Raw genomic sequence first — 71,385 nt, forward strand, 5'->3', positions numbered from 1 at the left:
GAGACACACAAAGACTTATATTGAGTTATATATATATATATATATATATATATATATATATATATATATATATATATATATACAAAATATTATATAATATATATAGTATTTATATTTATGATATGTTGATAACTCACAGCTTGAGCTTCTGCCAGTTTCCTGTGCAGCCTCTTGTTGTCCTGCCTCAGATGATGAATGGACTCTCTGTTCTTCTTGATGCTGGACTGGGAGCTCTCGTAGTACGCAGTTCTGTCACCCTCTGGTGGACAAAATCAGCTATTACATCAACAACATCAACGGTCTTTGATTAATTTTATCTCACAATCTGGACTTTTTATCTGATAATGAGGGCTTTTTATCTCAGAATTAGGACTTTTTATCTCATAATTTCGGTTTTTAATCTCATAATTTCAATTTTTTATCTCACAATCTGGACTTTTTATCTCATAATTAGAACTATTTATCTCATAATTATGACTTATTATGACCTCTATATGTGTTTATAGAGGTTTAAGAAGACAGAGAGCAAACTTAAAGGACAATTTAAAGTGTATAAAATTCGGCGAAACCCTAGTATTTTGTTGTTCGGGGCAAATTATTGAATAAAATGCATCGAAATGGATAGAAAACGTCTTTATTTTACTTTGTTTGTGTTCGAAAAAAATTAGCAAAAACTTGCCAAACGCCATTTTACATTGTTCTAATGTAAAGTCTGATTCCTTCAATTCCTTAAATTTTATAAGAAAATTAAAATATCCAATTATTAGGACATTTCTTTCTTTTTTTTTTGACTGATTATGGGTTTATAGAGATTTATATGAGCCAGAGGAGAATTTACAGTGTTTACAATTTGGTTAAATGTTAAGTTATCACTGAAATTAACAGAGTTTATGCAATAAAACTCTCCTGGGAGTGATAATAGATCAAATTAGGACACAATTATTGTTTTATATTGTTCTATTTTACACAATTAGGACCATTTATGTGAATGTCTGCCTATATAACTTAAATTCATCATATGTTTGTATTTATAAATCATTGGAAATAAATAAATTTAAGATTAACTAAGTTAAATTGGGAAAAAAGTATAATTTAAGAGTGTTGTCATTCTTAAATTTGGTTGTTTTTGGGGGTGAAACTGGTTTATTTACATTTTTTATGCAACACAATGACTTAATTCTATCATCATCGTCATCATAGTAACACAATAATCACACAAACACAACAAAATGGAGGCTGAATGAAGAAGAAGAAGAACTTTCTCTCACCCAACAGTTGTATTTTCCGCTGCATCTCCATGATTTGCTCGTGCAGCGGGTTTTTAACGGCGTCCGCGCCGAAGGACATTCTTCTGTTGTTGTTGTTGTTGTTGTTGTCTTTGTTGTTGTGGATTCTTAGAGAAAATCTCCTCACATTTATCGAGAGTTCGCTCCACCGACGAACAACAAGCGCTGTGTTGTGTTGCCAATGGCAACCGGTAAACTTACCACTGTTAGACCAACCTGTGGAGACACTGACGTCATGAGATTAAGAGTCAAAAAACGAAATTAGGGGTTAAAACGTCGAAATTGGGAGATGAAAAAAATCGTAATTATGAGATTTTAAAAAAAGTCAAAATTATGAGATTAAAATGTCATCGTTATGAGATAAAACGTAGAAATTATGAGGGAAAAAAAGTCCAAAATGTGAACTAAAAAGTCCAAATTGTGGGATGAAAAAATCGTAATTATGAGATAAAGTAAAGTTGAAATTATGAGATAAAAAGTCCAAAATGGGAAAAAAATGACAACGACGTCATGAGAAAGTCATCATTATGAGATAAAACGTCGAAATTATGAGATTAAAAATCGAAATTACGAGATAAAAAAGTCGAAATTATGATATAAAAAAGTCGAAATTATGAGATAAAGTCGAAATTATGAGATAAAAAAGTCGAAATTATGAGATAAAAAAGTTGAAATTATGAGATAAGTCGAAATGATGAGATAAGAATTCGAAAATTATGAGATAAATCAAAATGATGAGATTAAAAATCGAAATTATGAGATAAAAATGTAGAAATTATGATATAAAAAAGTCGAAATGATGAGATAAGAAGTCATAATTATGAGATAAAAAGTCATACTTATAGGATAAAAACTCTTAGAATGATATGATAAAAAGTCAAAATTATGAGATAAAGTTGAAATTATGAGATCAAAAGTCATAATTGAGATAAAAAGTCAACAATATATATAATACATAATATATATATATATATATATATATAACTATAATAGTAATGATGAGGCATATTGTGAATTTCAAATGATTTTACATGAAACCTTTTCTTTTCTTTCAACACTGATATGGCAACACGTTATTTTATTAGTTTACAATCACTTTGGATGCAATGTAAAAAAAAAAAAAGAAAAAAAAAGAACTTTTACAAACGTTAAACGTTGCACATTAACAATAGATGTGTTTACAAAAAAAGAAAGAAAGAACATTGGAGGTGAAGATGAACCTCACATCATCAGTAATCTCTGGAGGCTTTAATAAAAACACCATTTCCTCTTTGCTTTGGTTAAAGTGATGATAATGTTTGGATGTAAACTGTTACTCAAAATAACAATTGCTATAGTTTTAGTGCAGTTTTCTTTTTTGTATATTTACATCATTTGCTGCCGAAGATTTAGTTTTTAAATCATGGCAAATACACAAAAGTCTGTGACTCGAGCTCTAAAATCATGCACATGTACGTGAGAGTTAATCTGTATCTACACAAACTGTGCAGCACAGGAAATGGCACACGCACACACACACACACACACACGCGCACACACACACACACACACACTTTGGTGACCTAATCCAGAGTTTTGGGCAGCTGCTCGTTGGACTTCTTGAGCAGAGTGAGCAGGTTCTGGGACATGAAGAACGGCCTCTCTGCAGATCCATCGTTGCGCTCGATGTCCTCCACTGTGACACGGACACAGAGTCAGGTCAGATAATAACACAGGAGAATGTTTACGTACTGTGTCTTTACACCTGTGGTTAAAGGAGGTCAACACACTGTCTTTCCTCACTCTCTTTGCCATTTCTGCATTAGTTTAAGCATCAGATTCATGATGTGTTTCAATGCACAGTGAGCAAGTGTGTGTGTGTGTATGTTCACGTCTGTTGTACAAACACGGAGCAAGACGACGGCCTCTTTAAAGTCAAGACTACGGCCTCTTTAAAGGCAAGATATCGGCCTCTTTCTGGCAAGACGACGGCCTCTTTAAAGGCAAGACTACGGCAAGACGACGGCCTCTTTAAAGGCAAGACTACGGTAAGACGACGGCCTCTTTAAAGGCAAGACGACGGCCTCTTTAAAGGCAAGACAATGGCCTCTTTAAAGGCAAGACCACAGCAAGACGATGGCAAAACGACGGCAAGACGACAGCCTCTTTAAAGGCAAGACAATGGCCTCTTTAAAGGCAAGACCACAGCAAGACGATGGCAAAACGACGGCAAGACGACAGCCTCTTTAAAGGCAAGATCACAGCAAGACGACGCCCTCTTCAAAGGTAAGACTACGGCAAGACGACGGCCACTTTAAAGGCAAGACGACGGCCTCTTTAAAGGCAAGATATCAGCCTCTTTCTGGAAAGACGACGGCCTCTTTAAAGGCAAGATATCGGCCTCTTTCTGGAAAGACGACGGCCTCTTTAAAGGCAAGACGACGGCCTCTTTAAAGGCAAGATATCAGCCTCTTTCTGGCAAGACGACAGCCTCTTTAAAGGCAAGACGACGGCCTCTTTAAAGGCAAGACCACAGCAAGACGATGGCAAAACGACGGCAAAACGACAGCCTCTTTAAAGGCAAGACAATGGCCTCTTTAAAGGCAAGACCACAGCAAGACGATGGCAAAACGACGGCAAGACGACAGCCTCTTTAAAGGCAAGATCACAGCAAGACGACGCCCTCTTCAAAGGCAAGACTACGGCAAGACGACGGCCACTTTAAAGGCAAGACGACGGCCTCTTTAAAGGCAAGATATCGGCCTCTTTCTGGAAAGACGACGGCCTCTTTAAAGGCAAGACGACGGCCTCTTTAAAGGCAAGATATCAGCCTCTTTCTGGAAAGACGACGGCCTCTTTAAAGGCAAGATATCGGCCTCTTTCTGGAAAGACGACGGCCTCTTTAAAGGCAAGACGACGGCCTCTTTAAAGGCAAGATATCAGCCTCTTTCTGGCAAGACGACAGCCTCTTTAAAGGCAAGACGACGGCCTCTTTAAAGGCAAGACCACAGCAAGACGATGGCAAAACGACGGCAAAACGACAGCCTCTTTAAAGGCAAGAGGATGGCAAAACGGCGGCAAGACGATGGCCTCTTTAAAGGCAAGACGACAGCCTCTTTAAAGGCAAGATCACAGCAAGACGACGCCCTCTTCAAAGGCAAGACTACGGCAAGACGACAGCCACTTTAAAGGCAAGACGACGGCCTCTTTAAAGGCAAGACAACGGCCTCTTTAAAGGCAAGACCACAGCAAGACGATGGCAAAACGACGGCAAGACCACGGCCTCTTTAAAGGCAAGACGACGGCCTCTTTAAAGTAAGACGACAGCCTCTTTAAAGGCAAGACTACGGCAAGATGACTGCTCTTTAAAGGCAAGACGACGGCCTCTTTCTGGCAAGATGACTGCATCTTTAAATGCAAGATATCGGCCTCTTTAAAGGCAAGACGATGACCTTTTTAAAGACAAGGCAACAGCCTCTTTAAGGACAAGACGACACCCTCTTTAAAGGCAAAACGGCAGCGTTTCAAAGGCAAGGCCCTCAGACAAAACTTTTATGAAGTGATTGTTCAGATTTGGTTTTTCCGTCAACTCGATGTCACTAATAGAGCTGTGGTGTGAACACATCATGATTTATATGGACCTTTAAGACTAAATCAGTCCTAAATAAAACTAAAAAACACTCACCTGCTCCCAAACCAAGCTTCTCGACACACACACACACACACACACACTCGATGATTATAATACAATCACCTTTAATCGAGATTCACAGCCAATAAATATGGAATGTCATCAGTATAATTTCAGTGGAAAAACAAGGTGACAAACGGGGAGAGAGAGAGAGAGAGAGAGAGAGAGAGGTACAAAAAGCATCCAGAGACTTAAGATGTTAGTTTTAGAGCATTCACAAGGTCATGTCAACATCATGCAGCACTTTAGAGAAAGAGACAGAGAGAGAGAGAGAGAGGCAGGTAGTTATGGTGAGTAAACAGCGAGGACGAGCCGAGTGGGTTCCACGGAGGCCGCGGTGGTCGCGCCACGTACGCCGGTCTGAAATACCAAGGCAAGTCGGTGGCGAGGATCTCTTACAAAGACTACAGCCCCCCAAAAAATACATCAAAGGCATACACTGCTGTGTATATATATATATATATATACACACATATATATATATATACACACATATATATATATATACACATTATACACAAGTTCCAAAGAGGGAGAGAGGGTGGGGGGAGGTAAAGACCCAGTATATCAAAGACGTCTGTAAGGTTTTGGCATCAGCTGGTATTATTATTGTTATTGTTGTAAACAGTGAAAAGAGATTGACCATCAGTGTGTGTGTGTGTGTGTGTGTTTTATCTCATAATTTCAACTTTTTTATCTCATAATTGTGACATTTTATCTCACAATTTGGACTTTTTATCTCATAATTTGGACTTTTTATCTCATAATTGTGACTTTTTATCGCATAATCTCGACTTTTTATCTCACAATTTGGACTTTTAATCTCATAATTATGACTTTATCTCACAATCTGTCTCACAAATCTCATAATTTCGACTTTTAAATCTCACAATTATGACTTTTTTTATCTCATAACGTCAGTGTCTCCACAGGTTTTAAAAAAACCCTCCTGTAACAATGCTTTGTGTGTGTGCGTGTGTGTGTGTGTGTGTGTGTGTGTGTGTGTGTTACAGAGGACAAACATCAGTGACAGTAAACTCAGGCACAGGTTTCAGCACACGCTCACAACAAACGTTTCTACACAGTCGTCGACACCAACACTGTTCTAAAACCAACACGACCACAGTCAAGCTACAGAAATGCACTGGGCTTCTTCTTCTTCTTCTTCTTCTTCGTCTTCTTCTTTTTGTTGACCTGCTTCAACCATCGCCGCCTTCTCCAAACTCGTCGTACGAAAACATGAGAGTCGTAACCTGTACAGTTCTTTAGGACAGTGTTTCCCGACCCTGGTCCACAGGGAACACTGCCGTGCCATGTTTTACGTGTTGCCCTGCTCTAAAAACACCTGATACAAATTAAATCGTCAGCTCATCATCAAGCTCAATTTTCAACTTTTGTCAATTTTTTTTCTTTAAATGTTATATTTCAACTTTTGTCATTCTTTTTTTTTTTTTTATTTAAATTTTCAAAGTTTGTCTTAAAAAAAAGAAAATTAATATTTTTTTTTTTAAACTGTAATGTTTCAACTTTTGTATTAAAAAAAAAATATATTTTCATCTGAATCTTTTTTTTTTTTTTTGGAGCAGGGCAACATCTAAAACATGGCATCGTTCCCTGAGGATCAGGGTTGGGAAACACTGCTTTAGGAGGTTCACAAAGCCTCACTTCTTCTTCTTTTATCTACTCCTTTGGTGTTTCCTCCTTCTTCTCCTCCTCCTCCTTCTTCTCTTCTTCCTCCTTCATCTCCTTCTTCTCCTCGTCGTCTTTCTTCTCGTCCTCCTCTGCCCGATCGGCCGTCACCTCCTCGCTCTTCTCTTCTTTCGCCTCTTCTTCGGCGTCCGTCTTGGACTGCAGAGGCTCCGCCTCCTCCTCCTCCTCCGCCTCCTCCTCCTTGTTGTCCTGCTTCAGCGTCGGCTGCTCCTTCAGTTGGATCTCCCCGTCCTTCTGCTGCTGCAGAGGCGCCTCCTCCTCCGGCTTCACGGCTCCTTCCTCCAGCTCGGCGCCGTCGTGGTCTTCGTCGAGCCTCTTCGTCTTGGAGAGGATCTCGTGGAGCTCGGGCGACATGAAGTACGGCCGGTCGGACGAGCCGTCGTTCCTCTCCAAGTCCTCGCCTTCTCGGGCGTGTGGTGCGTTAGATGTTTAAGGGGGGGGGGGTTAATGGAAATTAAAAAGGGGTGGAAAATGAAAAAGTCAAAGGGGGGAATTAAAAGGGAAACAGACAAAGAGAAGAGTCAGAAAACAGCAGGAAGTGGAAGAAGAAGATCCCAGAAGACGACGACGACGACAGAGTGGAACGTTACTCACAGAAGCAGAGGAAGAGCGTGTCCACACACATGGCGTAAACGCTGAAGAAGCCGTGGGCGATGAGGTACGAGCCCACGACCACCGTCTGCGAGACAAAAAAAAACGCACACACACACACACACACGTCAGCGACGCTTTGGCTCGGAAATCACGTTGACGACAAAACGTGAACTCACCATTATTGGCACCCAGTAGTAGTTGAGAGACGGAGCGGCGTCCTCCACCGCTTTGATTCTTCCAGAGAAGAAGAAGAAGGAGAAGATTCCTGCACAAGAGACAACACAGAGGACAACTCTCTCTCTTTCTAACCACTCGTTTAAGAAAATAATAAAAAAACAAACCCAGAGTCAAAACAAACTCTTACCAACGATGCCGACGATCAGCAGTTTCCCCAGAAACAGGAGGAAGTCGGTGACTTTGTCTAAAACAGCCACTCTGAGCGAAACAAGGGCAGGACAAGAGGTTAGTGAGTGCTGCAGATTATCGGATGAGATTATATTTGTTAATTTAACTGAACATAAACATTGGATTTCGAATGAAATTGTGCAGAAAGAAGAAATAACGTCATAACTATCTAACTTCTTTAAAGATATCTGTTCCTCTTTTTCAAATAGCTTCTTATGAGCCTTGAACGTCTGCAGGATATCGTAAGAAATTAAGATTTTCGGTTTGATTGAGTAGAGTGTAGAGTATAAATATATATACAGTATGTATATATATAAAAATATATATTTATATTTACAGTTTATATATATTTATTTCTATAAATAAATATATATATACATATATATATATAGATACACATATATATATATTTACTGTTACAATTTACACATTTTAAATTAAAACTTAATTACAGCAGTGTAGAGTATAATTACAAATATGTATATATATATACATATTTACAGTTTATATATATTTATATATAAATATACAGTTTATTGTTTCTATAAATAATATATATTTTTATATATACACATATATATATTTATTTACTGTTACTATTTTCTCATTTTAAATGTTAACTTAATTTATTGATTTATTTCTATTAAAATATATTATATTAAAAATACAGTACCACGTGGAAAATATATATATTACAGCAGTGTAGAGTATAAATATATATATACACACATATATACACATATACATATATACACATATACACATATACACATATACACATATATATATGCATATATACAAATATACACATGTATACATATATACACCTATACATATATACACATATACACATATATACATATATACACACATATATATATATTTTTTTTTTTAAGAAGTAAAAAAGGATTAAATATAATCATAGGATGAACTCCCCACCTGACAATGTTCCTCATGAGAAGGAAAAAAGCGTCTCGGGCCGACGGGCAGAAACTCTTTCCATAGATGGCGATCTACGACAAACACAAACAAACAAACAAACAAACAAACGTGTTTTAAAATGTGCGCTCAGAGGCTACGACGCGTGCCGCGCTGTCGTCTCCAGCTACAGGAACTCTCACCATGATGTAGGCGTTCCTGTTGAGGAACTTGATGCACTTCTCCAGACACCAGAAGCAGCACTTCATGCAGCTGAGCGTGAATTTAGCACATTTGTTCTGAGCACCTGTGAGACAACGGAGCAACCGTCACAATCAACGCATCTGTGTCTGTAACATAACCGCGCGGACTCACAGACATCCGTTATTATCTGACCTTTCAACTTGTGGTCCAGATACTCCAGGACGACCCTGATGACCTGGACCACAGACAGGATCAGGGAGCCAAAGGCCAGGGAGCCTGTGTGGTACCTGTTGCAAGGAGGAGGAAGCAGTATGTTACTATCCAAACCAGCAGGTGGCAGTAGTCTGCATTTGTAGACCTCGTGGAGTTTCAGCTAAAGCTAGGTTTATAGTCGCCGTAGTGTGCCGGGGCGCGCGGCAAAAATGGCGTCATATCCTGTGTCAAACCGGGTGCGTGAAACATCGAGATACGGACAGCAATTTTTGAGACCATATCTAAACGATATGCGGACGTTTTATCCGGCAGCATACGTTGACTTCCTGCTTATTCTATTATTAATATATTATATTAATATTAATAATATTTTGGTTGTACGCCCCCTGCCGCGCGCCATCTGCGGAGCACCGCACAACAGTGTCACCCATCCCACCATCCCCCAATTGGGGTACCCCTGAGACATACTTCGTAAAGAATTTGTCAACAAGGTCGCGTGAAAAGCGAAACTTTTGAGAATATATTGATCCTGGGTATCAAATTAAACAGCAGAATCTGGGCTACAAGGCTGTATAAACCTATTTTAAATGTGACTAAACACATCTCAAATAACAACTAAATTACATATCAAACTTCGTAAACTACGCAACCGCTGCGTCAACCCACTTTGTCCAAAACACACTCCATACGGCTTAACTGAACGATGAGTTCTGCTGCTTCTCATTGGCTAACAAAGCTGTCAATCAACATTTTGATTCTTTTTTTTTTTTAAATCTGTCTTCTAACCTGAGGGCGCGTCCCAGCGAGGCGAAGATGGGAAAGGCGGGAATGTCGTCGGGCTTCTTGAAGGCCCAGTAATACGAGGCGAAGGCCCCCGACAGAGTCACCTGACCCAGCGCCGTCACAAAGTTGGCGCACCAGAAGAACAGGAAGACGTTGTAGAACTGGAACAGGATGAGGTACTTGTGGTAGAGGGTCTCGCCGCCGTAGAAGGCGAACAGACAATCTGCGTCTGGACACTGAGCGGAGACGTTGGAGGTGTTGAACGTCTGCGGGAAAAAAATTGGGTTATTGAAGCGATTTTTATAGAGCAAATGAAAAGAAAGCTGTGACGATACCGAGGTTAGCAGAAGCATCATAGTTTCCTTCTAAAAGGTAACAAACTACATGGTGTGAAACTGCCGTGACTTTGTTTTCTGCGCGACACGAACACACAAACTCGCGACACGTAAAGCGGTTCTTTTTCAGTGTAACTGAATCTTTAGAATCGGTTCATTTGAAAGATTTGCTCACACACCAGACTCCTCTGTTATTATAAATATTGCGATTTTGGCGATTTCCTTTGCTAAATGTCAGAGATAAGCGCAAGTTTTCAGGATTTTAAAGTCTTTTGAAATGAGCTACAGTTCGGCATTTTTCGGCTTGATTCTTGCGTCGAACGTCTAGCTCGTGCCTCGTCCAGCGACGGTGTCGCATTTTTAGTAGCGGTTCAGCTCGCCATTAGTGACCTGAGCGGCATCAACGTTTAACGCATGGCGCATTTCCATGACGACTCACTGGAAAAAGACACGCGTAACGTCATGTTTACGTGCCGCGGGACCGGAGTCCAGAGGCAACGTTTACCAGTTAGCTCAGTCAGCTGCGTTAGCTCCTTTAGCTGCGTTAGCGCGCCTACAATCGAACTGGAGCGTTCTGTTTATTAAAGGAAAAGAGCAGCTCTACAAATAGCCAGCGTACCTGTGTACTGCGTATGTGCGCCTCTGTTTTTAAAGTTTAGCGTTACTTTAGAGACTCATTTTAACAAGCGGGAGTCATGCGTTAATGTGCGATAACGCGTTAACTTTCCCGGCACTACATATAAAAAAAGTTGGGAAAATGTCCACAGACGTCTTCAAAGATTCCATTTTCATGTGATATTTACAGACGTACCTTCGGGTCGCAGGTGTCTCGCGAGAACTCGCACTCAGAGTTGTTGAACACTTTGTAAATCTGCTCGTTGGAGGTCGACAAGAAACTGATTAGCGCTGTTAAGGCGACAACAAGGAGAGGACAATCAACAACAACAATAACAACAACAACACACTATTGACATCGAGTTCACCCGCTGCAGCAACAGTGACATATAACTGTTATATTATATCATCATCATCATCGTATTGAAAAGTGAAAGGATACACGGCAGTGACGGCCCAGTACGCGATCACCACGGCGAGGAGGGTGAAGGTCAGCAGAGGGTAAAACAGAGATGACATCACATGTCCAACAGCTCTGGAGACAAAGAAAAGGATTACTCTTATCATTAGCATGCATATATATATACAGAATAATTCAATAATAAATGTGTTTATATTATTATACAGCTGCTTTGATGACATCAGCGAGCAGTGTGGGATCATGGGAACTGTTTTATTGCCTTGTTTGGTTCGCCCCCATGTGTTTGAGAGAGCAGTCGCGATTCATCGGTAACTATTAAACGAAATAACGCAACATACACTAACTCAAAATTAAAATTTTGAGGAAAAAAATGTTCTATTTTAAAATATTCTTTTGAGTAATTTGCTTATTTTTGAAGGAGAAGCACTTTTTTTTAAAGAATATAACACATTTAGAGAAAGAAATTAAAATTTTGATTTAAAAAATACACATTTTGAGAAAGAAAAATTAAGATTTTGAGAAAAAAATTAAGATTTTGAGAAAAAAATTAAGATTTTGAGAAAAAAATTACATTTTGAGAGAAAAAAAATTATGATTTTGAGAAAAAATTTAAATTTCAAATAAATTGCAATGATGTTAGCACAGTTGAAAACAGTTTTATTTTCAATAAAAATCATTATTTCTAATCTTGTCAATGTCTTGACTATATTTTCTAATAATTTAAATATAGTTATTTTTTCCTTAAATGTCATTTGATAGTGCGACGTAAGCATGGTTAGACAGGTTAGACTATTTTTGAACATTAAAAATAGGCAGATGTTTCATTTGACCTGACCTGCTGGCCTCTTTGATGAGCGCAATTGCAATCAAGATCCTCTTCCTGAGGAAGATGAGCAGCAGAATGATGACGAACTCCACAATAGCCAGGATGATCACTGGAAAATAGCGAACGAAACGGATTAACAAAAAGTTTGTTTTTTATGGTTTTACGGTCATGTTAAAAGCAGTGTTTGTGCTTTACTGAAGGCGAGCCACGTCTGTCTGATCTGCAGGTAAACGGCAAAGTCCGTCTGCAGACCCAGGTCACGGATGGTGACGTCGGCGCCGGGTTCTCCCTTCAAACTGGCAAACTCCATGTAACAGTGGAAGATGCCTGGAAAAAGGGTTCATTATAATCATTTTTATTGTTATTATTATGTTAAATCATCATTTCAAGAAGCACTTACCATATCCAATGACAAGAATGACCAAAACAATCATGATCCACACCATTATACCGGCCAGGAATCGCAGCAGGACGATGAAAATCAAGCTGACGACCATGGCGATCACCAGACCACTGAGAGCGGACACATGCACGTGTTTATGAAAGCACTGTCTAATGGTTCTTTTTCTGTGCAACCAGCATTAAAAAACAATAAAGGGATGGATAAATAATAAAGACTCACAGTAATATCCAATGCCAAGACTGAGTGTAGTCTTCGAAGATTCGCATTGCCACCTGCCGAGCTTCGACGACCATATTTGACTTCCTGTGGGAAAAGGAAAGTGTTTAACGCAAACATCGTTTCCAGAAATCAGACTGAACACTGAACATGATTATTGTGTGCAGCACGACTGTATTTAATAAGAACACATTGAAAAAATACAAATATTTTAATTCTAACATGCATTTTTCTCCTCCCTGAGCTACATGTATGTCGTCCAATAAGTCAAGATTTAGTATGTCGTCCAAAAAGTTGAAGAAATGTCAAAATTTTGTATGTCGTCCAAAAAGTTGAAAAAAAACATCCAAATTTTTTTTTAATGCTGTATAAAAAGTTGAAAAAATTTCAAAATTTAGTATGTCGTCCAAAAAGTTGAAAAGATGTCAAAATTTAGTATGTCGTCAAAAAGGTTGAAACAATTTCTAAATTTAGTATGTCGTCCAAAAAGTTGAGAAAAATTCCAAATGTAGTATGTCGTCCAAAAAGTTAAAAAAAATTCAAAATTTAGTATGTCGTCCAAAAAGTTGAAAAAATGTCAAAATTTAGTATGTCGTCCAAAAAGTTAAAAAAAATTCAAAATTTAGTATGTCGTCCAAAAAGTTGAAGAAATGTCAAAATTTTGTATGTCGTCCAAAAAGTTGAAAAAAAAAACATCCAAAATTTTTTTTAATGCTGTATAAAAAGTTGAAAAAATTTCAAAATTTAGTATGTTGTCCAAAAATTCAAAAAATTTCAAAATTTAGTATGTCGTCCAAAAAGTTGAAAAAATATCGACCAAAAAGTTGAAAAAATTTCTAAATTTTGTATTTCGTTCAAAAAGTTGAAAACGTTTTAAAATTTTGTATGTCTTCCACAAAGTTGAAAAAAATTCTAAATGTATTTCGTTCAAAAAGTTGAAAAAATGTCAACATTTTGTACGTCTTCCACAAAGTTGAACGTCCAAACAGATTTCCCCGGAGCACGTGTGTGACAACATAATGCTGTAACGATGACTCACTTGGATGCTTCCAGCACATCAGACGCATTGATATTGACGCCCTCGCCAGAATCGAACGTGGTCTCGTTGCCCACCACCACCACTCCGCCTTTCAGCGTCCCCAGGGCGGGAAGGCAGCGGCGCGTGACTGTGGAGGAAGGAGATGACCGTCAGTGTGCGCGTGCGCGTACGTGCGTGGTTCTGTTTTGGCTTCACCTCCACTGGAAACTTGTCACGTGGGCGAATCCCAGAACAAGATTCACACTTACAGGCTTTGCTTGGCATCAGCAGGGCTGGACACAGGCCATCCCTCAGAAGCTCGGGGGGACTCTGAGGTGTTGTAGAACAGCCGTGAATATAGTTTCCAAACGACATTTATGTGAATCATAATAATTATTATTATTACCTTTGCAGCAAAGTCCACTCCGTCCTTGCAGAATTGCTGGTAGTAATCGCGGTCTTCTCTGCCGCCTAACTTGGCTTTCACCAGGGTAAGATGCCGGTCTGGGCAGGTTTCCACACATAACTGGACACAAATAACAACAGTTAACGCTGTTGGATCGAAGACGACAGTGGCAGCGTTCATTAAAAATAAATAAAAACAGCTTCCGACCTGTGTGGTGGGACACTGGAACTCCAGCAGCACCAGAGGACTGGCACATTTCAGTATGTTGAAGTAAAACAGAAGAGGCTTCTTCCTGTCGTTGAAGATCGAGTGAGAAAAATACGCTGTTACTCCCAAGTCCCAAATACAATTACACATCTCATGTGACGAGGTAAGCTACACCCAAACAGGCTCAGGTTTGCAGCGATCACTGCACCAACATCGTGAGGTCACCGGACTCACTCGAGAGGCGTCCCAGCTTGTCCGCAGAACTGGCCCCTGCTGTCTGTGGGGTAGATGACCTTCCTGGGGTCACCCTGAGACCAAGCTGTGTGTGGACACATGTGGTCATTAAAATACAGGTAACAAAAACAATATATTCTTGCTATATTATTAAAGTAAATAAACTGGCATGTTTGATTTATGCCAATAAACCCCACTCATTGTTTGGGGAAATTAAAAAAAATTTCCATATTTAGTATGTCGTCCAAAAAGTTGAAAAAAGTCAAAATGTAGTATGTCGTCCAAAAATGTCAAAATGTAGTATGTTATTCAAAAAGTTGAAAAAATGTCAAAATGTAGTATGTAGTCCAAAAAGTAGAAACAATTAAACAATTTAGTGTTGTCCAAAAATGTCAAAATGAAGTATGTAGTCCAAAAAGTAGAAACAATTTCACAATTTAGTGTTGTCCAAAAATGTCAAAATTTAGTATGTCGTCCAAAAATGTCAAAATGTAGTATGTAGTCCAAAAAGTTGAAAAAAATTCATAATTTTGTGTCGTCCAAAAATGTCCAAATTTTGTATGTGGTCCAAAAAGTTGAAAAACTGTCCAAATGTAGTATGTAGTCCAAAAAGTATAAACAATTTCACAATTTAGTGTCATCCAAAAATGTCAAAATGTAGTGTCATCCAAAAATGTCCAAATTTAGTATATCATCCAAAAAGTTGAAAAAATTTCCAAATTTTGTGTTGTCCAAAAATTTCTTAAATTTTTATGTGGTCCAAAAAGTTGGAAAAACTGTCAAAATGTACTATGTAGTCCAAAAAGTTGAAAAATTTCAAAATATAGTGTCGTCCAAAAATGTCAAAGTTTAGTATTTCGTCTACAAAGTTGAAAAAATTTCAAAATTGAGTATGTCGTCCAAAAATGTCAAAATGTCCAAATTTAGTATATCATCCAAAAATTTTATAAATTTAGTATGTCGTCCAAAAAATGGCACAATTTAGTATTTCATCCACAAAGTTAAAAAAAAATTCAACATTTAGTATGTTCTCTTACCGAGGATTCCCACGGCAAAGTATCCCAACAGGGCCACGATGAAGAGGATACAGCAGAGAACATCTGTGCAGCCCCTGAACACAGGAGACCAAGCACAACTTTATTACCAATCTTACACTAGGAGAAGACGTGATGACGACGACGAGTGATTAAACAGATCTCTCTCACCTGTTGTGAATTGGGCCCTTGAAGTTTGGATCAAACTTCCTGGAATCTCCTGAGAATTAAAAAAAAACAGCTATTATTATTCCAGCATAACACCACACACATTCCAGTTTAAACAGTGTTAATAAATAAAACAGATCAGCTACCAACATTTGAGAACCACGGGATTAGACCAAAATAATCCCTATTAGGTTTAACTCCTCATCTCAAAACACCATGATCAACATTGTCCACACTTTCTGAAAATGCCCTCGTTTTAACATCTACAGTAACTCCTCAGTCACTGCGATCGTACCAAAGGTGTCCCAAAGGTGTGATTTAGAAGCCTGAACTTGACTCTTTATGGCGGCGTTCTCTCATGTCGTCGTGGACTCGCAGTGATGATCTCACCACAGACAGGACCACGGTGGTTTCTGAGGTGTTTCCATGGCGGCTCGCGATGTCCACGGGGAGCTAGGGAGCTCGGTTGCTAGGCGGAACAGTGAGGAAGAAGAAGAATCCCTTTTGTTCTGGAGTCTGTCTTCTCTGTGTCAACACAGTTTATGTCTCTTTGTACAAAACCAAGAAACAATGACTTACTTTGCTGTGTGTGTGTGTGTGTGGATTTTGATGAAAAACTTAGATTGTACAGTTGGATGCAGATCCAGACTATAGCTCAGAGAGCGTCTCATAATCATGTGTGTGGAAATAAAACGGAATTCACTTACTCACAGTTGTAATTACATAGAAGAAAATTAGGCGGCGCAAGCTAATAAATTTCATAAGTCTGTAATGAGATTTGGCGTCGAGTCACATGACGTACGTCCACGCACCGAAGCCAAACAACACCAGGACACGTCTGTGTGGTTCTTTTATCAAAAGTTGAAACATTTTAAAATTTAGTATGTTTTCCAAAAAGTTGAAAAAATTCAAAATTTTGTATATCGTCCAAAAATGTCAAAATGTAGTATATCATCCAAAAAAATGTCAAAATTTAGTATGTCATCCAAAAAGTAAAAAAAAATCTAAATTTAGTATGTCATCCAAAAAAAATTCTAAATTTAGTATGTCGTCCAAAAAGTTAAAAAAAATTCAAAATTTGGTATGTCATCCAAAAAAATGTCAAAATTTAGTATGTCATCCAAAAAGTAAAAAAAATTCAAAATTTAGTATGTCATCCAAAAAAATGTCTAAATTTAGTATGTCGTCCAAAAAATGTCTAAATTTAGTATGTCGTCCAAAAAGTTTAAAAAAAATTCAAAATTTAGTATGTCATCCAAAAAATGTCTAAATTTAGTATGTCATCCAAAAAGTTGTTGTGTGGAAATGACACTGAATTCACTTACTCACAGTTGTAACTACATAGAAGCTAATAAACATCAATACATGGAAAAAAGACATCCTGAAGACAACAGAGGACATTTTCAGAAAGTGAGGACATTTTTAAGAAGTGCTTTCTGAAACAGTCCACACTTTCTGAAAATGTCCTCATTTGTCCTCACGTCCTGTTGTCGCTGCCTGGCGCTCACACGTTTACATTATCCACACTCTGCTTCTGCCCACGCAGCTTCTAAAAAAGGTGTCATACTGCACTGACTCCACAGATCCACGTTGCCGTACCTTGTCGATAGCTTTTTGTCATCCTTGTTGTTATTTTCCTCTCAGAGTTCTTGTCATGGAGGCTTTTAAATATCCCTCTCTCTCTCTGTGTGTGTATATATATAACAGCTGTGGTGTCTTTGAGTCGACTTCCTGTAATAAACTCCTCGACTAACTCTTAACTTCCTTCTTTTAAAGGCTCCGTCAGTGCTCTCTCTCTCTCTCTCTCTATCAGGGGAATAGCAGCAGCAACAACGCCGTCGACGGGGGAGTTCGACGCAACAAAAGTACCAAACATCAGCTGTGATTATACTATAACTGTATATAACATATATATATATAACTTTTAAACTATCTTTGATGCATGGATCATGTGTGGCATCAACTCTGCACCCCCCCCCCCATCACCCTCACCCTCGCCCTCACCCTCCATTTCCTTGCTTCCGCTGCTTCGCAGTTTTGCAAATGCACGCAGAGGCAGCTGCAGCTGTGAGGTCACGTGATGGAAACAAACGGCGTCATCTCATCGTCAAACCACCACCAAACACTTTGAACATGGCATCACAACCATCTCTTTACAGGGTGGAGACGATAAGACGCAGAGTTACCCATGTTTAAAGAACACACGGGTATAAAAAAAAGAGGGCAAACGTGGTGGAACCTCTCTTTAAGGACTGCGCAAACCCCGATGTTTGTGACCTGGACGTTAATGTAGTGGTTGGACGTTAAGGTGCTGGTTAAGGCTAAAGTAAGATAGCCTCACCGTGTAGACAGAAGTACAAATGTGTGTGTGTTTGTGTGTGTTTCAAAGGAAGTGATGACGTCACGACTGATGCGATCCACTAATGGGCCCAGAGGGGTTATCAAAATGAGCCCATCCCTGACCACCTTAATGGGTTAGTGGCCACTTTGTGCATGTGTGTGTGTGTGTGCGCTTGTATTTGTTACCTCTCTGGGACTTCATAAACACTGACCCTGTCAGGACCAGTCGTCCTCATGGAGAGTCAAACCTGGTCCTAATGAAGGAGGAGACCTCACCGCTAACAAACCCAGTCACTAAGTTCAGGGCTAGGATTTTAAATTGTGGTATGGGTTAAAGGTCAGAGATGTGGTTTTTGTTTAGCTTTTTGGCTAACATCATTGCACAAGGGGTTTTCTAATCATCCAATAGCCTTGTAATGCGATTAGCAAACACAATGTACCATTAGAACACTGGAAATGGGCCTCTATACACCTATGTACATATTCCATTAAAAACACAGACGTTTGCAGCTAGAATAGTCGTTTACCCCATTAACAATGTATAGAGTGTATACATTGTATACATATTCTGATGTGAAAAGTGGTTTTCCTTCAAAAATATGGTCATAAAAAAAAATTTCTCAATTTTTTTTCCCTTAAAATTTCCAAAAAGAAATATTTCAAATTTCTATTTTTTTCTCAAAATGTCATCATTAAATTTTTTTCTCAATTTTTTTATTTTTTTTTTCTTCAAATTTCAAAATTTTATTTCTTTTTTCTTCAAATTTCAAAAAAAAAAAAAAAATTCTAAATGTTTTAATTTATTTCTCAAAATGTGTTATTCGTTGAAAAAACGCCATTAGCAAACACAATGTACCATTAGAACCCTGGAAATGGGCCTCTATACACCTATGTACATATTCCATTAAAAACACAGACGTTTGCAGCTAGAATAGTCGTTTACCACATCAACAATGTATAGAGTGTATTTATGGTTCATTTAATGTTATATTCATTGAAAAAAAAGTGCTTTTTCTTCAAAAAATAAGGACATTTCTAAGTGAGCGCTAGCGTAGAGAGGAAAACAACTCCCGACAGTCATTGCCGGGATCAAACGGCAACAGAGTGTCTCATATTCCCACACAGTTTTAAATGACAACGTGCTCATTGTGCGTGTGGTAATGCATCTGAGCGTTAGCCAGCTTTATATCGACTGGGAGTCTGCTGAGTCTGCAGCAGACAAGGCAGAGCACAGACGAGACGGTGCAGGCTGCAGCCTGTTCGTCCGTCTGTCTGCATGTACGCACGTCAGCCTGGAGGACAGGAGGGAAACTTCAAAATAAGACACAGCTCAGTAAAAAAAACTGCTTTTTGACCTTTTAGCCTTCACGGGGGTGGCAAGGGGGGAAGGGGGAGTCCACAGAGCTGCTGACACGGTAGCAGGAAAAGCAAAAAGGGGAATGATGGGATCTCTGTTTGGATTAAACTGAAGTAAAGAGGATGCAAGAGGGCGTGGACTCTTGGGGAAAGGGAGCGCCGTGCGTTGTGAAAGACGTAAATCGACCAAGCCAGACAGAATTAATGCTGTATTTGCATGCCGATTATGAAATACCAGGCCAAACCGTATGGTTTTTGCGACTTCATGACTAAGCAGACAGCACTTGCATGGACCAGAGGTTAAGGAAACCACAGTGTGGGCTGATGGGGGGAAAATGCATGTGTGACACCCATGGTAATCAGCAGTGAGTCATGTGTGTGTGTGTGTGTGGTTGGGACAATAACAGCTAGCTAACATGTGTCAGTACAGTCATGTTCTTCTGTTTTTATGCCACCACTGATATCATACGCTCTTTTAACACTTTAGCACAGTGGTTTCTCCCCAACCCCGGTCCTCAGGGAGCACTGCCCCGCCATGTTTTAGATGTTGCCCTGCTCCAAAAACACCCGAGTCAAATAAATGGTTAAGCTCATTAAGCTTTATTTAAAAAAAAAAATACTTTAAAGTTTCAACTTTTGTTAAAAAAATCTTGAATTTTGTTTCAACTTTTGTGTTTTTTTTAGTTATATTTCAACTTTTTTTTTAAAAATGTAAAAAATGTAATGTTTCAACTTTTGTCAATTTATTCATTTTTTAAAATTAATGTTTCAACTTTTTTCTTTTAATATAACTCTTCAACGTTTGTAGTTTTTTTAAATGTAATGTTGCAACGTTTGTCTTGTTTCTCAAAAAATTTAATGTTACAACTTTTGTTTAAAAAAAATCTAAAATTTTGTTTCAACTTTTGCCTTTTTTTAAAGTTATATTTCAACTTTTGTCGTTATTTTCCCCAAAAAGATTAAATGATTCAACTTTTGTTTAAAAAAATCTAAAATTTGGTTTAAACTTGTGTCTTTTTTAAAGTTGTATTTCAACTTTTGTCTTTTTATAAAAGTTTTATATTTCCACGGTTGTCTTTTTTCAAAAAATGTAATATTTCAACTTTGTTTAAGAAAAATCAAAAATTTTGTTTCAACTTTTGCACCTTTTTAAAAAAGTTATATTTCAACATTTTTTTTTATTTCAACTTTTGTAAAAAAAAAAAAAAAAATGTAACGTTTCAACTTTTGTCTTTATTTTAAAGTTATATTTCAACGTGTGTGAGTTTTTTTTTTCTTCAAAAAATGTAATGTTTCAACTTTTGTTATTTTTATTTTTATTTTTTTAATGTAACGTTTCATCTGAATCATGTGTTTTTGGAGCAGGGCAACATCCAAAACATGGCAGGGCAGTGTTCCCTGAGGACCAGGGATGGCGAAACACTGCTTTAGCACAACACCCAGGTATAAAGACAACAATTTATAGGGTATTTAGGGTCAGATTGTAGTAGATTTACCAACATCTGAAGCATCTGAAGCATTCACTTGTTATTATTGTTATCCTCATATTCTATTCATATCTGCTGTTTTATTGATTAATGAGGATGTGACCGATGCTGTTAAAGTGGAGACGAGTCGCTTCCATTAGAAACAGCACAGTTCGTTCAGTGATAAAAGGTAAAATAAAAAACAAAAAAACATGATTAAAGGCTCATTTAAAAACGAGCTTGTGGGTGTGGCCTGCCGTGGGAAAAACAAGCTCGCGCTGGTGGATGTTGTGGAGGAACCATGAGGTCCACACCCATTCATCCACTGCAGTCATTGTTTCCACGTCTTCTCCAGTCAACAACGGTGGAGAAGAAGGAAAAAAGAGGGGGAAAAAAAACAACAAGTCAAAGACCGAGGAGACGTCGCTCTTACCGTATTTGCTGTCCGGTTTTTTCTCGTCGTTCTCCATTTTTCTTTCCCGCTGCTGCTCAGACCTCAGACTTCAGACAGTTACCATGGAAATGTCGCGAGGACGGAAAAGACATCAGTTACACTCTGACCACGAGAGTGAGAGAGAGAGAGAGAGTGTGTGTGTGTGTGTGTGTGTGTGAGCGACGCATTCCTGGATAACGGAGAGAACAGAGAGCCAATCAGAGAGCAGAGCCTGATGACTGACAGCTGCGGCAGCCAATCCTCGCGCGCCTCACTTGTGACAAAAGCTTCTTCTTCTTCTTCTGTTCTTTTGGACTCGCTGCTTTGGCTTTAATGGAATGTGTTGAGTGTGTGTGTGTGTGTGTGACTGATGAATACGGTGGCCCTGAGGTGAAAAACACAAATGCAAATCAAAAAACACATACAAGACATACAATAACGAAACGACAGTATATTGTGGGTAGAAATTCTACATTAAAAATTCATATTTGGGCCTCCAAGTGACATATTTGACTTTCTTTGAGCTTCTGTAAAAATATTTTGGTAAATAATTTCTAGCTATGGATGGTATATCTCACTTCTACACATATGTGACTACACTCACACTCAGTGTCACACATTATTACTGTACCAATGTGGACAAATTCAACATTAAATATGCATGTTTGTGCCTCCAAGTGGCATATTTGACTATATTTGAGCTACTGTAAAAATATTTTGGTAAATAATTCCTGGTTATGGATGGTATATTTCATTTCTACACATGTACGACTACACACACAATCAATATCAAACATTTTTACTTTACCAATATGGAGAAATTCAACATTAAATATCCATATTTGGGCCTCCTAGTTAAGTATTTGGCCATATTTGAGCTACTGTAAAAACATTTTGCTCAATAATTCCTGGCTATGGACGGTATATCTCAGTTCTACACATCAACAACTACACACACAGTCAATATCAAGCATTTTTACTGTACCAATGTGGACAAATTCAACATCAAATATCCATATTTGTGCCTCCAAGTTAAGTATTTGGCCATATTTGAGCTACTGTAAAAACATTTTGCTCAATAATTACTGGCTATGGATGGTATATCTGTCTTCTACACATCTACAACTACACACACAGTAAATATCAAGCATTTTTACTGTACCAATGTGGAGAAATTCAACATTAAATATCCATATTTAGGCCTCCTAGTGGCATATTCAGCCATATTTGAGCTTCCGTAAAAACATTTTGCTCAATAATTCCTGGCTATGGATGGTATATCTCACTTCTACACATCTACAACTACACACACAGTGAATATCAAACATTTTTACTGTACCAATATGAAGAAATTCAACATTAAATATCCATATTTGTGCCTCCAAGTTAAGTATTTGGCCATATTTGAGCTACTGTAAAAACATTTTGCTCAATAATTACTGGCTATGGGTGGTATTTCTGTCTTCTACACATGTAAGACTACACACTCACTCAATATCAAGCATGTTTACTGTACCAATGTGTACAAATTCAACATTAAAAATCCATATTTGGGCCTCCAAGTGGCATATTTGACCATTTTGAGCTACTGTAAAAACATTTTGCTCAATAATTCCTGGCTATGGATGGTATATCTCACTTCTACACATATGTGACTACACACACAGTCAATATCAAGCATTTTTACTGTATCAATGTGGACAAATTCAACATTAAAAATCCATATTTTGGCCTCCAAGTGGCATATTTGACCATTTTGAGCTACCGTAAAAACATTTTGCTCAATAATTCCTGGCTATGGATGATATTTATGTCATCTACACATCTAAGACTCCACACACAGTCAATATCAAACATTTTTTCTGTACCAATATGGAGAAATTCAACATTAAATATGCATGTTTGTGCCTCCAAGTGACATATTTGGCCATATTTGAGCTACTGTAAACATATTGTGTTCAATAATTCCTAGCTATGGGTGGTATATCTCACTTCTACACATATGCATACACATATATCAAGCATTTTTTACTGTACCATTGTGGACAAATTCAACATTACTGGGGTTATAATGACCTGATTTAGGGTTAGAATTTGGTCCAAATGAATGGAAGTCACTGCGACCTTATAGGGAAAAAATATGTGCAGAATATAATTTCTGCGGATCTGGTTAAGATTGAAATTGTGGTTAGATTAAGGATGATCACTAGTTATGGTTAGTAACAGTTTGTCTAATGAATCAAAGTCCAGTGTCCTACCTGCGCTAAAGTGTGCGTGTCACAGTGTGTGCGACTGCGTCAGTAGCAGCAGCAGCAGCAGAAGCGATGACAGCGGTGACGGGAACATGAATTTTCTCGACAGCCCGTTTAAGTCCAGTTTATCTCACTTAAACTCGGCGTTAACTCGAGTTTAACTAACGGAACAGGCACCAAAACCGGACCAGAGAGACGGTTAACCTCAGAGTAATGACGTCACCTGTCAGAGGAGGACACTCCTGAGGCCAGGTAAGACAGGGCACTGACACATCGCTGTTTAGCTAGCAACGAAAACTAACTTCACTTGAGCGTCTATTTTGTTTTCAACGAGCGTTGACACACAGTTAAACCTAACGCCAGTACATTTAGCTAACAGCTACAGTGTCAACAAAGTGATGCTTTCCCTCTGTAGCAGAGTAGAATGCTGTTGTTGACCTAGCTTGTTGTAGCTAACGACTAGCTAACCAGTGACAGCTGTAGCTGGAGACGTCCAGCAGGTCAGTGTTTAATAAAAGTAACGCACGTTATATAGATATAAAACGTGCTAATGACGTTATTGACACGCTTTCGTCCCCGTGTGAACGTCGTGAAGACTTCAATTGGTGGCGCTGCTGACTGAGCTAACTGTTAGCTGTGTTGTTCACAATAGCTTCTTATATTCAGTGCTATTACGGTGACACGCCTTCTTTCTCACAAATCACGACTACACAAACTAACGCAAATCTTAGCGCAGTTTGGGAGCGAGGTTATTAATTAATGTTTAGTTGCATCTACATAATGAAAGTAAAACAAAAAAAAAGAACCAATAACAGAAACCCCTGTGTTCAAAGTGAAAGTAGAAGTATAATGTCACTCAAAAGCATGTATGAATTTTGCAAAAGCTATTTAATTCCGTTGGTTAGTGGAATTAAATGGTGAGGTTTTCTTCAATGGCTAACATGACCAAAGTTCAACGTAGATTCATGCATGGCAGTGATGGGCAAATGGAGCTTTTGTGAAGCACTGACTGAACCGATTGTGCAACGCTGCAGTCAAATGAGTCTAAAGCTGTGGGGGAACACTCAAAGATTCTGTGCTATCAAGGACCTTTGATGACATTTGACTGTTTTTCTTCAAAGGCCACCTTTGTACCTTTGATGGTTAGCACAGCTATGATAGGATATGATAACAATGCCGAGGAAGGACCAGGAAGAGTCATAATAATGTGAATCATTCACGTTAGCCTGCCCGAAAACGGAAGCATCGTGGCCTCCAGCTAATGTAAAGATGTGGAAAGTTGTTTGGTTTGTGCGACGTGGACGTTATATCCTTTCGGTTATAAGTGTCTTTTCTTTCCCGTTACGCTCCAGCAGATGGAGTTGGAGTCATCAGACGGCCGACAGGGAGGACCACTGTGCGACCCCCTTCATTTCGCCGACTCTTCCGAGCCGCCGCCGCCGCCGACCGCCAGCCACATCACGGAGCACGAATTCTCGTGCCACTGTTGCTACGACATCTTGGTGAACCCCACCACTCTGACGTGCGGCCACAACTTCTGTCGCCACTGTCTGGCTCTGTGGTGGGAGTCCTCGCACAAGAACGAGTGTCCGGAATGCCGGGAGAAATGGGAGGGCTTTCCCAAAGTCAACATACTGCTGAGGTCTGTCGCATCATCTGGGTTTTTGTTATCGTCTGTTATCTACTATGTCCTGCGTGTTGAACGCAATTCTTCTCCTCTTCGTAGGGATGCGACTGAAAAGCTGTTCGGTGACGTCATTCAGCAGAGAAGAGCAGCGGTCCAGGCCAACCCTAAGGTTTCCCGGAGCCTGTTGGCCTTCCAGAGGTAAGTCGTTCACCGCAAACAACATGGTACGCGTGGATTTGGTGTGAGAGGCCTCCGTTGTCGTTGTTGTAATCAATCAAAGCACTGTTTTCTTATATCTACTGTACGTTTGCTGTAGATATGGCGACAACTTGGGCAGATCCAGGACAAACCAGCACAAAGGAGCGGGCTTCTTCTTCTCTGGTGTCTTAACTGCGCTCACCTTTGTGGCTGTGAGTATGGCACAACAGTGAAATCCCATCAAACAGAGCATTTATTGATTTATTATTATCAGTAGTAGCAGCAGTGCAGAGTGTTTAGCAAAAGTTGCATGTAGCAAAAAAAAAGCATCTTTAAGTGTAAGAAAATGTGTGTTTCCCAGGTAATGGTGATGGTGTATCACTGGAGCAGCGGTGCGGTGGAGCAGCACGACCTGCTCATCACTAAGCCGGTGTCTCACTGGACGGCAGAGGAAGTGGTGTCCTGGCTGGAACACCTGGGGCCTTGGGCCCAGCTTTACAGCGAAGCCTTCCAGCAGGAAAGCGTCAATGGAAGGTATTTATTGACTTATTTTCCTGCCGTCGTTTTTGAAATTGCAGATACACTAAAATGGTGTCTTCTTGTGCTTCAGGTTGCTGTTGATGCTGGGGGAGGAGGAGCTCCTAAAGCTGCCTTACAACATTGAAAATCAGGCCCATCGACGAGCTGTCTTAGCTGAACTGGACAGAGTCAAAGTTCTCGGGGTCAAACCTCCACAAAATCTCTGGGAATACAAAGTGAGTGCCGAGATTCCTAGTCCACTAAAATTAGCGTCTTATACCTGGGATTTATTGTATTTCTTACATGTGACAGTGTGTTTTCCATGTGTCTGTCAGGCGGCCAACGCTGGCAAGTCTCTGTTCTTGCTGTACGCGCTGAAGCGCTCGCCTCGCCTCACGCTCTTCTACTTGTATTTGTTCGACTACGCGGAAACCTTCCTGCCCTTCCTGCACACCTGCTGCCCGGCCGTCGCGCGCCTCGACCACTCGGCGGAGAGCAGCTTCCTCAACTCGCAGGTGAGCCATCGGTTTCGTTGAATTTTAATTTTTAAAAAAATATTCAACGTTGCGTTTCATCTTCTGTGATGTTCCCCTGTGTTTCGTCAGTTGGAGCCAAACTGGCGACAGTGGGTGGAGTTCCTGGTGAAGTATCTCCTGCTTCCGTACCAGCTCATAGCAGAGTTTGCGTGGGACTGGTTGGACGTCCACTACTGGACGTCGCGCTTCATCATTGTCAACGCCATGCTGCTGTCTGTGCTGGAAGGCTGCGCGCTGTGGAGGGTGTTGACGAGGGCCAGGATCAGGTGCACGCGCAGTTCTTCATATAACGAAAGAGCAGAAAAACGGAATCGCAAGACATGTTTGTTGACTTCCTTTTCCCCCCCCCCCTTTGTTCAGGGCTCTGCCGGACAAGATGTGGAACCACCTGTGGAAGATGCTATCGCAGGGCTTCGCGTTTGCGCTCCTGTGGCCGTTCGTCCCTCAGTTTGTGTGCAACTGCTTGTTCTACTGGGCGTTATACTTCAGCCCCATCGTCAATATAGACACGGTGGTGCAGCAGCTCATGCACCCGGAAACGCAGGCGCCGTAGCAACCTGGTGCTCGGTGGAGCGACGCGCGACCCAAAAGGGGTTCGAACGCCAGTTGCCGAAAAAAGCAGCTATTTATTTTCAGCATTAAAGAATGGCGCGGCTGGCTTTTCGCTGCTGGAAAGGGAAGTTTTTCACCCCCCGCTAACTTCCTGGCTCGTCTCTCGGTGCTGGACGTTTGCCAGGCTGGCTTTGAGCTACTCCAGGAGAGAAGCAGTGAGAGGTCCGATCCGGGAGACCTTATTACTGTGGACTGGTCTACAAATCACATTACCTATGCTATACCTAATTACCAAAATGCTTGAGAAGTTAAGGATGCAAAGGAATGTCATGTTCAAACACTGGAGTGACAGGTTACAGTGTTGGAGAATAAGGGAAGCTTTTTTCTTTCATTCATATACAGACCTGGTTACTGACAGTGGAAGAAAAATCAATACACATTTATTTTTGCCTATCTTCTGTATTCAAAAAGCAAATGTCATTTTTTTTTATGGCACGTCATCCACAATCAGTTACAGGAACAACTATCAGTTAAAGTAATGTGGCATTATCAGTGTATGCAAGTCCTTATTCTGTATTCTTTGGATCTTTGGTGCTTGAGTTGTTCCAAGAGTCTGCAGCTGTTTACCTACTATTGGAAAAATAAGAAAGAACAAATGCTCAACATTTATGTTTTATTCTAGGAGTTGGATCGGCAGGATTTGGGCACTTAAGATTTGAAATAAAACTAAGATGTTGATCATTTTTGATGGAGGAAACGGCGCTCGATGCATATTTGTATTTGATTGTGCCGCAGACAAAGACGGAGTTGCACTTTTCTTTTTTTAAATTGTTGCAGATGAATCTTGTTCACGGTATACATTTCCATGTGGTGGGTGAAAAGTACTAATCAAAGACACCATGTTTTTGTTTTTTTACATTTCTTGTTTGCACTTGAAAGTACTCACACTGTGATTTTTGTTCTTCAGTGTTCTCTAATGACAGGAAAAATAAAGATTTTTAAGTGTTAACTTGCTCTTTCTCATGTAGATAATGTAGATAACTATCTGTTAGCTTAAAGTTAACTATCAATATGTTAGCTTAAAGTTAACCATCTATCTGTTAGCTTAAAGTCTTATCTATCTTTTAGCTTAAAGTTAGCTATCAATATGTTAGCTTCAAGTTAACTATCGATCTGTTAGCTTCAAGTTAACTATCGATCTGTTAGCTTAAAGTTAACTATCTATCCGTTAGCTTAAAGTCTATCTGTTAGCTTAAAGTTAACTATCAATCCGTTGGCTTGAAGACTATCCACCTGTTAGTTTAAAGTTAACTATCAATCTGTTAGCTTAAAGTTAACTATATCTTTTAGCTTAAAGTCTATCTATCTGTTAGCTTAAAGTCTATCTATGTTAGCTTAAAGTCTATCTATTTGTCAGCTTAAAGTCCATATGTTAGCTTAAAGTTAACTATCAATCTGTTAGCTATAGTTAGTCTATCTATCTATCTATCTATCTATCTATCTATCTATCTATCTATCTATCTATCTATCTATCTATCTATCTATCTATCTATCTATCTATCTATCATTTCAGCGGTTGTAAATGAAGTATAATTGACTTAAATTTTACACGCGACCGCCCTCTGGCGTTACTTGCACGTAATAGCAGCTGTGGGAAGTACTACAGTGTCGTCGCCATAACAACGTAGGGACCGTCGTCAAAGAACACGTCACCGTCAAAACGTAAACACGACAAAAAAATAACACAAATCATCGCATGAAAAATACGTGCGCACATTTTTGCTGCTCTTACGTCCACGCGTGTGTGTGTGTGTGTCCGCGAGTCGCATTTTATACGTGCGCCGGGACGATTCGGTTCAACTCGCCGCGCGCGTTCGGCGGTTGACGACACCTCGGAGTCGACCCCCCGACGTCGTTGCTGCGGAAGTGAACCGTCTACGTGGGGAAGAAAGGTTGGTCCGCCCGTGTTTGAACGCCGTGCGCACCAGCGGCACGAATGTCCAATCCGGGTTAACTCTTCCGTCTTCCCGGCGACGCGGTCCTCCCGACTCTCCACCCAACTTCACCCAACCTCCGCCCACTTTCACCGAGGCGACGGAAGCAACAGTTGCGCCGTATAAATGGCACGGAGAGGCGGCGACGACGCGCTGTAATGCTGCGCCGGGTGCGGCAGTCTCTCCGGCAGGTGCTGTTTCTGATGGCCCGGAGACCGGACCTTCTCTGCGGGGCTATCGTGCTCAGCGTCCTGCTCATACTGGCTGTTAAGTTCACATGCAGGTAAACCACACACACACACACACAGATAGAGTTTTAACGTGTGTTTATGAACTTGTTTGTGTTGTTGTAGCACGAGAAACTTGTAAATTAGCTCCTCCTCTCTATGATCTAGTCATAAAGGCCCATGTTAAGAGGATTAACTGATGCTTTAAAGCACTTTAACGTATTGTACGAGTGTGTTAATGCCACTCATACAACAGTGTAATAACAAGCACCATCACCACTCACTGTACAGCAGCTTCAAAACAGTGTATTATGACATATTATTATCATTTGAAACACTGGACAATCAAAGAACCTGCTTTTATTTTAGAAGTGTTAAGTATTTGGCTATTAATGTAGTAATTCATTAATAATCTAACTATCATGAGTGTTATGGGGCCGCCTAAGCCAATCCCAGCTGACACAGGGCCCTATGTTGGCCCCTGTGCACCCCCATAATCCTATATCTCAGCATATACAGATTACTATCCAGTTAGCGCTGTTCAGTTAACCTCTGCATGTTTGTGGGACACACACAGAAAAAGTCCTTGATCGAGCCCGATATTTGGACCGTGACCTTGTTCTTGCCGTGAGGCGGCAGTGCTCGCCCCTCCTCCACCGTCTGACCCTGATAAGACATCACAACAAATCGTATAACATAGAGCAAATAAAGACTCAAGAATTTGCTCAGAAGCGAAGCTCTTAAATTCATCGCGAGCATAGGGGCTAGCATCACTAGTACACGCTCAACACAACGTTCAGCCAAAGGGTCAAAGGTCAGATCGTACGACCAGAGCGGGAACCTTTTAAGTGAGTTTGTTTGTTTGTTTGTTTTGTTTCCTCAGCCGCGCTAAAGATGTGGTGGCACCAGCTCGGCCTCCGGTGCGCTTCTTCTCCGCCGAGGCCCCGGTCGTCGACCTCTACTTGGGTCAACTGGACCAGGTTAGATAGAGAGGTGTCGTGTGTTTATAAAAAAAAACAAAAAACATCATTGTACGTGAAACATCGCTTACAAAAAGCTTCAGAATCGGTCCAGTAGATCGCCTCGGGGCGTCCATCTGTTAGCTTAAAGTCTATCCATTTGTTAGCTTAAAGTCTATCTATCTGTTAGCTTAAAGTTAACTGTTAGCTTAAAGTCTATATATCTGTTAGCTTAAAGTTAACTATCTGTTAGATTAAAGTCAACTATCAATCTGTTACCTTAAAGTTAACTATTAATCTGTTAGCTTAAACTATATCTATCTGTTAGCTTAAAGTTAACTATCTGTTAGATTAAAGTTAACTACGGTATATGTTAGATTAAAGTTAACTATCAATCTGTTAGCTTAAAGTTAACTATCGATCTGTTAGCTTAAAGTTAACTATATGTTAGATTAAAGTTAACTATCAATCTGTTATCTTAAAGTTAACTATCGATCTGTTAGCTTAAAGTTTAACTATCGATCTGTTAGCTTAAAGTTAACCATCGATCTGTTAGCTGAAAGTCTAACTATCGATCTGTTAGCTAAAGTCTATCTATCTGTTAGCTTAAAGTTATCTATCTGTTAGATTAAAGTCAACTATCAATCTGTTAGCTTAAATTTAGCTACAAAAAGCTTCAGAATCAGTCCAGTACATGTCCTTCTGGGCGTATGTGTGCGTACGGATGTTGGCAGACTCCTATCTGTGCCATTTATCGGCGAAAACGAGCACTTTTTATGGCCATAAATCTGCAGCCATGTACTATTCTCCTACACGCACCCATAATTCACCCTATATGCATCATCTTCCTCTGCAGGTGGAGCGCCTGAAGAGCGTCGCCGAGGTGTCTCTCGTTTTCTTCTACGCTCCGTGGTGCGCTCACTCCATGGCCGCGCGACAGGAAGTGCAGCAGGTCGCTAAGAAGCTGGCCAAACAGGTACAGGACAGCACCGCCCTCGCCCACATGCATTCATGGACTCAATGGACGCTGACTTTAATTGACGGATGTAAACAATGCAGCAGCAGAAAAGCCTGGGTTTGTTGTTAGAGGAGTAATTACTGTACAAGTGGATTAAATAACGGTGCGTGTTGCATGTGTTCACGCAAAGAAGTAAATGTTTACACATGACTGATCGTGGTGATGACACAATACTCCCTGTTTACTGCTGTGTTTCTGTCTCACACACACACACAGGTGCAGTTTGTGGCTGTGAACTGCTGGTACAGTCAGGGCAAATGCAGGAGGCAGAACCGCTTCTACCACTATCCCATCATCCACCTGTTCTATAGAAGGTAAAAGCGTGGGTAGAAAAGTTCACGCACCGCGTTCTTAACTGTGTGTGGAAAAACGTTCGTTTGCCACGAACCAAAACCAGTTTTGCGACGACGTCTTTGATGACTTTAATGATTTTTGGACATCTTTCTTTCGCCGCAGGTTCGGGCCCATCGAGTACAAAGGTCCGTTCGTGGCGCCGTACGTGGAGAGTTTTGTCCTGCGGGTCATCACGCCGCTCACGTACCTGCCGTCCAGAGACACGCTCAAGGAATTCCTCTCCTACCACGAGGTACGGAGCTAGCGGTCTTTAGCGCAGTCTGAGCGACATCAGAAGAACGTTTAAAGCTTCTCGAGGCTGAAGAGTCAAGTATTCGTTATTGTGACCTCCGTAGGATCCTGGTTCTGGTCACACTATTTCATGTCAAAAATGGCTAATATGATATCAAATCCAGTCCAAATGCCTAATATCACTTTGTTTGACACAGTTTTACGTCTCTAAAAACAACAAGTTTTTGTTTTCGTTGCAAGGAAAAGGTCAATCTTCACAAGAGTGATCCTAGCTGGAGAAAATCGTGAGCCCTCCACATTTATACCTGAGCAACTCCCCTTTTGCATTCTCACCAATAGACAAAGGAGTCTGCCTTTCCCGGCTATGTTTTCACACCTCTTTGTCTACTGTAGGTATCGGGGAGCCGACAGATCCCTGCAGATGTTGTAGGAAGGTGTCAGTTCAGGCTAGACATGCTAATTGTACACAATACACAAAAGGACCTGGTACTCTGTGTTGTGTTATTAAGCTATTAATAACTTGGGCCCACTTTATATTACGCTTTTCGCGACAGCGGCGAAATTTCCCGCTTTCAACTTTCCTCATTACTTGCTCGACTGTACTACCGTAGCCGGCCTCCCGCATCCGCTGTTGCATTTTTACGTCGGCCATCTTGTTCCTGGATGACTCCAGCTTCTTCTGGATCTCGTCCTCCGACCAAAAGTCCCGCGGTATATGCTAATTAGCGCGCGCTATATGCTAAATCGCCTAAACCCCGACCTCCCGCTGTCGCGAGCCCGACGCGTTCTCTTTATACGCACTTTGAAGTTGTCGGGGACTCCAGCTGAGTTGTCGGGAGAAAATTTGAAGACAGCGGGAATTTTCTTTACACGGGGTTTCCGGCTGTCGCGAAAAGCGTAACGTAAAGTGGGCCTTGTAGACATTGTTGTTGTTTGTGTTTCCAGTCTGGAGTGGTGGGCTTCTTCCAGTTTAACTCCTCTCCTCAGCCGCCGGGATACGTCACATATCTGTCGTCTGCCCTGCAGGCTCTGAAACGAGGTAAGAGACGCAAACCTAACGGCACCGAAGTGTGCGATCGTGTACCCGGCTGAAAAGTAAGCAATGTTGTAACTGAATCTGGCTGGTTTTTTTTGGCGTAGATTTCTACGGCGTGGTACGATTCGGCGTCGTCACCAACAAACAGGTGGCAGAAGCTCTGTCGCTAAACGAGGACGAAAGCGTTTACCTCCACAGAAGATTCAACTCCTCTTTGGTACGAATGCACTCACTCACTCGCTGTTGAGATATGTGTATATAAAAATGACATTGTTCTGCGACGCTTTCTGTACAACTTTTTTCAGATTTTCCCTCGTCTCGAGCGCAACTTCACGTCCGAGTCCATCTCCAGCTGGGTGTTTGAGCACCGCGAGTCGGTCCTGCACTGGCTGCAGCCGCCGGGCACTAAGTCCCGCCTCCTGGAGCAGGAGCTGACCAAAGGGCCGGCGCTGCTGCTCTTCCTGCCGCACAATCCGCTCCAGTCCAATCCCATCCTGCACCAGGTGAGAAGTCGCTTCACTTCACTGCACGTGTGCGAGAGCGCGACCACTTCCTGTCACGGCTCGTGCTCGTGTATTCCGACAGTTAGCATAAAACGCGTATTCATTTTTATAGAATTAACTATTACAATGAAACACACTATTGAAAAAAGTGTATTTGTTTTATAAGTGTTTCTGCTTCCTGTTACCGCTAAAAAATACGTGCTTTATTTTACAAGCTACGGTTTGTTAGCTATTACTATCAGATGTCTTTGTTTTGTCCACAAACCAAAATGATTTTAATGATTTCTTTGTTATGTGGAGCAAAGAAACAAAGGAAATATTCACATTCACGGTCCAGTAGATCGCCTCGGGGCGTCTATCTGTTAGCTTAAAGTCAACTATCAATCTGTTAGCTTAAAGTTAACATTTAAGAAGCTAAAACAATCAGAAATCTGGTTTTAATCATGCAAAAAATCAAAATAGTTGACGATTCCTTTAGTAATCAATCGGTTTCAGCTCTAATTACTTTTATTATTTTAATGTTGTTAAGGGTTATGGAAAAAGCTTTATTTGAGAAGTAGTTAAAAAGTCTCTTATTTTGAAGGCCAGGTTGAAAGGCAGATTTGACTATTGTGTAACTCCAGTTTCAGTCCACTGCTGCCTGGAATCATTATTTGCATATGTAAAGTATGTTAGTTTCATTTCCGTTGATTTGCATTTTAAGACTTTTTCTTCTTCTTCTTCTTCTGCTTTTTTTTTGTCCAGATTGCTGACGTTGCTTTGCGTTATCACTCCTGCGAAAACAACAACAACAACGACGACGACCGCTCCGGCGCGGACAGACGTTTTATGTCGCGGTGCTGTCAGTCGCTGCTTCTCCCCCGGTCCGGCTCAAACGTGTGCGAGGTGTGTCTCGGCTCTAACGTGAGCGGCGCGCCCGTGCGCTGCTCGTTCCTCTCGGCGTTTCACACTCGCGTCAGACACCGCTGCCTCCAGCAGCTTCCTGCTCCCGCGTCCATGGAAACCGCATCGTCGTCGTCATCGTCGGGCTGCAGCAGCTTCCTGAGCAGCTACAGTCCCTTCAGTCACTTCAGCGCCTGCTGCAGAAGACGAGAACCTATGCTCGGAGACTTTCGAGCCAAAGAGGAGGCAAAGGATGCGCCGCCGTCGCCGCCGACGCCGCCGTCGTCTTTGTCCATCACGGGGCTTCGCTGTCAGACCAACAGGACGCTCAGGTTTTATCTGTTGGACGTCGAGCTGAACTGGCCTCTGGCCGTGAGGCTCGGAGCGACGGGGAAAAGGACGTCCTCTCTTCACCGAGAGGCTGGAGGTTCAGCGGGAAACAGCAGCAGCAGCAGCAGCAGCAGCGACAGGTCGTTTGCGGCTATCGTGAACCTGAAGGATGAGGTCCATTACGTGCTCCATCGCAACTCGGCCATAACACTGACAGAGTCTCTGGGTAAGACCAGGACGGATTTGGGTGGATCGAACCATGTAAACTTGAAATATTTAGTAGCATTTTGGTGGAATCAACCTTTAAAGTTTTAAATCTGAAGCAACTGGCCGTAAAATCCTCCTAATATGTCACAGAGACTCAGGAATAATGTTCATATAACAAACTGAACTCACCAACAACAACAGCACAGACAAAATATTTGCATTTAAAAAAAAATATTTTGCAGACTGCAAATCATGTTTTGGCATGTGGCGCCACCTACCGCCGCCTACCAATCATTGCAGTCAGTAGAGCTTCAGCTGCCGAGCAACCACGGGGTTGCCAGTTGCGTCTGAAAACGAAACCTAAAAGACCTCGGTATTTTGAATTTGAATGTAGTAACTGTTTTTGGCCACATTCTTACATATGGCGCCTTTAAAAAGAGAGAGAGAGTCTCTTGCAGCCAGCTGAACAAGCCCCGCCCCCTCCCGAACACCTGTTTCTAACTGTCAAAAACAGAGAAAAGCAGCATGTTTTTAAAGTTGTCATGTTTCAATAACGGTTAATGATACAGATTAAATATTTGGTTCGGTGCATCACGAGGCTTTCGGGAGCTGCCACTTTTAAATTTGTGAAAAACGGGTGTGAATTGACCCAGATATAATGCACATATTAATGCACATACATAAAGATAAAATGTCTTCTCTTTCTGTTTCCTTCTGTTTTGCTCGTCTCGGTGTGATTTCAAGAGGCCTTCATCATGAATTTCAGCGCCCCCTACAGCCTCTTGGAGAGACACTTGGTGGGAGAGGAGGAGCAGAGCGGCGGAGGTGAAGAGGAGGAGGAGGAGCGCCGGCAGACGTGGCCTCGCCCCCTCATCGCAGAGCTGACCACCTCCTCCTTCCTGCCCTCCATCATGGATCTTCAAAAGGTCAGGAGAGACTTTATGGTCTCCAAAAACGGAATTCAAATTATTAAAAACACAGACAAAAACGTTGATGTTGTCGTTTCAAAAAGTGAAATTTTAACGTGGTTTTTACCGTTATTTTTAACGTCAAAATTTGTCGGAGCGCTGAGGCCACGCCTTTTGACGTAGATAAAATCATTTTATAAATTTTAATCATTAACTTGTCTCGAACATGTGTACCAAGTTTGACGCGGCTAGCTCAAACGTGCTAGCACGAGTTTGTTCAAATGCGTAAACTAGCCATTTTAGGTGACTTGATAAAGAAGAGAAAATTTGAACTAAATATTCTGAATAAATAGTTTTCTTGTCTTTTGTCGTCTCCAATTCTCTAATATACTGAACTCAAATTATTAAAAAACACGGACAAAAACTGTTGTCGTTTCAAAAAGTGGAATTTTAAAGTAGTTTTCCCGCAATTTTAACGGCAAATTTGTCAGAGCCCTGAGACCTTTTGACGTAGAGAAAATCCTTTGCTAACTTTTAATCATTAACTTGTCTCGAACATGTGTACCGAGTTTGACGCGGCTAGCTCAAACGTGCTAGCACGAGTTCGTTCAAATGCGTAAACTAGCCGTTTTTGTTTAGCTCCCTCAGGAGACTTGCTAAAGAAGAGAAAACTTGAACTAAATATTGTAAATAAAGTTTCCTTGTCTTTTGTGGTCTCCAATTCTCTAATATACTGAACTCAAATTATTAAAAAACACGGACAAAAACTGTTGTTGTCGTTTCAGAAAGTGGAATTTTAAAGTAGTTTTCCCGCCATTTTAACGGCAAATTTGTCGGAACGCTGAGGCCTTTTGACGTAGAGAAAATCCTTTTACTCATTAACTTGTCTCGAACATGTGTACCGAGTTTGACGCGGCTAGCTCGAACGTGCTAGCACGAGTTTGTCCAAATGTGTTCAAACTAGCTCAACAGCTAGTTAGCTCGTTTTTGGTTTTCCAAAATGGCCGACTTCTGGGAGGGCGGAGCTAATGGAAGTACATTAGACATTTGTTTGTTACCATGAGAGCAACAAGTGAACCGAGTTTGGTTCAAATCAGGTTTACTATCACGACAGAAGTGAACTAAGAGTGTTTTTTTCTTGTTTCAGGACGTGCTGCTGTTTTACTACACTCAATGGTGCGGATTCTGCTCCGTCCTCAACCACATCATCATCCAGCTGGCCAGGTTATTACAGGGCAACAGCACCATCACTGTGGCCAGGTAAATGTACAGTACATGGACACTTCTGTTTACTTTCTGTGCATTAAAGAAGAATAAAAACATTATATTTTGACCTCCTCTGTTACAGAGTGAACGTCGCCCGCAACGATCTGCCCTGGGAGTTCATGGTGGATCACGTTCCCTCCATCCTTCTCTTCCCTAAATACAGGTGACAAGTGTTTAATACTATATAAACACTATATAGACTATATAATCACACCTGAGCGAAAAAAGTATTCAAATCCTTAAAAATCGGATTGAATTTGGGAAATTAGCGAATACGACTCATGTCAAAGTTTGTTTGGTTCGTTTTTATGAACAAAAAGGCTAGCTCAAACGTGCTAGCACGAGTTTGTTCAAATGCGTAAACTAGCCCGTTTTTGTTTTCTTGCCGTTTTAACGTCTGAGGCCACGCATTTTGACGTAGAGAAAATCCTTTGATAACTTTTAATCACTAACTCGTCTCGAACACGTTAGCGAGTTTGACGCGGCTAGCTCAAGCATGCTAGCACGAGTTCGTTCAAATGTGTAAACTAGCAGTTTTTTGTTTAGCTGCTTAAGGAGAGTTGATGAAGAAGAGAAAACTTGAACTAAATATTGTAAATTAATAGAAGTGGAATTTTAGAGCGATTTTCCCGCCATTTTAACGTCAAATTTGTCGCAGCGCTGAGGCCACGCCTTTTGACGTAGAGAAAATCTTTTGATAGCTTTTAATCATTAACTCGTCTCGAACACGTTAGTGAGTTTGAAGCGGCTAGCTCAAACATGCTAGCACGAGTTCGTTCAAATGCGTAAACTAGCCTTTTTTGTTTAGCTCCCTAAGGAGACTTGATGAAGAAGAGAAAACTTGAACTAACTATTGTAAATAAATAGTTTCCTTGTCTTTTATGGTCTCCAATAAACTGAACTCGAATTATTTAAAACACAGACAAACTGTTGTTGTTGTTAAAGCTTTCAAAAAGTGGAATTTTAAAGTAGTTTTTCTTGCCTTTTTAACGTCCGAGGCCACGTCTTTTGGCGTAGAGAAAATCCTTTGATAACAGGTTAGTAAGTTTTACGCGGCTAGCTAAAGCATGCTAGCACAAGTTCGTTCAAATGCGTAAACTAGCTGTTTTTGTTTAGCTCCCTAAGGAGACTTGACGAAGAAGAGAAAACTTGAACTAAATATTCTAAGTAAATAATTTCCTTGTCTTTTTTCTCGCAGGAAACACTTCAGCGTAAAGTTCCCCGACGATCTTCCCATCACGTTGCCCAACCTCCTTCACTTCCTCCTGAAACACTCTGGCTCTGAAAAACCAGCGACGTCGTCGCCCGAGGCGGCGGACGCTTCGGGACCCAGATCCGCGCTCCGCGCCGAAGTCGTGGCGCTGCAGCGCGAACTCCAGGCGCTGCATCAGGCCCGCGAGCGCCTCTCCCAGCAGCTATCGCAGCTGTGGCGCGACAACCGGCGCCTGGCGTTTGACGCCCGGGGCCTGGAGGCTCAGAACGCGGCGCTGCAGCGCGAGCGGCACAGCCTGGAGGAGCGGCACCGGGAGAAGAGCCGGCAGCTCGGCGACGCCGTGCGGCGCCTGCAGGAGCTGGCGGACGCGTCGGAGCACCTGCTGAACGAGAACATGCTGCTCAGGATCCTGCTGAGGGCGCTCAAGGACCGGACGGAGGCGGAGAGGAGGGAGCAGGAGCGGAAACGAAGAAGCCACGTGGCCTCGTGAACGCCCGCGCTGCGAAAAACACGACGCTGTGATGACAGCGGCGGCGGCGGCGGCTGGGCGCGTCCTCGCTCGCTCACACTGTAGCGCGGGGGGGAATTCAGCGCCAACTGTTTCCTTCCTTTTCGAAACTCTGCGGCTGAACTCGCGAGACTGTCGATTCCTCGCGGGAAAACACTACGGCTTAGATCGTGACCAGCACAAAGAGGGCGGGGCCTACATTTGCATATTATTCAAAGCAAGTGTCTTAATGTGCATTTTCCACAGCTCTAACTCCATCAGTGTCTGGGGGTTTTTTTTACTCTCTAAGTGATGACGAGGAAAGAACCTGGTGTTCTTTTCACAATAAAAGCCTCACTGTGAAAGGAAAAGCTCCATAGTTTTGTATATTTTCAATCATTTTCAGTAATAAACAAGTAAGAATTAACTATTATATAGGTCAAGCAGGAGCAAAACAACTCAATAACCTAAAATAACTATAATACTATAATTAAAAAAAAATGTTTTTTAATTTTTTGGAGCATTAGCTCTTGCACCAGTGGAGTTGTTGTGGAAATAAACATTATTTATGTTTAGGAAACAGTAACCTGCTGCTGCTGCTGCTTCACTATCCTTTAATTTAATTGAATGCACAGCAGCAGCAGCAGCGAGAAAGAAAGGGCTACTCGTGAAGCTGACGTCGCTTCACCTACGACGTTTTAGGACATCACTTGAAATAAATAATCTCATTCTTTTGTCGAACTGAATCTGAGTCACTAAGAAATGTTTTATTTCAAGCTATTCAGGTATTAGAAAGAATGAGATGCTGCAATTGTTTACATGTGAAATGTTGCACCAGTTTGTACTGATTGATTAAAAAAACAACAACTTTCTTCTTATTATTATTGTCTGTCAGTGTTTTCAAATCAACACATTTGGACAAAACTGCAGATGATTTTTTGTCGTTTTAGAAAAAAATATAACGTATTATTCCATCATCAGACCAGAAAAATAAAATAAAATAGACAAAAAAGAAGAATTTTCAAAGAAAATAAAAGGCCCACACAGCTCTTTATTTGGGTTTGTGAGAGTGAAAATGGGTGAAACTGCCCTTTAACTGAAGAAGTTTAGTGTAAGGTGTAATAGTGTGCAGGAGCCAGCAGGTGGCGGCACTTTGTCACAGAACCACACATGTACAACATGACGTATTTAAACACATAAACGGTACTTTTTGCAGACTGTTATTGAACCGTTTCTATCGTTGAACCTGTGCTTCATTCATTCTGTAGAGCAACTAAGGCTAAATATAACAGACTCCTCTGTTAAATATTGAGATTTTATTAATTTCCCTGCTAATTGTTGGAGATTAACCCACGTTTTTCAGGATAGTTATGTCTTTTTAACCGCTCTACAGTTCGGCATTGTTCGGCTTGACTCACGTGTCGGTCGGACGTCTCCAGGGCAACGAGTGTACTGTCTGCTAGCGGTCAGCCGTGCTGACGCTAAATACACCAGACTCCTCTGTTAAATATTGACATTTTATTCATTTCCCTGCTAATTGTTGGACATTAACCCACGTTTATTTAGGAGAGCGATGTCTTTTTAACTGCTCTACAGTTCGGCATTGTTCGGCTCGACTCTCGTGTCGGTCGGACGTCTCCTGTCTGCTCGCGAGCAGCCGTGCTGTCGCTAAAATGCACCAGACCCAGAGTCCTCTGTTAAATACTTAGATTTTAGACATTTCTCTTGTAATTATTTGAGGTTAACCCACGTTTTTCAGGATTGTGAAGTCTTTTTAACTGCTCTACAGTTCGGCATTGTTCGGCTTGTTTCGTCTCTTCTTATGACGTCACATTGGGGCGCCCAATCTCAGGTCTCTTTTATAGTTTCAGCCTCCTGCGCTGGACCAATCAGATCCCACGACGCACCTGCACACGCACACTGAGCAATCAGTCGGTTAATCACACACACACACACCTGCAACTCATTTGCATCACACACACACACTCACGCAATGTGTCTGCTTTTTACAGGCAAAAACAAGTGTTATAAAAAAACACACACACATTAAGATTTAAATGATATTATATCCCTCTGCTCTATTTTTACATAAGTTCTGAATATTGTCGATGGAGTAGCATACATTACTGTTTTTGTTGTTTTCATTTTCCTTAAAAATGTGGCATCATTTAAACACATGAAAATTTACACCAGTGTTTTTTTTTTAACATTAAAATCACAGAAATGGCCTAGTTTTGCGAGGTCTTAGAGAGACTAATCCATGCTTTTATATTAATGTGTTAATAGGGTTAGAGACAATAATGAGATTTGATGGCTAGAAACTTTATTTATTTATTAATTTATCACAATGAGTTCCATAAAGGTATATCATTTTCATTTCCAAGGTTACACAAAGTGCCGTTCCAAAAGAGGAAACTAAAGGATTACAGCGACAGAAAACGTTGTCTGTTAAACTGTGTCAACAGTTAAAAACGACGGATAAAACCGAAGAGAATAATAAATGTACTTGTATCTAGTGTGTTATTGTTGTTATTGTTGCATATGATGTGTTTTGTTCATAGTAAGTTAATGCACTGTAATGTAACAACGTAGACTGAGGTAATCCACTCGCCGACACTATTTACGTCTATGGTCAGAGACACCAGTCGCGACATTAGTCCCGTTATCTCTTACGCCACAGCGTGCTGGGAGGCGACGAACAGCACCAAGAGGAAGAGGACGGAGACGCCGACGTCTGCGCGGACGCGGGAACCATGACCTGAAACGGGAAAGAAAGTCGTTTTTTAAAACTGCAGTCGACAAGTCTGACCGATCTGGGTCTGGTTTAGTCAGTCAGTACATTTTCATGACATGATGAAGTCCGGTAAAGGGACTGTAGTCATGTGATGACACTGAAACATAAACTTGTACGTCATCTGCGCATGTGCGATCAGAGATGTCGTAGTATTTCATAAGCTGAGCTCCAGGCAGCATGGCAGTCGATGTTGAATACAAGCGGGCCGAGAACGGACCCTTGAGGAACGCCGCGTGTGTCCTCTTTGTCTTGCGAGTACAATTTGAACCGGTTTAGCGCCAGAACCACTAAGTCCCACCCACTTTCCCAGTTCTGTCGTTTCACTATGTCACGATCAACTAGCTAGCTTTACAGGACAGCGATCTGAACACAAAAGTGGCGTTACGTTCCCACGTTTTATTACACGGTGACGCAAAAGTGTGTGAAATTTGATGTAGTATGCATGCCAGGTGGCTAGGTGGCACTGTGAAGCACTGCCAGACAACAACACCAGGAGCGCAGGAGCATTGAAACTTCCTTCTTCTTCTCTCTAGTAGCGCGAAGCAGCAGCTAAAGCAGCTTGAATGTCCGACTGATGGATATATTCCGACATGTTTGTTGTTGTTTGGCTGTGCTGCACATGGATCTGACATCAACGCGTACGGGAGGATAGCCACGGGAACGCGACGGTGGAGCGTTTTTTAGATTTCCACTCTGGAGGGTGGGTTAATTTTTTTGGGCGTTTTTAAGCTCCAAAAACGATGTCGCCGTCTAAACGAAAGGCACATCTGATAAAACATTTTGTCGGTTTCACCCGGGAGCGTTGTCGTGTAAAGCCAGCCTGTCCCAACCACTTTTCCAGTCTGTCGGTTCCCTGTGTCGTGATCAACCGTGTCACTAAGGCTAGCTTTACACGACGAACGATCTGAACACAAACTGCAAAAGTGGCGTTACGTTCCCACTTTTTATTTCGTGTTTCGACGAGTGTCTTTGGGTGGCAAAAGTGTGTCAAATTTGATGTAGTATGCATGCCAGGTGGCTAGGTGGCACTGTGACACACTGCCACACAACAACACCAGGAGTGCAGGAGCGTTGAAACTTCCTTCTACTTCTCTCTAGTAGCGCGAAGTAGCAGCTAAGGCGACCTGAACGTCTGTTGTTTGTTGTCGTTTGTCTGTGCTGCACGTGGATCTGACGTCAACGCGTACGCAAGGATAGCTAGCTATTTAGTCTGACAGTAGTTTATTTCTTGTTCTTTGATGCTTGAAACCAATCCAAAGTAAAAACCTATTAAGGGAGGAGTTTATAAAGCTCTCACCTGTGGTCGTAGTTCCAGATGCAGTGGTCGTTTCGCCTGCTTGAGTCGACTGTGGCGCCGCTGGTGTTGTGGTGGTGGCGGCGGTGGTGGTGGTGAGGGTGGCCGTGGTGGTGGTGGTGGCAGCGGCGGTGGTGGTGGGGACAGTGGTGGGATCGGCTCGACCTCCTATCAAGCCCAAATTCAGAGTGGCCAATTCTGACTGGAGCTGAGCGCCGATCCACGTCCTGACCTGGGTTTGGTTCTCGTAGTTCTTCAGCTCAGCCACGTTGGTGCCGAGGAGATTTTTAACTTCATCCACAGTCAGGGCCTTTTGCAGAAACACCAGACGTCGCAGGTTATAAAACTAATAACATCGGCAGTGACTTGTTTTGATATCTTAGCGAGGACACATCATAGACGTTACGCATTAACCACCACAACTAAAACCGAACCCTAAGCCTAAAACCAGGTCTTGATCCTGAAAAAGACCTTAAAAGTCACCACAACACACTCTCACACACACATATATTGTTGTACTTGCTGCATACTGAGGACCGGGTTGGAGTGCTGACAAAGTGAGGACCAGCATTTCCACTTTATAAATCAACAAAATTACAAATATCTACTTCATGAATGACATCTACAAATAATTTATCGGAAATGTAATGTTTCAACTTTTGTCAATTTTTTATGAATTTTATATTTCAACTTTTGTCATTTTTTCCCCCAAAAAACTTAATGTTTCAACCTTTGTCAAGTTTTTTCAAAAAAAAAATCCCAAAATGTTTTCTTTTTTTTAATTATATTTAAACTTTTGTCAATGTTTTCTTTCAAAAATGTAACATTTCAACTTTTGTCATTTTTAAAAAAATATATTTTTATATTTCAAGAACTAATGGGTGCAGTACCATAACATTTCTGCAGGTGGAGCCCCAGAGCAAAAAGTGTTGGACTGGGAAACGGGTTTTTGTGCCAAATTGAGGACCTCTATTAAAAACAGAGTATAGCATGTTTACAACCAACCTAAGGAAGTGATTTCAATGAAAACAAAGTGAGGACCGGCCAAAATGTCCTCACTTTGTTGGTTAAAAACCCTCACTGGTCCTCAGTATTCTGCAAGAACAAGAACAAACACACACACGCTCACAACGTACCTGTATAACATCGTCTTTCAGACTGGTAAAAGTAACCATGTCCATGCTGACGTTAGAGCTTGCCAAAGTTCGTACGTAGCTTAAATTTGCTCCCCCTGCAGGACGGGAAAGAAAATGTCAAGAAACGATCAGTTCAGTACTGTTACTCCACTGTGTGTGTGTGTGTGTGTGTGTGTGTGTGTGTGTGTGTGCTCGTGCCTACCGAGGTAAGACTTTGAGAGCTGGTAGGTCGTCAGGGAGACAGATGACGAGCGGCTGGTGTCTGTAAAGGCCTCTGTGGAGATGGCGAACAGCTCTTTCTTTTTCTCTGTGGTGCAGTTGGACACATCGAGTTCGTCAGCTTCTCTGCGAGCAAGAGACGAGAAACACAGCAGCAAAGATTACTAAAACGTACGTAGATTGGATTTATATATATATATATATATATGCGCCACTGCTCGGACTTCTTACCTGAGGTTATTTTGGGAGATATTCTTCACCGTGTCCACGTCCAGAGAGCACAGGTTGGTTCCTCCTATGACGTCGAGCTCGGAGCTGCCGAGTTCATTCCCCGCGGAACTCAGATACTTGGAGATGATGGCTTGAGCCTGGGTGAGAAGAAACACACGATGAACCAAGTAACACGTTGAAAAACGTTTGTTATTGTTTTACAGACCCATCGAAACCAATATATTCGGAGATATAGGGTGAATTCCAATTCCTTGCTTAATCCCCAATCTTAACCCTCAATTGTGCTGTCCCGATTCTCAGAAAAATTAAGTCGAGGGGCAAGTTTAAGGGCTGTATCGCCCTCAATATTGAGATTTTCCGAGACCACCCTTAGGAGCAAGGGCTACCCAGAATGCATTGCGTGTTTTGACAAAACAAAGATGGCGCCGAAAGCAGTGAAACAAGTACGCGACAAATGAAGTATTTTCTTTGTTAATAGAGATATAGAAGTGATGAAAACCATTGTATTATCTTAGTTTAGGCCCATATTATGGATTACTGACGTCATTGTTGCGTAACATTTGTTTTTTATTTTACGATCTTTTGTCAATAGCCGGCCGGTGCGGACAAGCGATGGTTTGCTATGGTTTACTTTTCAATAAGTCGTGGTGTGTGGTAACTGTCAGCTGAATATTTGTATGAGTATCATCTTATAACTAACTAACAACCTAATAACTTGACCGACAAAACGGATCGTAATAAATAATCCTGACGTAAATGCGTTCTTCTTCTTCTTCTTTCTTGGAGTTGACAGACTGGACGCAGCTTTCGCGTTATTCTGCCCCCTACAGTCTGAAGACGTATCTGCATTTAAGGGGTGTCCCATTTCTAAGTGACAAAATAACCCTCAACACTTGGTTTTGAGGGCCAGTTAAGATTAAGGGTTACGATAGGAATTGGAATTGGCCCTTATATACGTATGGTTTGCTCACCAGGCTCGGGTCCCACTCCCCGTCGCCCGAGTCCATCAAAGCGTCGAGCGTGTCGAGCTGAGTGATCGTCCACTTGTTGATCTGAGCGGCGTCGGCCACACGCGACATCGGGCCCAACGCCTGGACCTGGTCTTCTGGGACGGAAGAGCTGGACGCGTACGCCTGTGATATAATTTCAGAAATTTCAAAAATATATATATTCACATCTATATATAGATTTACATATATGTGTATTTTATACAGTATATGTATTTTTTGTTTCATAACATGTTCATGATCTCATGTTGTGGCTGCAGAGATGCAGTCACGTGATCAACAAACCTGTTCATCAGTTCTCAGTTTCCATGCACAGAGGTGAGTCTCTCTCTCTCTCTCTCTCTCACGCACGAAAAGAACATTTCAAACAAACAAACAAACAAACTGGTTTCTCACCATTCCTCTATGCCGTACGTGACTGGATTTCTTAAAAGTTCTTGCATAACAAAGGCCGAATGCGACAATCTGAAAATCTATCAGTCGTTCAAACAAAAACCTTTAACTCTCTCTCTCCGATCGCTCACCTCGTGCAGCTTGCTGAGGACGATCTGGAGGTATTCCTCCTCGTCCACCTTCTCGGCGATGGCGGCCAGGTTGTCTTTAACGGTGGCGGCGCTGAGGCAGCAGTTGAACTGGGCCACCTCGTCGTAATCGAAGGGGAACGTCTCGTCTTTGATCGTCACCTGCGTGATGATTCCCACGGTGCACTCGTCGGCTGAAACGCGAGGCAAAGACAAGTCGGTCGAGTTTGTAGCTTTTCATATTGCCAGCATCTAATGGTTATGAACAGATTTAACAGGATTTTGGAAGGAACTTCTTTAAAATCATGTCTGAGGTGAAGTAGAGCAATGTTTTCCCATCCCTGGTCCTCAGGGAACACTGCCCTGCCATGTTTTAGATGTTGCCCTGCTCCAAAAATACCTGATTCAAATAAACAAACTTTTGTAAAAAAAAAATGTCATTTTATATTTCAACTTTTGTCAATTTTTCTCTTTTTTTCAAAGATTTAATGTTTCAACCTTTGTTTAAAAAAATCAAAAAAATTTAATGTTTAACATTTGTCAATTTTTTTTATTATTTATATTTCAACTTTTGTCAAATTTTTCTTTCAAAAATTTAAAATTTCAACTTTTGTCATATTTAAAAAAATATATTTTTATGTTTCAACTTTTGTCATTTTTTTTCTTTAAAAATGTTTTGTTTCAACTTTTGTCAATTTAAAAAAAGAAAAAAAATATTTAAACTTTTTTGAAATATTTCAAAATTTGTCACTTTTTTAAAAAAATTTAATGTTTCAACTTTTGTCTTTTTTTTCTTTAAAAATGTTTTGTTTCAACTTCTGACAATTTTTCCCCCAAAAAAAATTAACGTTTCAACTTTTGCCTTTTTTTCAAAAATGTTATGTTTCAACCTTTGTCAAGTTTTTTTTTTTCTAAAAATTTGATATTTCGGGTTAGGGTTGGGTTAGGCTTTTATTAATTTATTTATATTTTTCAAAAATGTTTCATCTGAATCAGGTGTGTTGGAGCACGGCGACAACTTACCGATAGATCGCTTTGACTTCCGTCTATTCGAACGTCTTATTTGCCTCCTTAACCTCCTCCTCTTCCTTCTGCTCACGCCACTTCTCTTGAGAACTCTCCTGTAATACCTCCAAAATTTGCGCTTCGTTTTCTGCTCACAGGAGCAAAAAAAAAAAAAAACATGAAGTCTCAGAACACCAACGTCAGCCCATCACTGAAGAGATCTTTGACGTTTTCTCACCTTGTCAAATTCGTCATAGAACGCTGAAGTCATGTACAGCGGTAACATCTCCAGGTCCTTCAGAGTCTGTAAAGTCCACGTCGATGGTTCTCTGGTTCGTGAAACAACAAGTTTAGACCTCAGAGGTTCCTGATTATTGATTATTGAATTTAAAAGCTGAAATCTGCTGCCGTGGACCCGTACCCGTACGGCGTTTTCCCGCTCAGCAGCAGAGCCTGAGCCGCGGATGCTTGATCGCCGCTGAGGTCCGAGCAGGTCTTGAGGATTTCCAAGATGTACGGGTCGGAGTCGGCGACGTAAGAAGGGTCCACATAGCAGCACATGTTCCCCAGCAACCGTATGTTATCCTCGGTCAAGCTGGTGCCCGTTACACCCTGGGAAAACAAACGTGACAACAGCATTAACATCAAAATGAACGTGCAAGACTACAATTTTATTTCAAAGTTGAACAGGACTCACCAGGCAGCTCTTGGCATTATTTAGCAGGTTATCACGTTTGTATCTGAGGTCGTTGGAGAAGACGGAGAAGTCTGCATCCGACAGTTGTTCGAAATAAGACCTGCAGCTGCTCTGTGGCACCAGAGAGTAACTGTCGAGAGACAACAACAGTAACTCGTATGAATTACAGCGCGCTTGTTTTCGGGTGTTTTTTTATCCTCACAAATAAATAGGAACTCACTCATAGTACAAAAGCATATCGTGGGGATATTGGTCGAAGCTGGCGGTGTCCGAGTCTTCTTTAATGTAGTTGTACATGCACGTCAGCTTTGGAGAGGAAAACACAGAGTCAGAGAGGCTCTCCTTCACTTCCACAAGGCTCCACCCCCCGTTACGTCAAGCCACACCCCCTTTTTTTCGGGAACCACTTTCTTAGCAATTTACCAATAACTGGACCTTTCTAAACCCAGACATAATCTAAAGCTAATTCCAACCCCAACATGTTCTATAAGGTTCTTCGGCTTGTTCTCATAGGAGAACCCTTTTTGGCTCCAGGTAGAACCTTTTTATAAAGGTTCCACCTGGAACCCTTTTGGAGGGTTCCACCAAGAACCTTTGTGTACGGTGTTTACCTCTGTTTTCGCACGTAACGATATATCCCCTAACCCTACCCGTCAACATAACCATAACAGTAACCGTAACACGAGGTAGAGACCTGAAGAATCTCTGTAATAACTGAGAAATGCAAGATTATCTGATTTCCGTAGGATAATGCATGAATAACGAGGTAGGTACTTTTTCGTACGTTTTCATACGAACCCTTCGTGAGAATACGTTGCACTTACACACACACACACCTTCTCTCAGTCTCTCACCTGTGTCTCCCTCAGTTTCACCTTCCTCCTGCCTTTCCTCCGACAGGCTTTGACCAGTTTCCTAATCTGCACCTTTTTAATGACTCTTACTCCAGTGCAGGTGAACCCTTGTAGCACAGAGGATGACAAGCTACACACACACACACACACACACACTGTATTATTACACACTTTTGTGACATTTGTGGGATGAAACCTTCTCCGTAACTCACTTGTTTGCACCTCCCAACTCTGTGGTCGCACCCTCCACACCGATGACACTGAAGAACAGCTCCACCTGTGAGAAAGCATACAACATATATGTAATAACACACACACAGAGAGCAGGATGTATAAAAGTGTGTATTTCACTGGTTTCACCAGGTCCTCCGACCTGCTGATGTTTCCATTTCTTCTTGTTGAGTCTCTCGATGGTGGTGATGCTGGTGGTGCTGGTGCTGGTGAAGCTCAGCAGCTGCGTTCGAGGGATCTCCGTGGCCATTTCATCGGGAACGTTCACGATCAAGGCCTCGCTGTTGGTGTTCATTGCTATGATCTGGAAGGAGACGGTCGAGGCGCTGCTTTAAACTGGACTCATGTACGTCATATGGTGCATAATTTGGGGTAGGTAAGTACGAGATACAGTATCTAGGCACAAAATTCACTGTGCTTTATTTATATTTTGAGCAACATTTACTTTTACTCCACTGCATTTCCTCTAACTCTCTTGGTTACTCGTTACTACCACATAAAATGAGAAGAAGAAGAATTGCTATTATGGTCTGTCTTTATATAGAGCTTTTGTCGATGAGCTGCTTTTACACGACGCACATCTTTCATACACATTCACAGGCTTCAACATGGGGTTAAGTGTCTTTGCTCAAGGACACACGTCGTAGACATAGAAGTAACTAAGTAAATAAGTAATATACAAGTACTTGTACAAGTATTATTATAAAAAGTGACTTATCCCTTTTAGGTACTATTCAAGACTGCTCCTAGTGGACGATATCAGCAGGACGTTTAATTTCCCCACCCCTAAAGTATTTCTTTATTATCTCCTCTGCAGCGGAAAGCTAACAGACATACCCGCTTGACAAAGATCTGCTGGATGATTCGCGGCGATGACATGATGTGCTCCAGGAACGTCGGGTTTTCGACTGCATTGACGAGCTGCGCGCCGTCGACGCGGCCGAGCGTAGAGGCGGGAATGCCCACGATGAGAGAGCCCAGCATCACCAGAGATGAAGAGTCAATGATCTGGTGTGAGGAGGAGGAGGATGTGACCACTAAGACACTTTCACACAGAGCTTGCGTTGCCCTCAAATAATGACACGAGACAGACAATTACCTCAAATTTCCCCGAGGAAATGATAGATTGAATAATGGCCCTGGCCTGACCTTCGTTCCAGCCGTTCACAGCGCTGAGAACGGACAGAGCCTCGACGAGATGATCGGGGTTTATCGAGTGGATCTGGCCTGTGGATATGCCGCTGCTCTCTGAGCCGAGGGCAGTGATGGCTGAGGCATCGATGCTGTCACCGAGGTTACCCGCCAATGCTGCAGAAACCTACGATTCAAGGGGGAAAAAAACAAGACAGAAAATGAATAGTAAGAGATGGGTGACAAAAACAATCCTTATGTGAATGTTTTGTGTGTTTTTATCACCTGTGGATCCAGGTCTGTGCAGACAGTGGTCAGATTGTGCAACATTATCATAGTCTCCTTTTCATTCAGCTGAATGAACGACGGACCAGGAGCGACACAGCGACCCTCCAGAGGCAGACTAAAAGAGACCAAATACAGTAATAAATACAGTATACACTTTAAACGCGTGGGGCAGAACCAGGTTCCTCCGTTTAGACTTCGCTTTAGACTCACAGCAGGGGATTGAAGTTGCTGTCCTGCAGATAAACCAGCTCGGTGTAGTAGTTGGTGAGGTTGACAGGTACGGTGGAGTGGTTGAAGAGGGCGATGTTCAAAGGGTTCACTGTGAACACCTGGATCACCTGCAGAGAGGAGGGGGGGGGGGGGGGGGGGGGAGGATGTGATTGTTGTTGTGTTTTTGTCTGACGACAACACGGATTCATCGTCCACCGTCACAGAAACGGTGTGAAATACCTCAGACGATCCGAACGACTGCAAGTCCTCCAGCGTGAGGAAAACCACGAACGGGCCGATGTACTCGGCGAACCACGCTGTCGAGTTCAGCTCTGGGTCGGTGGCGTTGTAACACCGCGGCACCGTTGCTATGACGACAAAAAAGGAACGATCAATTTGCATAACACATAGGAGACGATACATGATATAATCTCACTCGTACACACAGATAAGTACCATAGGTGTCACTGGGTGAAGTTATTTGAAAACAATAATGAACCAACATGAGCCCTGAAACTCTTGCTTATTTACACCTCACATGGACTCTTATACTACTATTACTTAATAATTAATATGCAATATCATAGTTCTATTAAGAGGTAAAGACACTGCATTTGAACTTTTGAAACAGTTGAAAAATGTCGAAGGTATGGAGCTCCAGAGGGAAGGAAGAAAAAAAGCCCTAAGATGGAGATTGCAACAATAAAAATTGGATAATGACGTAATAATAATAACACTATAGATAACAGAAAAAACAACAGTTTCACTTTATTTGACACAGTTTTGCACCTATAGTGTACAAGACTGGTTGTGGGTGAACGTCTCTTGTATCGTGATTACTTTTCATGCATTTAATTTCATGTTTTTTTGCTGCCTCTATTTACTTGATCTCATCCGGCTTGTTGTGAAAAGTGTGCGTCTAACCTGAGGTGAGATACGCCCTGATGCTGTTAAACGCATCTGGCCGCATGAAGTCCACAGAGGTGTAGTTGAATTCACCTAAAAGTAAAACACTGAAACAACAAACGGACAATAAAGCATTATTATACAACATTGCCATGAATTCCTTCCTTTTAAAATCTTAATTAAACACAATACAAATGTATATAGGCAAAAGGTAAGAAAAAGGGGCAGGACAAAGAAAACCGGTTAGATTTAGTGGATTCGAGAGATATGACAACAGCATACGCAGATAATAACATATGAAAGAACAGCTAAATGTCCTGTAGGGGGAACACGCGAGAGTTACACAGTTAGAAACAGCGTAAAAATAACAGGCATGCATGCATACAGCTTTTGGAAGGCCAGGCAGCTGGAGTTGTAAGTGACGCTGGGGCTGATCAGATCCGGTGTGAGGAAGCCCACGTAGTTGGGGAGACCTTGGTCAAACCAGGCGTCGACTTCTGAACTCTCAGAACTCTCAAGTGCCATTGGCCAGACGCAAGACAGCGTGGACCGGCCCACGGCCTCTGGGAGAGACTCCTGTAGAAAGATGATACACATTCACATCTCAAACGGAGCAATGTGTATGATGAACTGTGTTTGCGTGTGGGACATACACTCTCTAGGAAGGCTGGCGTCTGCCTGTAGTTGTCGTAGAGAACGCAGAGCTGAGCATCGTCATCGACGACATCGGGGCGACGGAGGAAATCCCCGAGATCTGACGGAGGCATGGAGTTCACCAACTAGAAGAACCAACAAACACATTCTTAAGTATTTGATTTCTAAATGTTTGGCGACACACCTGTCTCTCTCTCTCTACACACCTGAGGCACTCGCTCGGGAGGCATGAGGAACAGGAAGGTGGTCAGGTTGGGGAACTGGAATCCCACGAATGTTTGTACCAGGAACCCATAGAAACTTTGGTTGTTGCCGTCACCGTAACAGCGAAGAGGAACTGGTCCTTTATTTATGATTAAGGGAGAGTGAAGGAGCCCGGGTGAGCGGTGACCTCTGACTCTTTGACAGCACAGCAGTGTGTGTGTGTGTGTGTGTGTGTAATGAAAGAAGTGTGAATTGTTTACCTGCGAGCTGTTGAACAATGTGCTTGTGGATTTCTTCCTTCACCTCATCACTGAGAGATGACATCGTTGAATTGAGCTCCTCGACTCTGAAATGAAAAACAAAATTCACTCATACCCCTAAATACACAACGTTGTTGTCACTGGGTCAGGAACCAATATGAACCCTGAAACCCAGGAAGCTAAATGGAACCCAGCCGAATGTATTTGATTATTTACACTTGTAAGGGGTAAGAACCTCGTGACTACCTCGTGACTACATGACACATACCCCAGCTGCTCCAGGCTGCAGTTCCTTCCCGCCAGTATTTTGAAGAACGCCGTGACGTGGTCAGGTGACAGGTCAAAGAGCAGGGGGCGCAGCCGGCTTTGGAGCCACATCGCCACGGTCGAGTCGTTCACAGAGGGATCTGAGAGGTTTGCTCTGTCAAACACGACTTGAAGCATGGCCGATCTCACCGGAGGGGGCAACATGTGTTCATTACCCTGCGGAAAAGACAGAATTTTATTTAGAGCGTGCAGATACCTGCTGGTCAGTTATGTAGTGTATGAATACCTTACAATACACTCTTAGAAATAAGGGTTCCAAAAGGGTCCTTTTGCAAAGGCTGAGGTTCTACCTGGAACCATTTGCTTCTGAAAAACCCTTTCCCCAACCATTGGTAACACTAATGGTTCCAGTAAAAACCATTTTGATCCAGAGAACCCCGTTAAAACCCCTTTTCTGAATAAAGGGTTTTAAAAGGGTTCTTGGTGGAACCTTTATAAGAAGGTTCAACCTCAAGCGAAAAAGGGTTCTCCTATGAGGACAAGCCGAAGAACCTTATATGGTTCCACTTAGCACTTTTATTTCTAAGAGTGTACATTATATCAAAGATAATAAGATAAACAATGGTTTAGACTTATACTACCATTCAACAGTTTGCGCTCACATAGAAATTACCTTATTTTTTAAGGTAAATCACTCTTTTTTCAATTAATATAACATTAAATGAATCATAAATACACTCTATACATTGTTAATGTAGTAAACGACTATTCTAGCTGTAAACGTCTGGTTTTTAATGGAATATGTACATAGGTGTATAGAGGCCCATTTCCAGTGTTCTAATGGTACATTGTGTTTACTAATGGCGTTAGAAGGCTATTGGATGATTAGAAAAGCCTTGTGCAATGATGTTAGCACAGCTGAAAACAGTTTTATTTGGAATAAAAATCATTATTTCTAATCTTGTCAATGTCTTGACTGTATTTTCTATTCATTATGCAACTATTTTGACGAATAAATGTGTGACTTTTAATGGAAAACACAACAAAAAGTGTATAGGTGAGCCCAAACTTGCGAACGGTAGTGTATATATAAGGAATGGTGTACTACAGTGTACTATCTGAGACACACACTCACCATAATGGCAGATGATAATGCATCAAAGAAGGCGGGGAGTTCATTGCTGGGGACATGGTTGGACAGCATGTCGACCTGTGCAGCAGAGGTGAGCTGTCCAGGTGTGGCGGACACCTCGGCGAGCTGTCTGACCGTCAGCTCCGACAGCGTCTCTATCTGTACGTACGCAGACAACACAGCTCGTCAATACAGTGAATAAAGGAACAAACAAAGCAACACGGTGAAACCATAGAATACCGCTGAGAAATCGGGGTTGAGCATCTGAAGGTCCTCGAGGGACGCGAGGACAGAAAAACCTCCCAGGTTCTTCTGCAGCCACACCCCAGAGTTGTTAGTGGTGAATCTGCAGCCGGGATCTAAACCAAGAAAAAGAAGTCTAAATTAACAAGACATCAATACAGCAAAGCTTTGGCATTCAATTTTGTACTACACTACAGAGATTTACTACAACGACTTTATAGGAAGCACCTACCGACAGTGACATTTTTGCTCAGGAAAACCCTTATGAAGTGTGTGTAGACAAACATCTGCCTGGCGAGGGTCATGTGTGGCTGGACGTGACTCAAAATCTGCACACTGGGATTAAAAATCAAGTTGAAAGGGGGGGGTCGCCACACGCGTGTGACAAATACTTTGCCGTCACTGTTGAGAGCCTGAGAGACGGTGACGAGAGGCTTACATGTGTTGGTAGCTGCTGCAGTTCAGCGCCTTTGTGGCGATGCATGACAGGAAGTCCGGGGAAACGGCGGGCAGGAACGGGAGAAGCCGCCCATTGAACCACTGCTGGATGAAGGCAGGGTCGTTGAAGCTGACGACGTTGAACGTGTCCAGTCGCAATTCCCGTATTGCGTCCAGAATCGTGGGCAGAGCAGGATTTCTGGGGTCCAGAGTCTATAAGAGATCATGTAAGTTGATTCCAAAACTGAGAAAAATGTGTTTCAGTGTGGCTGGGGTCAATTTATAGCTTCCAATTAACAACGAACAGTGGAAATACCTTTTTTCTATTATTGACCTACCCGATTTCCACATACATTACATTATAACTACATGATGTCAGTATATGGATACTTGCTATACGTGCGGTTTAAACATTTGGCAATTATCTATCTGTAAAGCAAGTTGTGTGTGTCTGTGACGGGCATATCTCACTGACCGTTAGTCAGATCGACCTAAGATTTTGGATATGGGTTGAGCATGGCCCGATGGTGTGCATCCTCGTTTTTCGAGTATTTATCACGCTACACCAGACAGGGGCACCGTCAGAACACAATCGCGCTATCAATCCGAAAACCGGACATCCGTGAAGTCCGCGAAAGGTTCTATTCTTGGCTCCACAGAGTCCTACACAAACTTCCAGCCTCAGAGGATTTATCTGTCCAGTGGATACATGTTATATATGACGGCAATGTGAGCCTGCAAATGATCACTTTTCCAAATGCTAACTGCTGTTAGCTCCCAGTGCCCGTAGGAAGTGCACTAGTTTATAAGAATGCATCTAAGTCTTATAACAAATAGACTTGATATTTTACAATTCAATCATAAACGACTGTAATTTTTTTTTATCAGACAACATTGATCCTAAAAAGGAGGCAAGAATTTAAGTGTTAAGAAGATGCTAATATTTTCTCCATTTTACTACTACTACAACAAATAAACCATTACTATTACTATTACTACAGATAATAAGATATGTGGAAACAATGCGTGTGGTTTTTACCTCGCTGGCAACAAGATCCAGAGCTCCATCCAGCACATGAGAGGTCTTAGAGAGGAGCAGCTTCCACTCGGATATGGATCCGCTGGAGTCGGACGACCTGTTACACATCAGCACCGCAGCCACGTCCTGTGCCGTTAACGCCGACAGCTGTGCGATGAACGAGCAGGACGACAGCAGGTGAGAAAAATACACCCATAAACCCACCGTTTTAGGGAGCTGTGGTTGTCGTTAAAAGTGTTTTTGCCGTCTTACCGAGGCACAAGCAAATTCCTCGACTGCAAAGTCACACATCTGTCCGCTGACGTTCAGCCTGTCGAGTTGGAGCTGCAGCGCGGTGCTGTGATTTCAAAATAATAATAATCAGGACATCGGTAGCAATGTTTTCCAGCCAAAAATAAGTATTTCATATCGCTCACCTGTTCACTCCAATACATACGTCTGTTTCTGTGAAAAACAACAGCATAATAATTGAATAATAATGATTATATTTGATGAAATAATTGAATATTTATAAAAAAAAATACTTTGTCAACTTACCATTTGTCATGGTAACATTGCACTGTGGGGGCAGATTGAAATAGTTATGGAGCACTATTTTACTAGACCATATTACAATGTAAATACAGTGTTCAAACTAAATAAAACAGAATAATATACTTACATTTCCTTTGTATATGATGCAACCTAGAATGAAACAAAAAAAAAAAACAGGTTAATGCAAATTATTTAAAGCTATTGCTCAGGAAATGCATATTAAAATAAATGCATTTTTTATAATAATTCTATTTTAAGAACATTGTAGTATTAGGAGAATAACAAAATGCTCACATTCAGGGAAGATGGAAATATTAAAAAAAATGTTGTGTAAAGTTTAATAGTCATCTGGGAGGTGCATTAGTGATGCCCTCTGTGTATTTTTAATGGACCTGCTCCGTATCTCACGAGGTGCCATCGCTATAGCGACCACTAAATGCAGGTACCACTCAGGTAAACACGCACACACAGTGAAGTGACAGTGAATATTAGGCCTCGTCTTCCTCTGCAATAGTCTTGTTCACACCGCAGTATTTTTATTCCATTAGTTATTTTAGTCCCATGTCTGTGATATACAGTCAAATGTATAAAAACTTCTCTTCTCACCTGGTGGCATGTGCTGGAATAAGGCGTTCTTGCTGTGGGTGATATCTGAAGCGAGAGCAATTGGAACTTGAACCATGGCCAGGTCCATTCTGGTAAACCTGGAACATCAAAGCAATGTGCATTTACCACCTTATTATTTTGCATAATCATAAATACACGTAAACAAACACCGTACTTGGACAAGGACTTACAGTGTTTTGTACGTTGAACACGAAAGGTTCGCCTTGAAACACAGAGGAGAAAGATGCTTACTTTAAACAAACTGTGTCAAAATGAACATCATAAACTTAGACAAAGACACTAATAATAACCTGTGGGAGGAGCATGACGAGGCGGAAGAGAAATTGGGGCAGTTTATTTTGCTCCGGAGGCTCAGTCAGGTGATCGAACACCACATCGATGATGATGTTTTCATCAGGAAGGTTAGGATGACGCAACACGAGCAGCTCCGCACTCTGCTCTGGAGTCAAGAGTCGCAAGACTTCCAGCTAAGCGGAAATGAAAATGATCTCGGCTTAATATAACAATGTAATAACAGGGCAGGGTTGATTATTAACATGTTTGTTGTCATCTCACAGGGTTGAAGCGTGGGTTCAGATGCAGAAGTTCCTCAACAGACAACCACATTGAAAATGGGCCCAGATTATTCACGAGCCACTCTGCGCTCGAATTGGAGCCGTTCACGCAGCCTGGATCTGGAGTCAAGTTGTGGCGACAAAGAGATTATTAACGCGTTGTTTTCAAGAATATGCATGTGGTCACAGCATCACGTTCGTTCGTATTTTTTATCCCTCAGCGAGTACCTGAGTGTGGTTGTGACAGGAAGGGGATGATGAAACTCGTCAAGACCAAGTTGTTCTGTTTTAGGGACACGTACCCAGACTGGCGGACGAAGACCTGCAGTCTGAAAATTAAAGCACAGAAGCAATGTGTTGGAGTGAAGGAAAAAAGGAGAAATATAATACATCAATATTAAGTCCAACAGCTTGAAAACAAGTGCAACATATCAATGTTATCTATCTCTGTGTCAGTGACTTACATTTGCTGGTACGACTGACAGCTGAGATTCCTTTGGATCACACATTCCAGAAACTGCCTTGACGCAAACGGCACGAACGCTCTGAGACGACCAGAAAACCACTTGCTGATCTCACTGCTGCTCATCAGCTGCTCATCAGTCAGCAGCGACACTCTCATCTCCCCGATTACATCCAAAACGTCCGATGCTGATGGACCCACCATGGGCATTGACTGTGGACAAGGTCAGCTGATTAAATCCCTCTGATTTGCCCATTTGATATATTCACTTCAAAAGAAGATAACAATGTTCATCAGGGTTCTAAAGACTACTCACTGTGTTAGCTATGATGTCCAGAGCTGGGTCCAAGATGAAGGACAGTTTAGTGAGCACCATCTTCCAAAGCATCTTGGAGTGGCTGCTGTTTCCGGGCAGGTTACATTTCAGGAGAGACAACAGCTGATGGGCTGTGAAGTTTTCCAGCTGTATGTGTGACATTTAGTTATTTAGCCAAGAGGAGAATAGTCGCTGCTCTTTACGCAGAATCTTATCTTGACTCACCTGTGCACATGCATATGTTTGAAGGGTAAAATTACAGGGGACGGACATGTAGTGCCACGTGTTCAAGTGAGACTGGAGTTCAGAGCTGTAAATACATGTAAAACAAAGTCAGTACAGAGACGTTTACAACAGTTATGATCTTTTCTGGTGTGAGATATTAAATATTTGAATACCTGTCGACTCCCGTGCAGATGACTGAGGCTGTCGAAGAATAGACAAAAAAAGAAAAACAATCAAACATCTGAAGAAATCTCATGAAAGATAAAATGATTCTTCACTTAAAGAGCTCTTACCATTGAAGGTGGTTGCTGGACACTGTTAATGACAGATTTAACACATTTAAAAATCAAATGAATAATAACATAATTTATCTGCTGAAATTCAACCGAAAATAAATCAATGGAGCCTCAATAAAATACATGTCATATAACGTAAGTTGAGCTAATTAATCTTAGTAAATAAGTCATCTCACCGTCAGGTTCTTCGGCACACATTCTGTTCAGGTGAAAACAGAAAATCAATCAATAAGTAAACACCTCTGTTTCAACAGGAATATTTGCAATTCAAATACAATTTCAAAGTCTGTATAGTGTGTGTTTGTGTTTATCTCCACTGACCCTCTGGTGCTATGTTCGTCAGTTCATTTATGCCAGCCCAGACGGACGGCTCAAGGTCATTGTGCAGCGATGGTATCATAGCGTACAGTCGCTTAAAACTGACACGAAAATAACAAAAACAGACATTAAACCAGACGTCAGCGATCATATGATCATCAACACGACACAACACTTTGATTTTGTTACTGTGGGAGAAAAATGAAAGTACTCACATGTGTGTGTAGACACCACAGGGTGGATTGACCTAAGGAATTAGATGTTTCATAGTCAAACACACAGCACAGGTAAAAGTTTGTGGAGGAAAAATGGTCAAATCAAAGATTTTACCTCCTTGGCAAGTGGAGGCAAGTAGTGCAGGACCTCTGGAAGCTCTTCAGGGCTTGCCTCCAGAAAGTCAAACACTCTGTTGATGACGACATGTTTTTCTGGAGGAGAAGGAAGAGGCAACACCATCATCTCTGCCAACTGTTTTGGAGAAAGGAGGTGAAGAACCTCCAGCTGACAAAACAGAAGAAGAGAGAATGCATTATTTATTTATTTATTTAACTTGGATTTAAATAAAGTATGTTCATGTTTGGTTCAAGTTTTCTAGACTTACTCCAGAGAAGTTTGGGTTCAGCTTGTAGAAGTCAGTGACGACAGCAAATCTTGAGAAGAAGCCAAAGTTTACAGTCAGCCACTCTGCACTGTTATTGACTGCAGGGAGACACCGGGGCTCTGAAACACAGGCACAGAAATATGTGCATATTGTCATGTCCAATTTGTCCAGGCTTGTAAGTCTAAGTCTATGTTACTTGTATCTGCTTTATCTGCTTACCAGACGTGTTCTGATGCATCAGAAAGGAATAGATGAAGTGCTTATAGATGTTGTGACCATGACCGTACATGGGATCTGCATCCATCATACTCATGTGTTTGCTGAGAGCTGCAACTCTGCACAGAGCAAAGTAAAACACACAATGACAGTCCAGTCGCAAAGGCCCCATATCCACGTTATCTTGAAAAGGTGCACATTCATGTGTGCACATTCTGTGTCAGTGACTTACATTTGCTGGTACGACTGACAGCTGAGATTCCTTTGGATCAAACATCGCAGAAACTGCCTTGACGCAAACGGCAGGAACGCTCTGAGACGACGAGAAAACTTGTTGATCTCACTGCTGTTCATCAGCTGCTCATCGGTCAGCAGTGACACTCTCATCTCCCCAATTACATCCAAAACCTGCGATGCCGATGGACCCACCATGGGCACTGACTGTGGACAAGGTCAGCTGATTAAATCACTATTTGCACACGTGCTTCTGATTTGTCCATTCGGCTATTTGATATATTCACTCAAAAAGAGGATAACAATGTTTTAAAAACTACTCACTGTGTTAGCTATGATGTCCAGAGCTGGGTCCAAGACGTAGGACAGTTTAGTGAGCACCATCTTCCAAAGCATCTTGGAGTGGCTGCTGTTTCCGGGCAGTTTACATTTCAGGAGAGACACCAGCTGATGGGCTGTGAAGTTTTCCAGCTGTATGTGTGACATTTAGTTATTTAGCCAAGAGGAGAAGAGTCGCTGCTCTTTACGCAGTATCTTATCTGGACTCACCTGTGCACATGCATATGTTTGAAGGGTAAAATTACAGGGGACGGACATGTAGTGCCACGTGTTCAAGTGAGACTGGAGTTCAGAGCTGTAAGTACATGTAAAACAAAGTCAGTACAGAGACATTTACAACAGTGATGATCTTTTCTGGTGTGAGATATAAAATATTTGAATACCTGTCGACTCCTGTGCAAATGACTGAGGCTGTCGAACAATACACAAAAAAAGAAAAACAATCAAACATCTGAAGAAATCTAATGAATGATGAAATGATTCTTCACTTAAAGAGCTCTTACCATTGAAGGTGGTTGCTGGACACTGTTAATGACAGATTTAATACATTTAAAAATCAAATAAATAATGACATCATTTATCTTATCAATCTTAGTAAATAAGTCATCTCACCGTCAGGTTCTTCGGCACACATTCTATTCAGGTGAAAACAGAAAATCAATCAATAAGTAAACACTTCTGTTTCAACAGGAATATTTGCAATTCAAATACAATTTCAAAGTCTGTATAGTGTGTGTTTGTGTTTATCTCCACTGACCCTCTGGTGCTATGTTCGTCAGTTCATTTATGCCAGCCCAGACGGACGGCTCAAGGTCATTGTGCAGAGATGGTATCATAGTGTACAGTCGCTTAAAACTGACACGAAAATAACAAAAACAGACATTAAACCAGACGTCAGCGATCATATGATCATCAACGCGACACAACACTTTGATTTTGTTACTGTGGGAGAAAAATGAAAGTACTCACATGTGTGTGTAGACACCACAGGGTGGATTGACCTAAGGAATTAGATGTTTCATAGTCAAACACACAGCACAGGTAAAAGTTTGTGGAGGAAAAATGGTCAAATCAAAGATTTTACCTCCTTGGCAAGTGGAGGCAAGTAGTGCAGGACCTCTGGAAGCTCTTCAGGGTTTGCCTCCAGAAAGTCAAACACTCTGTTGATGACGACGTGTTTTTCTGGAGGAGACGGAAGAGGCAACACCATCATCTCTGCCAACTGTTTTGGAGAAAGGAGGTGAAGAACCTCCAGCTGTTCAGGAGACAAAACAGAAGAAGAGAGAATGCATTATATATTAATTTAACTTGGATTTAAATAAAGTATGTCTTCTGCACGTTTAAGTTTTCCAGACTTACTCCAGAGAAGTTTGGGTTCAGCTCGTAGAAGTCAGTGACGACAGCAAATCTTGAGAAGAAGCCAAAGTTTACAGTCAGCCACTCTGCACTGTTATTGACTGCAGGGAGACACCGGGGCTCTGAAACACAGGCACAGAAATATGTGTATATTGTCATGTCCTATTTGTCCAGGCTTGTAAGTCTAAGTCTGTGTTACTTGTATCTGCTTTATCTGCTTACCAGACGTGTTCTGATGCATCAGAAAGGAATAGATGAAGTGCTTATAGATGTTATGACCATGACCGTACATGGGATCTGCATCCATCATACTCATGTGTTTGCTGAGAGCTGCAACTCTGCACAGAGCAAAGTAAAACACACAATGACAGTCCTGTCGCAAAGGCCCCATATCCACGTTATCTTGAAAAGGTGCACATTCACGTGTGTACATTCTGTGTCAGTGACTTACATTTGCTGGTACGACTGACAGCTGAGATTCCGTTGGATCAAACATCGCAGAAACTGCCTTGACGCAAACGGCAGGAACGCTCTGAGACGACGAGAAAGCCACTTGTTGATCTGACTGCTGTTCATCAGCTGTTCATCGGTCAGCAGTGACACTCTCATCTCCCCAATTACATCCAAAACCTGCGATGCCGATGGACCCACCATGGGCACCGACTGTGGACAAGGTCAGCTGATTAAATCACTATTTGCACACGTGCTTCTGATTTGTCCATTCGGCTATTTGATATATTCACTCAAAAAGAGGATAACAATGTTTTAAAAACTACTCACTGTGTTAGCTATGATGTCCAGAGCTGGGTCCAAGATGAAGGACAGTTTAGTGAGCACCATCTTCCAAAGCATCTTGGAGTGGCTGCTGTTTCCGGGCAGGTTACATTTCAGGAGAGACACCAGCTGATGGGCTGTGAAGTTTTCCAGCTGTATGTGTGACATTTAGTTATTTAGCCAAGAGGAGAATAGTCGCTGCTCTTTACGCAGTATCTTATCTGGACTCACCTGTGCACATGCATATGTTTGAAGGGTAAAATTACAGGGGACGGACATGTAGTGCCACGTGTTCAAGTGAGACTGGAGTTCAGAGCTGTAAATACATGTAAAACAAAGTCAGTACAGAGACGTTTACAACAGTTATGATCTTTTCTGGTGTGAGATATTAAATATTTGAATACCTGTCGACTCCTGTGCAGATGACTGAGGCTGTCGAACAATACACAAAAAAAGAAAAACAATCAAACATCTAAAGAAATCTAATGAATGATGAAATGATTCTTCACTTAAAGAGCTCTTACCATTGAAGGTGGTTGCTGGACACTGTTAATGACAGATTTAATACATTTAAAAATCAAATAAATAATGACATCATTTATCTTATCAATCTTAGTAAATAAGTCATCTCACCGTCAGGTTCTTCGGCACACATTCTATTCAGGTGAAAACAGAAAATCAATCAATAAGTAAACACTTCTGTTTCAACAGGAATATTTGCAATTCAAATACAATTTCAAAGTCTGTATAGTGTGTGTTTGTGTTTATCTCCACTGACCCTCTGGTGCTATGTTCGTCAGTTCATTTATGCCAGCCCAGACGGACGGCTCAAGGTCATTGTGCAGAGATGGTATCATAGTGTACAGTCGCTTAAAACTGACATGAAAATAACAAAAACAGACATTAAACCAGACGTCAGCGATCATATGATCATCAACGCGACACAACACTTTGATTTTGTTACTGTGGGAGAAAAATGAAAGTACTCACATGTGTGTGTAGACACCACAGTGTGGATTGACCTAAGGAATTAGATGTTTCACAGTCAAACACACAGCACAGGTAAAAGTTTGTGGAGGAAAAATGATCAAGCAAAGATTTTACCTCCTTGGCAAGTGGAGGCAAGTAGTGCAGGACCTCTGGAAGCTCTTCAGGGTTTGCCTCCAGAAAGTCAAACACTCTGTTGATGACGACATGTTTTTCTGGAGGAGAAGGAAGAGGCAACACCATCATCTCTGCCAACTGTTTTGGAGAAAGGAGGTGAAGAACCTCCAGCTGACAAAACAGAAGAAGAGAGAATGCATTATTTATTTATTTATTTAACTTGGATTTAAATAAAGTATGTTCATGTTTGGTTCAAGTTTTCCAGACTTACTCCAGAGAAGTTTGGGTTCAGCTCGTAGAAGTCAGTGACGACAGCAAATCTTGAGAAGAAGCCAAAGTTTACAGTCAGCCACTCTGCACTGTTATTGACTGCAGGGAGACACCGGGGCTCTGAAACACAGGCACAGAAATATGTGTATATTGTCATGTCCTATTTGTCCAGGCTTGTAAGTCTAAGTCTATGTTACTTGTATCTGCTTTATCTGCTTACCAGACGTGTTCTGATGCATCAGAAAGGAATAGATGAAGTGCTTATAGATGTTATGACCATGACCGTACATGGGATCTGCATCCATCATACTCATGTGTTTGCTGAGAGCTGCAACTCTGCACAGAGCAAAGTAAAACACACAATGACAGTCCAGTCGCAAAGGCCCCATATCCACGTTATCTTGAAAAGGTGCACATTCATGTGTGCACATTCTGTGTCAGTGACTTACATTTGCTGGTACGACTGACAGCTGAGATTCCGTTGGATCAAACATCGCAGAAACTGCCTTGACGCAAACGGCAGGAACGCTCTGAGACGACGAGAAAGCCACTTGTTGATCTCACTGCTGTTCATCAGCTGTTCATCGGTCAGCAGTGACACTCTCATCTCCCCAATTACATCCAAAACCTGCGATGCCGATGGACCCACCATGGGCACTGACTGTGGACAAGGTCAGCTGATTAAATCACTATTTGCACACGTGCTTCTGATTTGCCCATTCGGCTATTTGATATATTCACTCAAAAAGAGGATACCAATGTCTTAAAAACTACTCACTGTGTTAGCTATGATGTCCAGAGCTGGGTCCAAGACGTAGGACAGTTTAGTGAGCACCATCTTCCAAAGCATCTTGGAGTGGCTGCTGTTTCCAGGCAGTTTACATTTCAGGAGAGACACCAGCTGATGGGCTGTGAAGTTTTCCAGCTGTATGTGTGACATTTAGTTATTTAGCCAAGAGGAGAAGAGTCGCTGCTCTTTACGCAGTATCTTATCTGGACTCACCTGTGCACATGCATATGTTTGAAGGGTAAAATTACAGGGGACGGACATGTGGTGCCACGTGTTCAAGTGAGACTGGAGTTCAGAGCTGTAAGTACGTGTAAAACAAAGTCAGTACAGAGACATTTACAACAGTTATGATCTTTTCTGGTGTGAGATATAAAATACTTGAATACCTGTCGACTCCTGTGCAGATGAATGGGGCTGTCGAACGATAGACAAAACAAAAATGAAACATCTGAAGAAATCTAATGAATGATAAAGTGATTCTTCACTTAAAGGGCCCTTACCATTGAAGTGGGTTTGTGGACACTGTTAATGACAAATTTAATACATTTAAAAACCAAATAAATAATGACATCATTTATCTGTAGTAATTCAACCAAGAGTTACGAAATTCAATTAAATCAAGTCATGTTACGTAAGTTGTGCTAATTAATCTTAGTAAGTAAGTCATCTCACCGTCAGGTTCTTTGGCACGCATTCTGTTCAGATGCAAAGAGAAAATCAATCGATAAGTAAACACTTCTGTATCAACAGGAATATTTGCAATTCAAATACAATTCCAAACATAAACTAGAAAAGCACTCGGAGCGCGCAGACATCCGCCAAGGCAGCTCAGCCCCCACAAACCCCCCCCCCCCCCCTTTGGACTTTGAAAATCTACTCTTACCATTGATAATTTGGCAACATATAAAAGCTCAGTCCTACAAAATACACCCTGGGTCAGACAGCGAGTGTTGTAACCAGTGATAGTGTCTACGGATCACGCCAAAAATGTATTCACTAGTTCCTGGTCCCATTGTGGACATTTCCTGAATGTCATCCAAATCCGTCTGTGACTTTTCGAGTTATGTTGCTAAATAACAGACAGACAAACTCCGGTGAAAACATAACCTCCTTGGCGGAGGTAAAAATAAGAGCTTATCTTAATTCCTGGTTAAAATTATTGTATACGTCGGTATTGGTGTTTATCCCCAGTGTGAGGAAGAGAGACTGACCCTCTGGTGCAATGTCCATCAGTTCATCTATGCCAGCCCAGATGACCGGCTCCATGTCAAGGTGCAGAGATGGTATCATAGCGTACAGTTGGTTAAAACTGACAAAAAAATAACAAAAACAGACATTAAACCGGACGTCAGTGATCATATGATCATCAACACAGTCACAACCCTTTGATTTTGTTACTGTGGAAGAAAAATTAAAGTACTCACATGTGTGTGTAGACACCACAGGGTGGATTGACCTAAAGAATTAGATGTTTCATAGTCAAACACACAGCACAGGTAAAAGTTTGTGGAGGAAAAACTATCAAAGCAAAGATTTTACCTCCTTGGCAAGTGGAGGCAAGTAGTGCAGGACCTCTGGAAGCTCTTCAGGGCTTGCCTCCAGGAAGTCAAACACTCTGTTGATGACGACGTGTTTTCCTGGAGGAGAAGGAAGAGGCAACACCATCATCTCTGCCAACTGTTTTGGAGAAAGGAGGTGAAGAACCTCCAGCTGTTCAGGAGACAAAACAGAAGAAAAGAGAATGCATTATTTATTCATTTAACTTGGACTTAAATAAAGTATGTCTTCTGCACGTTCAAGTTTTCCAGACTTACTCTGGAGAAGTTTGGGTTCAGCTCGTAGAAGTCAGTGACGACAGCAAATCTTGAGAAGAAGCCAAAGTTTTTAGTCAGCCACTCTGCACTGTTATTGACTGCAGGGAGACACCGGGGCTCTGAAACACAGGCACAGAAATATGCATATATTGTCATGTCCTATTTGTCCAGGGTATTAATACAATTTGGCATTGGTCATTGGTTTGGATTATATACATATATATATTAAATATATTAATTTTCTTTTCATATTTTGCAAATATATTGCTCAGTGAAAATGTGAGTCATATTTGTAGCAAGGTTTTGCATTATTATCACATTATTATTAGCCAGAGTGTCATATAAAGTCAAAGAATGTTTAATGTTTAATAAAATAATAATGGCTCTGCTTACCAGACATGTTCTGATGCATCAGAAAGGAATAGATGAAGTGCTTATAGATGCTACGACTGTACATGGGATCTGCATCCATCATACTCATGTGTTTGCTGAGACCTGCGACGCTGCACAGAGCAGTAAAGTACAACACAGAACCGCAGTTAGTGCACCACACCTTGTGTTTTCCCACAAAAATCTCAATTTCATCCCAAAAATCCCCCTGTGAACTCACATGGTTTGGTAAACAGGACAGGAGAAGTTCTTGGTGCTGAGGCAGGACAGAAGGGCCGGTGAAATGTCCGGCAGATGGGGCATCAGTTTGATCTTGAACCAGAGTTTGATGAAGTCCGGGTCACGCAGGTGTTCCTGAGTCAGAGACGGAGGCTCCACCTCACTAAAGATCTGCTCAAAGTCAGATGCCAGCTCTCTGAAGTTCTATGGGAGGAAAGCAACACACATTGAATATAAACAAATGCAACACAACGCCTCATCAGACGTATGAGCGTTATCTATGGCACTCACCGTTTTGGCAAATTCCATCATGAGTGAGTTCAGTCGTGTTGTCAGCTCGTTGATCAGCCTCATGATCGTTGCTTCGGTTATTGTCAGGTTGGTTCGAGCGGCACAGAGCATGATGTTTGCCACCTTTTCCACCACATTAGTCAGCTGGGAGCGACAAAAAAAAAACATTCGTTTTTGGTATGATTCATTAATATGACTCATCCTCGATTCATGATAAACGAAAGAAAGAAAGAAAAATAAAAGCCTCACCCCACAAGGACCCTGATCAAGGGAAATACTACAAACATCCATAAGTTCACTGGTTTCATTGTCCATCATACCATGTTCCAGATAGCTGAACAGAGACAAACAGCACAAATATGGACTTAAATAATGTAATACACCATGTCATAACACGGAAACGTGGAAACATGATTAAAGCTCCAATATCCACTTTCCTAACCAAAACAACGAGCTACTTTAGATAACATTGACTCACAATGCTCGGTGGAAGGCAAGCTTGATGTTTGGATGCATCAGGGAGTCGTCGCTCTGCAAAAAGCTCTGCAACAATGGTATCACGACCTTCGTGTACCAGTCCTCCACATTGGTCACGTCAAACCCAATCGATGGCCTCTCTGCTCCACTCTCTTTATTGTCTGGAACGCCGGACCCGTTCTGTGGCCGGTACATGTCCGCCAGCTCAGACAGAGTCCAGTTGAGCACAAACTGAGTCAGAGTGGTACTTTTGATTCGTGACACGTTTCTCTGGTGGGGGGGAAACGGAGCAGGTCAGGAGTTATTACATATTGTTTGCAGGTGCTGGGTTTTTTGTGTTATATATGCGGGGCATGTGTGAGGACTTGTACCTCACGTGTAAAGGACACAAATTCATGAACAAAGCTCCCAACGGGTCTGAATGCCATCCTGAACCCATTTAGGACCTGTAAGTGAGACACAAGTGGGGTAGTTATTTTAAGAACAAACACTAGTAGTGTATTTGCTCAAATGTCTAATTTGATAGTATGTCCAGTATTCCAGCTTCCAAGACCAGGAAGAATCTGCATCATCAATGTCATAATATAGTACCTGTGTCATGGTGTGCTGTGGGTCCTTAGGGTAGATGGATAGAGGGCTAGGGGTTGTGCTGGTGTTGCCTCCATCAGGCCTTGGGGTGGAATGAGGGCCAGAGCCTCCTGTCAGCAAACTGTTGAAGACCAATGTTAAGGTGTTGTTGTCCCAACTTTGGACCTCAGGCATCAGCAGCAGCTCGGCCTTCTGCTCTGGAGACAACAGGTGAAGAACCTCCAACTGTGGTGGAAGAAAAAAAAAGAGCCAGAGCCCAAGAACAGGAAGCAGAAGGAAGATGAAGATGTGGGAATGATGTGGACTTGAGTGTTAAAAAAAAATCAAACAATTAATGTAGTAATTCTCAAGTAAACTCACTCCACTGAAAATCAAGTTGAGTTTTGATAAGTCCTTTAATCTAGCCATGGCTCTGAAGGCACCAAAGTTTTTTATGAGCCATTCCTCGTTGCTCTCGTGTGGGCTCACACAACCTGTACACACACAAACACAAATGCGCATTATGCAAGATGCTGCACAAGACAGTGTATCCTGGCAAATATCTAATCTGTTCTTATGTCATAATAGCATTACAACTTTACCAGAAACTCTGTCTCCAGACAGAAATGGGTACATAAAGAACGTGTAGATCCACTTTTGTTTGTTGGGCTCCAGCTCAGAATAATAGTGACTGAGCTCCCTCACCCTGTGAAGAAGTAAAAAAGATGGTAAGTGGCTCCAGAAACTCATACTCGTAGACAGGACAGAGACAGATGTAGACATACACAGTCCGGTAAGTGGTGCAGCTGAAGTTCTTGGTGCTGAGACAGGTCAGGAATTGTTTGGTGATGGATTTAAGCAATGGCGCAATCTTGACATCCAGCCACATCTGTACCAGGACTTCATTCTGGAGGGGGTCAGCTTCACTGTTCATTTCCAGGTCCCCTTGCAAGGTGAGGAATGGCACTCCTGTCATGCTGGTCCTCTGTGGTGGCAGTGAAAGGTTATGTTTAAGGAAACGCTGCTCAAAACGTATTCTAACTTAAATGACACTAGCTTTAATCAAACTATATGTGACACTTGACCTAAAGTGTAATCTTCCTACAAATATGGAAAGGATGACTCAATGAGAAAAGAACAAAAACAGCACCAACTGGTCAGGTTGGAAAACAAGACAACATTCCTCCTGTTTCACTGTGTCGGTGTTAACTGCAAGTTGTACCATGAAGGTGTACACGTCCATTGTTGCTTCAAGCAGGCCTTTCAGCCTCCTCATGTGGTCCCGGCCGGTGTCTCCCTCTGATAGCCCCACACAGTGGAGGAAGTTTGAGGTCGGATCCCATTTCTTGGAATGAACGGCAAAAGGAAAACATGAGCAATAATAGAATTATGCGGACAAATATAGAGAAAAACTAGATAAAACAACATTTCATTGCATGTTTAGTTAAGCGTATGACTCTTGTAGCTGTTGGGGCTACTTTTAAGTGTTTCGTGTACAGATGTATTTACAATCTGAGGGCTCACGGAAGTGAGCAAATCTGCCTCAAATGGAAGTCCGTATGACAAAAAGAGGCCACGTAATGCTTTACTGTGTCATGTAAGAACACATGGGTGGTTAGTAAACCACATTCAGAAACGATATTACCAGCTATAATAACTCATAATGCTATTTACAACATTAAATGAAGTACCAGCTTGAAAATTCTGATACTGTATTTAAGAAACATGTCTCAGCTAATCCTTTTTAATTAGTCTACTCGACTTGACAAAAAAACCCACTTATTATTAATGCTTTTTGCCTGAGGTGTTAGAATTGTACAGTTTAACTTGTTAAAGCACAACAGTGATGTATATGATATGATATGGGCTGTGATCCATACTTATTTCTAGCTAGTGCTATTTTATGTTCAGGTTAAATAACATTGATAGTAAGAGTTAAATGGAATAGAGCCATATTGTTAATGGCATTAATACCTTTATTGCTATGTTAGATGAAAATATCTACTGTAAAAATAAATATCAATAGTACATTTCTGCCAAACACCAACAGATAATCTGCAATTCAGTGTTCTTTCCACATCTATTTGTTGATCAAATCTGTTGAGAATCCTATTGTAATAAGTCCAGTACGGTGACTAATGTGAACGACGTGCAAATTGTTCTTCACACCAAGTGCCATGTGATGTTGTGGGAAATGCTCTTTGTCAAAGACATTCCTGGTGTTGTGCCAATAGTGTCAAAAGTAAACCAGGATATGTGTGGTTGTGTGGCAACTTCAGGTGTCTAAAACATTAAACATTAAATATTTAACTATTTTATACGTGTATAAGTGAACACATATTGGTGTAAATGTGGAAAAAGTTGACGTTAAGAAATTTCCCAACATTAAACATTGTTTGAAGCTAAGCTAACCCTAACCCTGAAATGACGTTGAGGTTATTTTCAACTTGAGCCACTTTACAAACGGCACCTTTTACATAAAAGTATTCTGCTGCTGCTAAATGTAGCTTCCTACCTGTTTTGGTGACGACCACAGCTTGTTTCAGCCAGTATTTACAAGAAAAGACGTTTAAATAATCCCCCGTGCGAGCAGCAGTTTACCCAGAGTAAAGTCATGGACGCTACAGTGACTTAACGATCAGAAAGTGCGTGGGCGGGGCGGGGGGTTGTCAGCTAGCTTGTTATACGCTAACATTAGCATAATTAATTATTACAAACAATAAAAATAGATAACAAATTTAAAAAAATGTCACATTAGCATTTCGACTGCTCTGGAATCGTTATTTGTAAGAAAATGGAGTTTGGTGATGACGTTTTCTCCGGGGCTGTCGAGTAAAATGACTGCTAATGCTAACTGGGCACGTTAGCTGTTGCTAACTTAGCCACAGCCTCTCATGTAGCTTGTTTTATTTATATTTAGCTTATATATATATTTTTTAACAGCAGATAAAAGCAGAACATGTTCTATATGTAGCGTTGGGGAATATTTGGTTGGATTTAAATCACTACTGTAGGAGCTAAAACCTTAGTTTAATTCTGTTGTAATTAATTTAGTTCTGATTTTTGAAGATGTCACTTCCGGTGTTGTCTGTGTCACTTGTTTTTTTACGCATACGTCACGGTTCAGGGCTAATTTAGCCTCATAGCTGCGTTTTCATTTAGGATTTATACACATACAGTTAACGTAATAATAACTATATATTAATAGTAATAATAACAACTAAGTGACAGGTTCACTTACCGTGCTGCAGGTTTCCTTCGCCGTGCATGTGTCATTTCTGTAGATGTG

At 41.5% G+C, this 71,385-nt stretch overlaps 5 protein-coding genes across 5 annotated transcripts in view; 2 read left to right on the top strand and 3 right to left on the bottom strand.

The window, feature by feature from the left end:
* The window catches only part of odad3 (outer dynein arm docking complex subunit 3), a gene marked incomplete at both ends in the record, with an annotated part of 8,103 nt that extends 6,756 nt beyond the window's left edge, over positions 1 to 1,347 (bottom strand). The window contains 2 exons of the mRNA XM_083905592.1: positions 138 to 259; positions 1,269 to 1,347. Coding sequence (XP_083761718.1) covers positions 138 to 259; positions 1,269 to 1,347 — 201 coding nt within the window. The remainder of the gene's footprint in view (positions 1 to 137; positions 260 to 1,268) is intronic.
* Positions 1,348 to 2,391: 1,044 nt separating this feature from the next.
* On the bottom strand, positions 2,392 to 21,381 carry LOC310941258 (choline transporter-like protein 2). The gene is made up of 22 exons (XM_083906393.1): positions 21,262 to 21,381; positions 15,670 to 15,718; positions 15,502 to 15,575; positions 14,465 to 14,549; positions 14,231 to 14,315; positions 14,024 to 14,143; positions 13,887 to 13,947; positions 13,639 to 13,765; positions 12,603 to 12,686; positions 12,381 to 12,493; positions 12,176 to 12,307; positions 11,990 to 12,089; positions 11,176 to 11,268; positions 10,930 to 11,014; positions 9,787 to 10,049; positions 8,980 to 9,074; positions 8,787 to 8,890; positions 8,605 to 8,678; positions 7,625 to 7,695; positions 7,437 to 7,525; positions 7,261 to 7,345; positions 2,392 to 2,961 (listed from the first exon to the last, which is right to left on the bottom strand). Exons 1-22 carry the CDS (start codon positions 21,296 to 21,298, stop codon positions 2,849 to 2,851), a joined length of 2,139 nt encoding a protein of 712 aa, XP_083762519.1. The 5' UTR covers positions 21,299 to 21,381; the 3' UTR covers positions 2,392 to 2,848.
* Positions 21,382 to 23,595: 2,214 nt separating this feature from the next.
* LOC310941255 (bifunctional apoptosis regulator-like) lies at positions 23,596 to 27,920 on the top strand. The gene is made up of 9 exons (XM_083906390.1): positions 23,596 to 23,765; positions 24,866 to 25,155; positions 25,240 to 25,338; positions 25,457 to 25,550; positions 25,700 to 25,872; positions 25,949 to 26,093; positions 26,193 to 26,372; positions 26,463 to 26,659; positions 26,754 to 27,920. Exons 2-9 carry the CDS (start codon positions 24,869 to 24,871, stop codon positions 26,944 to 26,946), a joined length of 1,368 nt encoding a protein of 455 aa, XP_083762516.1. The 5' UTR covers positions 23,596 to 23,765; positions 24,866 to 24,868; the 3' UTR covers positions 26,947 to 27,920.
* Positions 27,921 to 29,086: 1,166 nt separating this feature from the next.
* On the top strand, positions 29,087 to 39,351 carry txndc11 (thioredoxin domain containing 11). Its single transcript, XM_083906387.1, has 13 exons — positions 29,087 to 29,222; positions 30,050 to 30,146; positions 30,982 to 31,101; positions 31,360 to 31,457; positions 31,600 to 31,729; positions 32,674 to 32,767; positions 32,869 to 32,981; positions 33,070 to 33,267; positions 34,012 to 34,705; positions 35,431 to 35,612; positions 36,742 to 36,854; positions 36,943 to 37,023; positions 38,059 to 39,351. The coding sequence occupies exons 1-13, from the start codon at positions 29,098 to 29,100 to the stop codon at positions 38,561 to 38,563; spliced, it is 2,550 nt and encodes an 849-aa protein (XP_083762513.1). The 5' UTR covers positions 29,087 to 29,097; the 3' UTR covers positions 38,564 to 39,351.
* A 1,536-nt stretch (positions 39,352 to 40,887) lies between these two features.
* On the bottom strand, positions 40,888 to 45,313 carry LOC310940603 (mesothelin-like protein; the record flags this gene model as incomplete). The annotated part of the gene is made up of 6 exons (XM_083905593.1): positions 40,888 to 41,318; positions 42,652 to 42,958; positions 43,785 to 43,879; positions 43,987 to 44,129; positions 44,235 to 44,371; positions 45,206 to 45,313. 6 exons carry the CDS (start codon positions 45,311 to 45,313, stop codon positions 41,230 to 41,232), a joined length of 879 nt encoding a protein of 292 aa, XP_083761719.1. The 3' UTR covers positions 40,888 to 41,229.
* Positions 45,314 to 71,385: the final 26,072 nt, after the last annotated feature.

The sequence above is a fragment of the Microchirus variegatus genome, assembly GCF_963457635.1.
Source record: "Microchirus variegatus genome assembly, chromosome: 19".
Classification (NCBI taxonomy): Eukaryota; Metazoa; Chordata; class Actinopteri; order Pleuronectiformes; family Soleidae; genus Microchirus; species Microchirus variegatus.

Coding starts and splice junctions, on each gene's coding strand:
- LOC310941255 (XM_083906390.1), top strand. CDS start 24,869: ATGGAGTTGGAGTCATCAGACGGCCGACAGGGAGGACCACTGTGCGAC. Junction 25,551..25,699: donor CTGCGCTCACCTTTGTGGCT/GTGAGTATGGCA, acceptor TGTGTTTCCCAG/GTAATGGTGATGGTGTATCA. Junction 26,373..26,462: donor GCAGCTTCCTCAACTCGCAG/GTGAGCCATCGG, acceptor GTGTTTCGTCAG/TTGGAGCCAAACTGGCGACA.
- LOC310941258 (XM_083906393.1), bottom strand. CDS start 21,298: ATGGAGAACGACGAGAAAAAACCGGACAGCAAATACG. Junction 14,550..15,501: donor CTTTGCCGTGGGAATCCTCG/GTAAGAGAACAT, acceptor GTCCACACACAG/CTTGGTCTCAGGGTGACCCC. Junction 14,144..14,230: donor TCCAGTGTCCCACCACACAG/GTCGGAAGCTGT, acceptor ATTTGTGTCCAG/TTATGTGTGGAAACCTGCCC.
- txndc11 (XM_083906387.1), top strand. CDS start 29,098: ATGCTGCGCCGGGTGCGGCAGTCTCTCCGGCAGGTGCTGTTTCTGATG. Junction 31,730..32,673: donor AATTCCTCTCCTACCACGAG/GTACGGAGCTAG, acceptor TTGTGTTTCCAG/TCTGGAGTGGTGGGCTTCTT. Junction 35,613..36,741: donor CCATCATGGATCTTCAAAAG/GTCAGGAGAGAC, acceptor TTCTTGTTTCAG/GACGTGCTGCTGTTTTACTA.